The sequence below is a fragment of the Elephas maximus genome, chromosome 5, assembly GCF_024166365.1.
Source record: "Elephas maximus indicus isolate mEleMax1 chromosome 5, mEleMax1 primary haplotype, whole genome shotgun sequence".
Classification (NCBI taxonomy): domain Eukaryota; kingdom Metazoa; phylum Chordata; class Mammalia; order Proboscidea; family Elephantidae; genus Elephas; species Elephas maximus.
The window spans coordinates 132,499,932-132,572,020 of NC_064823.1; positions in this window are offsets into that span (position 1 = coordinate 132,499,932).

Consider the following 72,089-nt stretch of genomic DNA (forward strand, 5'->3'; position numbering starts at 1 on the left):
GCATGTTCATTGGTTTTATTCAAGCTATAAAAACATATGTCTTAGATTTCTAATGCTGCCATTAAAAAAAAACACCATAAGTGGATAGAATTAAAGTACAATAATTTATTGTCTCACAGATTTGAAGGCAAGAAGTCTGAATTCATTGTGTTGGCAGAGCTGTGTTCTGTATGCTCTACCAAGAAAAAAATCAAACCCAGTGCTGCCAAGTCGATTCCGACTCATAACGACCCTATAGGACAAAGTAGAACTGCCCCATAGAGTTTCCAAGGAGCGCCTGGTGGATTCGAACTGCTGACCCTTTGGTTAGCAGCCATAGCACTTAACCACTATGCCACCAGGGTTTCCTCTGTATGCTCTAGGAAAAGATAATTCCTCTTCTTTTTAGCTAATTGCAGCCCTGGGCGTTTTTTGAATTTACTTGGTTTTTAGACAGACCTTCATACGGTGTCATCCTCCTGCATGTTTTTCTCCTACGTGTCTGTTTTTCCTCTTTAAAAAGATGCTACTCAGAAGACATTAGGTTTAGGGCCCACCTTACTCTAGTATAACCTCATAATCATAAAAAAAGAAAAATCCTATTCTCAAGCAAAGTCACATTTATAGGTACAGGGGTTGGGACTTCAACTTATAATTTTGGAGGACATGATTAAATCCATTACGCTCTACCATCTGGCCACCTCCAAATTTATGTTTTTCACATGTGCAAAATACATCCCCCTCCCCATCTCATCATCCCCAAAGGCCTTAACCAATTCCAGCTTCCACTGTAAGTCCCAAATCTCATCTTCTGAATCTTCTAAAGTACATATGGGTATGGCTCACCCTGGACAAAATGCCTCTCCATCTGGAGATCTATGGAAATTGAGGTACTAGTTTTCTGCTTCCCAAGTACAATGATGACATGCATAAGACACATATTCATACTTCAAAAGGAAAAAAAAAAATGGAGAGAAAAAGAGGTCACAGGTACTAAGTAAGTCTAAAATCCAGGAGGATGTATTTCATTATATCTCAAGACTTCATAAGAATCTTCTGATTCTCCAGGCACATATGGGCATTGGCCCCACCTCTGGAATCTGGGTAAGGGCCCATGGCCTTGGGTGGCAGCCCCACCCCCTTGCCTTCAGGTGAAATCCCCATTCTCCCAGCCACATCCAGTTGGTGGCTCTACCCCCTCAGCCCTGGGTGGCCCTATTCTCCTGGCCCACCAGCATGACAGCTTACCCTCCAGAACCAAAATGGAAGTTTCACCCTTTGAAAAATTGATGGTAGCCCCACAATTTGAAACCCAGGAAGCAGTGGCCCTGCCCTCTATGCACCTTCGAGGAGTTTTTCTGGACTCTGAACTGCTCCCAGTATCCTCCTTTTCTTTTCTTAGAAGACTGAAGATGCCGGAAGTCAAATAGCTACATTGCCCTATTTCCTGCCTGTAGAATTCCAGGAATGGGACAACTTTCCTTCATTTTATTCCATTGCTGTCCCTTTTGGTCTAAACTGGGAATATTTCTGCCAAGACAGTTTATTGGATTCATTGGTCACAAACCTATCTTCAAGTTCAGGTGTTTTTGTTTTACAGTTCTTTTCTCAATCATGATTTCCTTCTGCATTTTACTATAAGTATCAAGGACAAATTACACTATACCTTTAAGATTTCATTTAGAAATGTCCTCAACTAAATATGCAAGTTTATTACTTGCATGTTCTACTCGTAAAAAATTCAAACATAATTTTGACAAGTTCTTTGCCACTTTATAACAAGGATTGACTTCCTTACAGTGTATAATTACATGCTCATCATTTCTTTTGTAAGAAGCATCTTAAAGTCCACATTTCTAGCAACATTCTGTTCATGATATTAGGCGCTTTCTCCACAGTCTCATTTCTTTTGGAAACATCATCAAACTCCCCCTTAATGTCCATAATTCTAGCAATGGTCTCCTCAAGACAATTTTCGCTTTTAATATTAAGTACCTGAAAACTCTTCCAGCCTCTATCCATTACCCAATTCCTCCTATTACCAAATTCCAAAGTACATTGCATATTTTCTTGTATTTGTTAGATTATCAAGGAGCCCTGATGGTGCAGTGGTTAAAATGCTCAGCTATTAACCCAAAGGTTGGTGATTCGAACCCACCAGCCTCTAGGTAAGGGAAAGGTGTGGCAGTCAGCTTCCATAAAGATTCAGAGCCTTGGAAACCCTATAGGGCAGTTCTACTCTGTCCTATAGGGTCACTGTGAGTTGGGCTTGACTCTACAGCAGTGGTTTTTGGATTTTGGTTACCTTAGAACCCCATTTCTCAGTACCATATTTCATCTTAGACTGGATTCTCTAGAGAAATAGAATTAGTATTATATATACATATATGGAGCCCTGGTGGTATGGTGGTTAAGAGCTTAAGTGGTGAAAAGGTCAACAGTTTGAATCCACCAGCCACTCTATGGAAAACCTGTGGGGCAGTTCTATGTTATCCTTTAGGGTTGCTGTGAGTCAAAATCAACTCAGTGCCATCGGGTTTTACATATACATATTAAAAGAGAGAGATTGATTTTGAGAAATTGGCTCATGCAATTGTGATGGCTGGCACAAAATCACAACTTCCAAAGTCTATAATCTGTATATCAGGTGATAGGCTAGGAGTTCCGGCAGTCTTATGCGTCATAATTGGTGGGTAAGGTGGTGAGGAACAAAGGGAATGTAGTAAAATGTCTCCAGACTATAGACAATCCCTTCTTAGAAAACCTGTTATTCTCTCATATTCCTCAAAGGATTGGATTATGCCTACCCACTCATGGAGGGTAATCTTCTTTACTTAAGGCCACATGATTTAATCATATGTAACTACTTCATAACAACATCTAGGGTAGTATGTGAACAAATAGCTTGACATCATAGCCTAGCCAAGTTTACACATAAAATTAACCATCACAACATAATTCCTACTCTTTTATTTGGGAATTGATATTAATTTGAGGGAAATTCAATACTTACTCAATATAGTTTATCGTATCAAGCATTAGCACCTTAAATCCTCACTTGAACCTAACCACGCCACATCCTGTACCCCAGTTCATAATTCTCAGAAATCTAATGAATGATGTCAATTGCTGATCATATCAAATATTAGAAACATTGGATACTATCAATTACCCTCCCTTAAGATGTAAAGATGACACTTCAATGTTCCAGCAAAAAAATAGTGTGGCTAATAAACCCCACCATGTTTCTAAATATGCGTTTCTTCTCTATTACCTAAAATCTACAAAGCTGTGTCAACTTTTCTTTTCTTTTCTTTTCGCTTATATATCAGTGCTTTCTTCAAATATCATCTTCTAACTGCTTTTTCCTGGTGCTGTCAGGATCCCGATCTTATTGTAAACAAAATATGCTTTCAGACTTTCCACTGAAGGTGCTTTACTCCTCAGTCTTAAATCATAATGAGCTCATTCTCCAAGCAGGTTAGTTAAGTGAAAGTCTATGCTGCTGTCACAAAGAGGTGTCAATATACAGTGGCTTAGATAAGATGAAAGTGAGTTTCTCTGGCAAGAAGCAGTCCAAAACTAAGCTGATGAGAAATATTAGGGTTGTAGTGACTCCTTAGCACATGGCTTACATCCCTGAGTCAAAAGCAGCAGCTCCAAATGTCATCACATCACTGCTATCAGGGAGAGGGGATTTTGAAGTAGATGGTAATCAGCAAATTGCATGTATCATTTTGTTTATATTATTTAAGCTAAGTCACAGCAACTAGGCCATACTAGATTGCAAAAGGCTATAGATGATGTTTTTATTTTAGTTGAGCAGCCATACACTTAGTTAAATCTCAGGGAAATCTATAAGCAAAAGACAAGGATACTGGATATTTGCATTTTCATTTCCTTCCACATATTGTGTTTCCACTAGAAACATCTCATTTTCTGCTCACCAAAAATCATGAAACACTCTCTGCTTACTTCTAAACCAGTAGTTTTGGATAAGATCTTAAATAAGTTTTATTAAGATCTTAAAAATATCTGCATAGGACATGTGGAATACATTGCTAAAGGTGATGATCATTTTCCTTTTTTATTTACCAAATGTTTGAAACTGAGGTACAACTTTTACTTCTTAAATCTTTCTTTTTTTTTTTTAAATTAATGTACTAATCTCCTTTCCATGGATATACTTAAGAAAGTAACCTTTCCTTCTCAATCTTTTCCCATGAATACATTTTTATAAATAGTGACGTTACCTGGGATATAACTTCAGTTTTAAAAATGTATACTAAAGTAATTTGTAAGCTCTGAGTAACCTTGTATCCAAAATACACTTCCTTACTTGAAATTAGTCAGTCCTTAAACTAATTATTGAAGAGGATATTGATATTTCTAACTAAAGGGTAGCTCAGATGTGTAAATCCTGATTATAAGAACTCAAGTGGAATGAAGCACACCTGATGTGTAGTGGCTATCTTTTGAACTGGCTTCAGAGCTCATAATGACCCTTCGTTTTTGTGCCTCCTTATCCTAGTGGCGCAGTGGCTAAGCATTTGGCTGCTAACAAAAACGTCAGCAGTTCAAATCTACCAGCCACTCTTTGGAAACAAAAAGGGCAGTTCTACTCTGTCCTATAGGGTCAACTCCAGGGCAACGGAATTTTTGTTGTTGTTGTTTTATCCATAGTATAGGAGTCCTGGTGATACAAAGCTTTAGCTTTCTACTGCTAATCAAAAGGATGGCAGTGTGAACCCACCCAGTAACTCCCCTGGAGAAAATGCCCGGTGATCTGTTCCTTTAAAGATTACAGCCTAGAAAACCATATGGGGCCATTCTATTCTGTCACATTGAGTCACTCTGAGAGGAAAATCAACTCAACAGCAACTAACAACAGCAACCATATATCCATAGTATAGACCCCACAGCCATTCTGAGCAAAGTAATCCTGCCCACCTCCTTCTGCACTGTTAATAGGACCATGGATGGCAACCTAGTCCAAACTGGAATAATCAGCACCTGACATTTAGGTATTAGCAATGAAAAGCAGTAAAGGAAAGAGTGGAAGAGAAACAGGGAACATGGAAAGTTAGGGAGCACAAATGAGCCAGTTTCAAAGGCAGAAAAGCAGAGGGAAGCCCGTTTGCAGGAAAAGAGAATGAAGCACGTGACTAGAGAGAAGCAGAGACAAAAGAAAAGTGACATCTCTTTCGCCTGTCAGCATTCTAGTTCTCTTTCCAGCTGCATTAATCCTGGATGTATTTTGAGATACTCTGTGAAACGTTTGCGGTTTCTCTTAATAAACTCTCAATTATTATTTATTTTTCTTAAGTTAATTTCTGTAACCTGCAAACAGAGATCTGTAAAAACCATCAAAACTGTGTTTAAAATTAGAGCTAAACATCTCTACAGATAAGCTCAACACAAAATAGATGTTTAAATGTGAATTTCTGTGTGTTGTGCTGGGTTGGTTTCATTACAAAAGATGAAGAGAGTTTTCAAACTTTACTGAGAAATGAAAACAACTTATTAAAATATGAGGTAATTTGCAGCAGCTGAGTATGTTAACAACCAAGGAAATGTAATGAGTTTCTCAGAGTAGATATTTTGATAATTTAGTTGGAGACTAGCTATATACTAGAATGATCATAACTGAGTCAGGGACTATGTTCACAACATATCACATTGATTTGTTCAATTTTGATTATGAAGGGATAGGGTGACAAGCCTTCCCTCCACTCCCACTCTTTTTGAGAACATAAAATATGAATTCTGTCTTTTCCATTTTATTATATCATAGTATCATTTCACCTGTGGCCATATTTTATCCTGCTGATCACCTCGACTTTCAAAATGTACAATTATAACCAGATAAGGAAACCTTGGTGGCGTACTGGTTAAGTGCTATGGCTGCAAACCAAAGGGTCAGCAGTTTGAATCCACCAGGCGCTCTTTGGAAACTCTATGGGACAGTTCTCCTCTGTTCTTTAGGGTCGCTATGAGTCGGAATCGACTCTATGGCACTGGGTTTGTTTTTTTTGTTTTTTTAACCAGATAAACTTAGGCCCACCAGTAATGATAAGAAACTTTTTGCATTAAAGCCCTTAAAGGAAATCAAATTAGGATGCAATAACAAACATCAGTCTCTTTCTCGCTCCCTTTTTTCATTCTACTATTGCTTTTCAACAATAGCCTCATATGCATGTGAAAGCTGTACAATCAAAAAGAATAAGAAAAAGAATTAATGCATTTGAACCCTGTTGTTGGCAAAGAATGCTGAGTGTATTGTGGACTCTCAGAAGAAGTAATAAGTTAGCTTTAAAAGAAATATAACCAGAATGCTCTTTAGAAGCAGAGATGGCAAGCTTTTTGTTCACTTAGTTTGGACATGTCATCAGGGAACACCAATTACTAGAAATGGAAATCATCATTGGGAAAGTAGAGGGTCAGCAAAAAAAAAAAAAAAAAAATGAGGAAAACCCTCAGTGAGATGGATTGTTAAGACAGCCACAGCAATGGAATCAAACTTATGAATAATCAGTTTTTAATTAAGCACTGGACAAGGAAACAATACATAAGGTCATCATGAGTTGGAGCTGAGCCAGTGGCAAGGAATAACAACAATAATCTTAGATAAATGATAAAGTATGAAAGGTAGAAACAATTGGCAAGGGAGAGCTGGTAGCAGTATGCATGTATGTGTGTATGCATGATTTTGTGTGTGTTAGAGAGAGAGAGCGAGAGAGATAGGCAGATCAATTAGAAATAAGAAAGCATGCCAACAGACAAGAAACCTGAGACCACATTGTGACATTGAGAGTATAAACATTCTATGACCCCATGTGTAAAGTTTATAAAAACAGGCTACTGGCCTTGAATGACAGAGTATTGAAATAAATCTGTGCCACTAAGAATGTAAATTTCCTAAAAACAGATTTGGAATCAATAAATTTAGTTGATTTTCACTAGACCGTGTAATTTCAAACTGATTATTAATGAAAATATTCATTTGAAATTGGTGATATGGATTAAATGCTAACATTGACGTGTATATTGTTAAAAGGGTTTCTTTGAATGTGGACCCTTTGAAATAAAAACACAAGTCACTATGCAAAATAAAGAGTAACTCGTATGTCTTTTGCTTATTGGAATCGTCCATATTACATAGACTGTTAATCATGTTGAATTTTATCCTTTCTGCTGATACTTTGCAGTCGTAACTTCATCTTAGTGTAACCCTAGACCTATGACACTTACATAGTCATGCAATGAAAAAAAATGGATACCAAATGCAATAAATCCCTAGAGTGTTCTGTAGTGATACATGCTAATGGGCATAACAGTGCTATTAAAACACAAGTCTATAAATTGAGATCTAGATTAAATAGTCTAAAAATTGACTATGAATATATCACACTGACATTTCATGCCATTTTATTTGTGGAATAAAAGGAAGTATAATTCAAAATATTGTTTGTAATTCAACTCAAGCATTTTGTAAATGTGAGAAACCTATTCTCAGATTCATTTTCATCAAGAACAAATGTATAGAATAAACATTTAAATATGATGGTGGCTTGCAAGTAAAGGCAACATGATAGAAGTATATAACCTAAGAATAAGAAATGACAGAAAATAGATTTCTTTGTATGACCTCAGGCCTAGTGTGTTAAGCAAATGGCACAATGCCAACTGTCTAACCTCTGGTGTAGCAAAATACGGTATGTTTCCAGTGGGTGTGCTAAATGTACTTTGCTAGAAAATTTAAAGGCACTCTGGAGCCCATATTCCCACAAATTACTCCCTTGAGGACACTGTAGTAGAGTAAAAGCATAGAAAATGAGACTCTTCCTTCCATCTGAGATAGCAATGATGAATCTAGTGGGAAAAAATGGGAAAGTTAAAGAGATGTTGGAAGTGATCTCACACCCTCAAAGCTCTTTACTCTTTCTACAAGGAGCTCTGGGGATTACATTGATGGAAGTTCCAATCACTTTCCTATTGCAAATCTATAGGAAATGCCAGATGATTGTGAGTACTGCAAATAAGAAGAAACTTTTCTCTTTTTGTTGCATATAAGAAAAAGTTTGGAATCTCATTTTCCTTTTTTTTTTTTGAACAGATCATATCTGAGGTTGCTACCTGAGGCTTCAGGAACATAAGTGGTTTAATAAGAGTGAGAATCTGTCAACAGTATCTCAGACAGGTAGGCAATAAAGAGGATCTATTAGAAGACAGAAAGTGAAAAATGTTAGAAGAGGAAAATATATAAACTTAATCTTTAGAAAAACGGTTTCTGAAAAAAAATGTAGAACAAATAGTCAAGATATCACTTAGAGACTTGGAAAATTGAAGTAGAGGGAAAAGAGGAGAAAAATTTTTAAATGATCACAAAACAACCTGCTAACTTTTTGTCTAAAATACCTCCAAAAAACTATATAGTGCTGTAACTCTATTCTTGAATTTGTGTAATTTATAACCTGTCAGATTCCAGATGTGTTCATATGGTCATCTTTTATAAAATATAGGTATACTTTCGAAAAAGAAAGTATTCAAGAGTATTTGTTGGGATTCAGCAATAAGCTTACATAAAAATTGAAATAATAATTGACAGTGTCTGAAAATGGAAAGGAAATCCTGGTGGCATAGTGGTTAAGAGCTACAGCTGCTAACCAAAAGGTTGGCTGTTCAAATTCACCAGGCACTCCTTGGAAACTCTATGGAGAATGGAAAACGAAGAAGTTGGTTAGTGGACCTCTGAGGAAGTTATACAAGAGTCACATACTGAAGATCATGGCCAATAAACATGTCAATACATGATCTTGAAGGGACTAGTACGTATTATTATACCTAAATATCCTAAAATGAGCTTTCTTCCACTTACTTTAATCTCACTAAGTTTAAACAACTAGAAAGTAGAATGGATAGGATTAATCAGGGAATATTTCTGATATATTAGAAAAGTATTCACAAAAGTATAATTCATTCAATCTATTCATCTATTCAGTTTTTCAGTTGGGTTACCCTACAATGTGCCAGGCACTCTCGTAGATACTAAAAACCAGGGTAAGTAGAATAGTCAGATACCCTGCCTTCATGGAGCTTACAGTTCAGTGAAAGAGACATTCATTTGCTAATTACAAGTGTTATGGTTATTACAAATGAGAAAAAAACTGGATATATATATTTTTAATGTAAGTCTTCCTGGCTTAGTTTTGCAATTTTAAAATAACATCTTTATCTGTTTAAGTTAACTTATTATACATCTGTAGCATGTATTCCAATACCATACTGTAACTCCTTTAAATCAGGTTAAAAAAAAAATCCACTACCATGAAGTTGATTCTGATCCGTAGTGACCCTATAAGACAGAGTAGAACTGCCCCATAGGGTTTCCAAGGAGTCTGGTGTATTCGAACAGCCAAGCTTTTGATTAGCAGCCAAGTTCTTATCCACTGCACCACCAGGACTTCAAATCAGGTAAGGAAACTCTAAATCCTCATTATATAAGTAAGGCAACAAAATTCAAAGAGAACAAGAAGCTTATATCAAACAATAAAGAAAGGTCAATAAACCACAGTCCGTACGCTATGTTTTTTACACTTTTAAATGGTTTAAATAAAATCAATAGAAGAAAAATATTTTGTGACACATGAAATTTTATGAATTATATTCCAGTATTCATAAAGTTTTATTGTAAAACAGCCACAACTATTCACTTACATATTGTTTATTGCCCTGCAATGTTAGAGTGGAGTTCTTTGGACAGAGATCATATGGCCTGCAAAGTCTGAAATACTTACGATCTGATCATTCACAGAAAAAATTTTCATACCTTGCCAAAAATGAAATGATCCTTATATTTTCATGGTATCAAAGTTTTATTGATTATTATCTGTGAGTCACTATTTTTGGTGGTTTTATCATTATATTTGCCAATATATTAAATTAAAAAATAAAACCAGTTTTTGAGGAAGGAATTTCATCCATTTAAAAAAGGAGAAAATGAAGTTAGGTGTTTTCCAAAGGCCAAAATGAATGTAAGAGATGGAGCTGGGATTTCCGCCTAGATTGGTTCTATATTGACTCCTTCGTAATGCTGCTAAAATGCAAGTATCACCAGCCGGTGGCTGTAAAGAACAGCAATTTATTGTTTCACAGTTTTGGGGGCTAGCAGTCCAAATAATGCAGCAGCTCTAGGGAGAAGGCCCTTCCTTGTTGGTAGACCATGGAATTGGTGTGCCATGGAATTCCTTGGTATTCTTTTTTTGTTTCTTAGTGTCTGCCTTTCCCACGTGTGTGCTGCTGTGTTTATTCTGCCATTTTTATAAGGCACCACTTGGAAATGGTTAGATTTAGGAACCACTCTACAAAGCCATGGTCTCATTAATATAACAAAAGAAAACTCCTATTTCCAAGCAGGGCCATATTTACAGGTACAGGGGTTAGAACTTCCACATTTTCTTTTAGGGGACACAATTCAATGCATAACTGTTCCAAAACCCCAACTTTTTTCCACTACTTAATACACTAGATAAAATTTGAGCTTCATAACTTTCAAGGTTCCTTCAAATTGGAAATTTCTATATTCTATAATCCAAACCCTAATCAATTTTTTTATAAATAAGTTACATATTTCTGATCGCCCTTAGTTTGGTATTTTAGAAGTTAATCTAGGATTCCATTAGCTTTAATTTCTGTTCCATTGCTTGAGACTAAAAATTAATATAATATCATGAAATAATCTGCTATTTGTATCGCTTATTTTTTATACCATGGCAACAAATTACAATGACTATGAATATTTAGTCTTCATTGCCCATGAAATTCATTAAATTAAGTGTGTTTTTTTTCCTTCTGTTATACATAAGGTCATCATGGGCTGGAGCTGACTCGATGACAAGTAACAACAATAGTAAACTCTTAACTTTTACTAAAGCCAGAAGTCTTGTTTTATGCATCTCTTTATTTTGGTAATCTATGAGAGAGTTTAGAAAAAATTAGGAACTTAATTCACATTTGTATTGTGACCTCATAACTTCAGTGGTACTAGTCAAGAAGTTAGTTCTCAAATTCAAGGCCCATACCTAAATAAAAGGTAAATGGTTGAATGATAAATACTAAATTGGATTCATATGTACTCTATTTCAGAACCACTGAAAGGATATTGAACTTCAAATAATTTCACTGTCTCTTACCCTAGATGAGTTTAAAAGAGGGGAGCAAGAGGGAGGATTTAGGTATCTTACTTGAAAGTTTCACTGAGAATGGGGTACCTTTGTCAACACTGCCTTCCATGACCTTTCAATATGGAAAAAGAGCATTTCATCTCCACACAAACCAGTACAGATGCCCCAAAGTCTTTAGTCTGGTGTCCAATAATAAAGAGCACTGAACCAAAAATATTTAATGGTTCCCTGTTGAAAACATAGTTGGTGTCACTTTTCTAAGTGTTTCACCTGGCATGAAGAGAATCCTAGAGTGAGCATGAAGTATCTAGTTGGAAACAATATTGTCATTCAATTATTCAAGAGCTTCCTTCCTCAACTAATCCCTCTTTATATAGTTTGTTTAATAGTTATTTTTTACTTATTTTTTAAATCATTACTGTGTGCTTGTTTTGATTTCTGATATTATTAGGTATGGAGTGTGTGTGTGCTTACGTATAAAATTTATTCATCACTACATTATAAATTGTTTAAAGGCAAGTATCAAATATGTATATTTTTTAACCTTCTGAGAGTTTGTTTAGCACTGTAGATTATGTAATTTTTAAACAACAATTTTTATCTAATGAAGTCAAAGTAAACACAATGATTTTTTTAATTTAATTTCATCTTGAAATTTTAATAAAAGTGTAATCATATGGATATTTATTATCTTCATGAAAGAACTTAACATCAACATAAAATTGCTATCAATCATATCTATTAACTATGTGCATAATCATTATACAATACTTACACTAGGAGTCCTTCGAGCTGTGGTAAACATGCAGTATTTTATTTAACCACTAGAGAAGCTTGGTGCTGTAGATTGTACTATTAAAATCACTTTTTAAGAAAAACTGAAGCTGTCAAAAACCCAGAGGTTGGGAGTCAGGGTTGTGACAAGACATTCTAAATCAAAAGACCAAGTTCTTTAATTTAGGGCTGGACTAACTGTACACACACACGCACATATTTGCAGAGAGAAAGGGAGAGAGGGAGAAAGAAAAAGAGAGAATTGTCTAACACTCAAACTGTGTATGACCCGTTGCCATCCAGGCGATTTCAATTCTTAGTGTCTCTATAGGACACAGTAGAACTGCCCCATAGGGTTTCCAAGGAGCTGCTGGTGAATTCAAACTCTCAACCTTTTTGTTAGCAGCTATAGCTCGCCATAGCTCTTAACCAGTATACCACCAGGGTAAGTAGGATATTAAATTTAAAAGGTTGACGGCTGATAATCCAGACAAATATGCATTAAACGTTGTATTTTTACTTTTCTTACTTTTATTCATTCTGGACGGATAAGAAAGGGTATGTGTAGAAAAATTTTCTTGCAATATAATTATAAATTGGTATGAAAGTAAAACCCTTTGCTGTGGAGTCAGTTCTGACTCATAGCCACCCTATAGGACAGAGTAGAGCTGCCCCATAGGGTTTCCACGGAGCACCTGGTGGATTCAAACTGTCAACCTTTTGTTTAGCAGCCGTAGCTCTTAACCACTACACTACCAGGGTTTCCGATATGAAAGTAAGTAGGGAGAAATAAGAGGTGGTGGATAGTAAATATAAAAGCAATCGCTTATTCAGTGTAGGATTTATGCTCATCAAAAGTTTAATATTTCACAAACTTGAAAAATGTACTAACAGAGAATATGTCAAGTTTAATAAATACTCTAGACCTAGTATTCTATAGATAGTTCTGTTTCTCAAGTGTCAATACCACAGTCTCTGATGGCAGTGATACCCAGAGAAGGAAATAAATAATAAAATGAAGGTAACTAGGTACACAGGAATTGAGAACTGATTCAACTCTCTCCTTTCATTGATCCCTGTTGCTGTCCCTTTCCTCATTTAACATTTCAGAATTTGGACACTTGTTACAATTATTTCACCAAAATATTAGTGACAACTAACAAGCAATCTTTATTAAAATAGAGCAATACAACACATTCTAAATGAATCAGAGGCAAGATTTAAGTTCCAAACAGTTCAAGTTACTCCCCGCAACAGTGATGTTTAGGGTTTCCTAATGAATAATGTTGAAAATAGTATATGAATTTTATCAAACGAGAAAACACTTACATTAGTATGCTTGAATTTATTTTATGTATTACTTGAAATTTTATAAACATTTCCACACAAAAGTAAAACAATTATAAATGATGCAGAACAGGTTAAACTCTTACATTGACGGTAAACATAATGGGACTCAACGTAAGGTTGTAAGATGTGAATCTTCAACCTTTGGGCCCAGAGGCAAGTATGACTCCAAGTGACAAAGGAGATTATAAGCATTAACTGAGCTCTTCAGAACTCTAATTAGCTCATCAGATTGTTCAGTTGTTGCTTCCTATTATATTATACAACAATAAGACACAATTGGCGATGCATGTCGAGGTGATTATAGCATGCCTCTGGTGAATTTGTAAGGCAGAAGTCAGAAGAAAAAGTGACTATATCTTACAATAATTGCAATAATGACTCAAGAATTCACTGCCTTGAGTGCCTTCTTGCTATCATTATACAAATAACAAAAATAAGTCGATGGGTTTATTTGGTGCTCTAGTGCAATGCGTGACATAACTGACAACCAGCTATAAAGTTTGAATTGTTTGTCTTGAGTTGTAATCTTGGTTTTTAATACAATTTCTTGCTGTGTTCATTATTATTAGAAAGTACATGCTGAATAGAAATTTCTCAGGGAGTAGGTTTTGTTATTGCCTTGATTATCAAAAAACACTCCTTCTTTGGTCTTTTGCTCACTATTTTAGTGTGTAATTTCTAATGCTATGAGAAAAAAAAAGCAGAATACTGTTACTTAATATAACTCCCACTTGACCAGATAAATCCCTGCCTACACAGAAGAAAGCAAAGATGAATCAAAGGTGAGCTGATTCTTCTTAAGTTTGATCACCAGATGTATAGAAACCAGAAAAAAAAAAAAAAATTAGGACAAGAATGTGAGATACTACCCAACTAAAACTGCTATGGGGATATAAGGAAAAAGAATGCAATTATCTGATCTGGATCCCACAAAGGAAACAGGGGTTAGTTTCACTAATCCCAATATAAAATGTAACTTTATTTCCAAAATCTTGAAATTTGTCTCTAATGAAGGACAGATACCAACATTAGTACATTTCCTTCATATTCTTATTAGTACATTTAATCTGCCTTCCTGACATTACTAAATGGTTCTGAATAACTCCATTGCAGTTAAGAAGATGCAAAGTAGAGTAACTCTTTTATAATATAGATGAAGTTCTTAGAACATTTTTACAAACTGATATAGTGAAGGGATAGACTGACGTTAGCTAGTAACATCATCATAAAATAAGAATTATTCTTGCCTATACAGGAAAGCTGAAAAGTTTTAAAACTTAGGAATAGTACATCGTAATCACATTTTTAAAAGTAAAGAGTATAGTTTATTCTATACCTTTTTTTGTCTGTTAAAATTATGCTTAGCTAGTACTGCATTAACTCATTATTTAATTGTTATGATAATATGAATATACATGTTTTACAGGGTATTCTTTTGGATAATTGAAACATGATCTTTTTGGAACAAACCATTAAACATAATATAGAAATTTTAATTGCCCAAACTTAGTTAAAATTACTGATTTTGTTGGTGATGAATTGTTGTGTTTTAGGTGCCCTCAAGTTGGTTCCAACTCACAGAGATCCTATGTACAACAGAATGAAATACTGCCCAATCGTGTGCCATCCTCACAATTGTTATGCTTGAGCCCATTGTTGCAGCCACTGTGTTAAGCCATCTGTTTGAGGGTCTTCCTCTTTTTCACTGACCCTTTACTAAGCATGATGTCCTTCTCCAGGAACTGGTCATTTCTGATAACATGTCCAAAGTATGTGAGACTTAGTCTTGCCATCCTTCCTTCTAAGGAGCATTCTGACTGTACTTCTTCCAAGACAGATTTATTCATTCTTTTGGCAGTCCATGGTATATTCAACATTCTTTGCCAGCACCACAATTCAAAGGTGTCAATTCTTCTGTCTTCCTTACTCATCGTCCAGCTTTCACATGCATATAAAGTGATTGAAAACACCTTGGCCTGGGTCAGATGCACCTTAATCTTCAAGATGACATCTTTGCTTTTCAACACTTTAAAGAGATCTTTTGCAGCAGGTTTCCCCAATACAATGCATCTTTTGATTTCTTGACTGCTGCTTCCATGGCTGTTGATTGTGGATACAAGTAAAATGAAACCATTGACAACTGCAATCTTTTCTCCATTTATCATGATGTTGCTTATTGGTCTTGTTGTGAGGATTTTTGTTTTCTTTATGTTGAGTTGTAATCCATACTAAGTGGTGTGGTCTTTGATCTTCATCAGTAAGTGCTTCAAGTCCTCTTCACTTTCAGCAAGCAAGGTTGTATTATCTGCAAAACAAAGGTCATTAAAGAGTGTTCCTCCAATCTTAATGCCCATTCTTCTTCATAGACTCTAACTTCTCAGATTTTTTTATCAGCATAGGGATTGAATAGGTATGGTGAAAAGATACAACACTGACACACACTTTTCCTAACATTAATCCATGTAGTATCCTCTTAGTTAGAATGACTGCCTCTTGGTCTATTATAGGTTCCTCATGAGCACAATTAATGTTGCGGAATTTCCAGTCTTTGCAATATTATCCATAATTTGTTATGATCCACACAGTTGGATGCCTTTGTATAGTCCATAAAACACAGATAAACATCTTTCTGGTAACCTCTGCTTTCAGCCAGGATCCACCTGACATCAGCAATGATATCCCTGGTTCCATGTCCTCTTCTGAATCCGGCTTTACTTTCTAGCATTTCCACGTGGATATACTGCTGCAGCCACTTTTGAATGATCTTCAGCAAAATTTTACCTGTGTGTGGTATTTATGATATTGTTAGAAAATTTCCACTCACGGTTGGATTGCCATCCTTTGGAATAGGCATAAATATGGATCTCTTCCAGTTGGTTGGCCAGGTAGCTGTCTTCCAAATTTCTAGGCATAGACAAGTGAGTACTTCCAGCATTGCAACTGATTGTTCAAACATCTCAATTGATATTTCATCAATTCCTGGAGCCTTGTTTTTCTCCAATGCCTTCAGTGCAGCTTGGACTTCTTTCTTCATTACCATTCGTTCCTGATCATATGCTACCATCTGAAATGTTTGAAAGTAGACCAATTCTTCTTGTTACAGAGGCTCTGTGTATTTCTTTCATCTTCTTTTCATGTTTCCTGTGCCTTTTCATATTTTTCCCTTAAAATCCTTCACTATTGCAACTTAAAGATTGAATTTTTTCTTTCGTTCTTTTAGCTTGAGAAATGCTGAGCATGTCCGTTGCTTTTGGTTTCCTATCTCCAGTTCTTTGCGCATGTCATTATAATACTTTATTTTGTCTTTTCGAGCCACCCTTTGAAATCTTCTGTTCAGTTCTTTTACTTCATCATTTTTTGCTTTAACTATCTGACTTTCAAGAGCAAGTTTCAGAGCCTCTTCTGACACCCATTTTGGTCTTTTCTTTCTTTCCTGTCTTTTCAATGACCTCTTGCTTTCTTTATGTATATCCTTGTTGTTATTCCACAACTTGTCTGGTCTTCCATCGTTAGTGTTCCACACATCAAATCTATTCTTTAGATGGTCTCTAAATTCAGGTGGGATACACTGAAGGTCATACTTTGGCTCTCACTAACTTGTTCTGATTTTTTTTCAGCTTCATCTTGAACTTGCATATGAGCAATTGGTGGCCCGTTCCGAAGTCGACCCCTGGCCTTGTTCTGATTGTTGATTGAACTTTCCATTGTCTCTTTCCACAGATGTAGTCAATTTCATTCCATCAGACGAGGTACATGTGTATAGTCACCATTTATGTTGGTGAAAAAAGGTATTTGCAATGAAGAAGTCATTGGTCTTGCAAAATTCTATGATGTGATCTCTGGCATTGTTTCTATCACCAAAAGCCATATTTTCCAACTACTGACCCTTCTTCATTGTTTCCGACTTTCTCATCCCAATCAGTAGTAATTATCAATGCATCTTGATTGCATGTTCAATCAATTTCAGTCTGCAGAAGTTGATAAAAATACTCTATTTATTCATCTTTGGCCCTAGTGGTTGGTGCCTAAATTTGAATGATAGTCGTATTAACTGGTCTTCCTTGTATGTGTTATATTTATTTATTAGCCTATCACTGACAGCGTTGTACTTCAGGATAGATCTTGAAATGTTCTTTTTGATGATGAATGCAACTCCATTCCTCTTTAAGCTCTCATTACCGGCATAGAAGACCGTATGATTGTCCAATTTAAAATAACCAATACCAGTCCATTTCAGCTTACTAATGCCTAGGATATCGATGTTTATGAGTTCCATTTCACTTTTGACGACTTTAAATTTTCCTAGATTCATACTTCATACATTCCAGGTTCTGATTATTAATGATTGCAGCTGTTTCTTCTGTTTTTGAGTTGTGCCTCATCAACAAATAAAGGCCCCAAAAGCTTGACTCCAGCCACATCATTAAGGTCGACTCTACTTTGAGGAGCCAGTTCATCCGCAGTTGGATTTTGAGTGCCTTCCAAGCCGGGGGGCTTATCTTCTGGCACTATATCAGACAACGTTCCACTGCTATTTATAAGGTTTTCACTGGCTAATTCTTGTAGAAGTAGACTGCCGGGTCCCTTTTCCTAGTCTGTTTTAGAGGCAGCTCAACTGAAACCTGTCCTCCATGGGTGACCCTGTTGGTATTTGAATACGGGTGGCACAGCAACACGCAAGCCCCCTCTGTACAACAAACTGACAGGCACATGGGGGTGGGACTGAATAGAATTACCAAATTCATGACCCTCATTGCTTATGTTTACAGAACTTTAATCCTTACGTCTCCACTTTTTCTTCTCCCTTTCATCAAAAAAGATGTTCACAATGCCCCCTTTTCCTGATTCTAAATCTGTTCTGAATGTCCAATTTTGTCAGAAAATCTTTTGCCAAAGTGTGCCTATTGCACTTGTTCGTGGCTATATCACTAAACCCATTGCAGCTGAGTCAAAAATTTCACTAGTCAGTCTTAACAGTTATGTAGGGCAATAAATAATATTGAGAGGAATGACTAAGTATTGCATTAAAAAAGGAGATCTAATATTTGTAATACCTTGGAGATAAAGGTGAGATTTGGGCAAAATTAAAGTGATGATGTTTTTAAAATGTACTTCTTAGATCCATAGTGATTATCACTAAGAAAATAACTAAAAATTAAGATACAGATTATGATGACATTACACAAAGAATGATACATCCCTGAATATGGGAAGCAATTTGCCTGTGAATCTAGTTGATTTTATATTGACCAGGCTGATTGTGCATTTCCCGGACTAAGCTGCACGAAGGATATTGTACTAGAGATTCTCAGGGAAGCTCAGAATCTTTATAGGTTTTTCCTGGGAATGTGGTCTTTTAGATGGTTATTATTCCCATATTAGGTCTCATGGAAACTCGAAGTGTTCCTGACTTGTGCTACTTTCAATCTGTATCTCTGAGACTTTGACAATAATGAGTTCTGCGTAGTTTCAGGACAGAGCCATAGCATCAGTTATTAAAAAGAGGCAATGTTTGTTATGACAATGCAGAGGAAGCAGGATCAAAAATAAGTTCAGGCAAGAAGGGAATTTGATTACACAATAAGTTTGTCTAAAATTAATCAATTTTATCTCTATTTCATTTATTTAACAAAACAAGTAAATGAACAATTATCATCAGGAACTATCAAAAGTACTTTATAAATATTAACTCATTCCATGAGGATCCTCAGGAATAAAGTGATTAAGTAAAATAGCCAAGAATACACCTCCAATGAGTGTCTGTGCTGGGGAACTTGACAATCCAACTTTAGAGTGAGTTATAATTTACCACTGTGCTGTGCTGTCTCTATACATGAAGTTTTTTTTTTTTTTTACCTTCCATTTCCTTATAAATAAGTCTAGGATAAAAATCCACCATATCCTACCTATCACTTTCAGTTGAAATAGTGCATATAAAAGCACTTCATAAAGTACCTGTTGTTTCTATAGCAATTAATTGTAATAGTAAATACTTACAAATCACTCAGTGTACCAGGGATTTGAAAAACATTGTACATGAATTACTTCATTTAATACAACAATATTATGAGGTTGAAAGGGTCTATTATTATTCTGTTTTTACAGATAATGAATGTCCTATTTACAGTTAGTGTTTATAATATTTACAGTTCTTGTAGTATTAAACAGAAAGTACTCTAATGTAGAGATTTTCAAGAATGATGTTATTATATTCTAGTGGTGTCACCTTAAATTGTACTACCTTTGTACTACAAATTGTACTACACCTTTAGTTTTTGCTACCAGTTGCCATTGATTGCAACTCATGCATGTCTATCTATCTGTATCGCACGTACAGACAGGCTGTGCTTCAAATTTCCAGGTAGCCATAAGACTGCCAGGAATGGGACACATACACCCACTGACATTAACCATTCTGTGGGTGCTACATTCATCTGTGGTAGAGCCAGACACTGGAGACACTTACACGGTGTTGGCAAAGTCAAAGTCATTATTATTATTTATAGAAAGCAGATGGTAACCAATAACAGATTCCTTAAAGGGGACTCTTCCCTTTTAGGAATCTGTTATTACACATGTCCATTTTTATGTCACTGGGCAGGCATGCTGTGGTTCAGGTCATATGTTGTGTTCCCGTCACCACTGCCTCTGGCTACCACCACACTGCCCTGGGGGCCTTTGTGGCTCCTGAGGCTGCTTCTGCTTTGCCGCTGGGCTTTGCTGAATCTTGCTGTCAGCTGGAAGACCCTTGCACAAAATCTGAGCTTATGACACTGGGCTCTTCTAAGCCTCTACAGCCAGCTCTTGTCACACCACCCAAGACTCTCTTGCAGCCATGCTCCCCTGGCCCGCCCAGTCCAGGGTATGAGGCATGCAGCCTCTGCACAGGACACACTCAGGTCTCTCTTGCCCTGCACAAATGTTACGACACTTTTAGTTCCATTGGCAAGCCTCCCTGGAGTCCTGGTAGTGCAGTGATTAAGAGTTACTGTATGCTCTGGCTGCTAACGAAATGTTGGCAATTTGACTCCACCAGCCGCTCTTTGGAAATCCTATGGGGCAGCTCTACTTTGTCCCATAGGGTCACTATGAATCCAAATCCACTTGATGGCAATGAATTTTATTTTTCGAACAGGGCAAGGCCTCCAGCACAGAGGCGTCTGGCTCAACCCAGCTGTAGGAAGATCCCTACACAGGATCTTCTGAGCCAATGCCCTGCATGGAGCATGCTCAGGCCTCTGCTCTGCATGGGAAAGTTTTGCAGCTCTTTTAGTTCTGTCAGCAAGACTCCTGTCAGAAGGCACTTAGCTCTCACTCTGTGAGCAGCAGCCCCCTCCCTCCATGGGCCCAAGCCCATGGCAGCCACTTCACTCCGTAAACCAGCACGCCCACCACCACTATTTCTTCCCATCCTACACTGTCTTTGGTGCTACAGCTCTTTCTTCAGGGTCTGGGAGGTTCCCAGAGCAGGGACCCAGGACCTAGGTCCAAAGGATGCACTCCACTCCAGGCTCTTCTTGATAGTAGTGAGACCTCTTGGACCTCTGTAGGATTGTTGTTGTTTTTGTTTTTAGGTGCCCAGTTAGCCTCAACTCTCAGCAACCCTATGTACAACAGAACAAAGTACTGTCTGGTCCTGTACCACTCCCAGAATCTTTGGTATGTTTGAGCCCATTGTTGCAGTCACTGTCTCAATCTATCTCATTCAGGATCTTCCTTTTTTTCTCTGACCCTCTACTTTACTATACATGATGTCCTTCTCCAGGGACTGGCTGGTCCCTCCTGATAACATATCCAAAGTATGTTATTTGAAGTCTCACTGTCCTTGTTTCTAAGGAGCACTCTGGCTGCACTTCTTCCCAGTCAGATTTGTTCACCTGTCTGGCAGTCCGTGGTATATTCAAAAATATTCTTCACCAACACCGTAATTCAAAGGCATCAATCTTCTTCAGTCCTCCTTGTTCATTGTCCAGCTTTTACATGCATATAAGGTGATCGGAAATACCATAACTTGGGTCAGGCGAACCTCAGTCCTCAAAGGGCCATCTTTGCTTTTGAACATTTTAAAGAGATCTTTTGCAGCAGATTTGCACAATGATATACACGGTTTGATTTCTTCATTGCTGCTTTTATGGGCATTGATTGTAGATCCAAGTAAAATGAAATTATACTTTTCAATAATTTCTGCATTCTTTTGGAATGCCTTTCTTTTGGATGGGCACAAATATAGATCTCTTCTAGTTGGTTGGCAAGGTAGCTGTCTTCCAAATTTCTCAGCATAGATGCAAGAGTTCTTCCAGCATTGCATTCATTTGTTGAAACATCTCAATAGGTATTCCATCCGTTCCTGGAGCCTTGTTTTTCACCAATACCTTCAGTGCAGCTTGAACTTCTTCCTTCAATACCATTGTTTCTTGATCATATTCTACCGCCTGAAATGGTTGAATGTTGACCAATTCTTTTTGGTACAGTTACTGTGTATCTTCCCTTCATCTTCTTTTAACATTTCCTGTGTCATTCAATATTTTGTCCATAGAATCCTTCAACATTGAGAGTCGAAGCTTGAATTTTTCTTCAGTTCTTTCATCTTGAAATATGCCAAGCATATTCTTCACTTTTGATTTTCTAACTCCAGGTCTTCACATATTTCATTACAATACTTCGTTTTCTCGAGCTGCAGTTTGTAAGTTTCTGTTCAGCTCTTTTATGCGATCATTTCTTCCATTTGCTTTAGCTACTCTACATTCAAGAGTAAGTTTCAAAATCTTCTGACATCCATTTTGGTCTTTTCTTTCTTTCCTGTCTTTTTAAGAGCCTCTTGCTTTCTTCATGTATGATGCCCTTGATGTCATCCCACAACTCATCTGGTCTTAGACCGTTGTATAAGCTTACTCCTTGTTGATTTCAAGGCATGTCTTAACACTAGGACCCAAAATGACCAATCCCTTCAGGGGACTGCAACTTACTCAATATGCATAATAAACTGACCAATTCCTTGCAAGATTGATCTCCAGCCAATCATGTTGGGAGATTTACAAGACTGTGTCTAGAAAGGCCGTATAAAAGCTATTCGTTGCACCCCAGCCACCCCATGTGTGTCAGAGTAGAGCTGTGCTCGATGTGGTTTTCTTATTTTTTGGAAATAGGTCCTCAGGCCTTTCTTCCAAGGTGTCTTTGGGAAACTTGCACCACCCACTGTCAATTAATAACCGTGCATGTTAATTATTTGAATCACCTAGGGACTCCTTATTTGTTAGTATTCATTATTAAGTTTCCAAATTTCTCTCATAATTCATTTTTATCATATAATACAAATTATATCAGATATGACATTTTTTAATAATCTTACAATTTTTCACTTGTGTTCTGATATGTCTTCTTGAGTTGAAGAAGAGGGTGAAGTAACAGCTGGAATGTTGGCAATTGTGTATATTAATATATTACATCATAGGAATTATTCTGTCAAGTGTATGATGATGCTAAAAAAAAAGCATAAAAATCTAATGACATTCCTACTTTTAGAAGCTAAATGCCAAAAAAGAGATTGTATTTTTAATTCAGTCCTGTGTCTCTTGTATTTGTGTGCCAGTCATCTAGCTGATTACTTTTTCAGTCTGTAATCAAACAAACTAAAAATTATAATGACTAAAAGATGTATTGTTGTTGTTAGTTGCCTTTCAGTCACCTTCTACTTAAGGTGAATTTACATGCAACAAAAATGAACATTGCCCAGTCCTGTGCCTTCTTCCTGATCATCGGTATGTTTGACTCTATTATTGTGATTGTTATGTCAATCCATTTCATTGACTATTTCCTTCATTTTCTCTGACTTTCTCTTTCTCTTTACTTCAACAAATGTCATGTCCTTTTATATCAATTGGTCTTTCCTGATTATATATCCAAAGTAAGTGAGTTAAAGTCTAGCTATTCTTGCTTCTAAGGAGGATTCTGGATGTATTTCTTTCAAGACTGATTTGTTCATTTTTCTGGCAGTCCATGTTACATTCAATATTCTTTAACAAAGAGAAGTTTATTCTGTCACAGTCCAGTACGCTAAAAGGAGAACACCACAATTTTAATGCATCACTTCTTCTTCTGTCTTCATTTTTCAATGCTCAGCTTTCACATGCTCATGAGATGATTGAAAAATATTTAGTATCAATGTTATTTAAATATTTATCATTTGTTTTCAATCGATATTTTAAGGACCAACTTTTTTTTTTTTTTGAAGTGCCATGATGTATTCTGAGAATGTGTTCAACTTGTTCAGTCTATTTGGGAATAAAAAAAATACAGGCTTATATTTTAAGACAGTGTAATAAGTATGAAAATAGAAGGAAAACCATATGCAGAGTTAGCCCATTGAAGAGAATAATTAGCTCTTTAGAGAAATCATGGCATGCCTTAGTGAGGCAGTGATATTGGGTGGAGTTTTAGTGAATGAACTCAGAGCTGTCTACTCACATTTAAAGGGCTTGGGGGCAGTCTGATAGTCTGATTCCTACCATGAAACCTTTCTAAATTTTTTCATATTGCTTCATAGTTATTGCATGTTCTGTTTTTTGTTGTTGTTGTTGTTTTTCCTTTGTATTTCAGTTTTGAAAGTCTTTATTGACTATCTTCATGTTCAGTGGCTTTTTTCTTGTCCATATCACCTCTACTGGTGAGTCCATGAAAGATATTCATTGTTACCATAGTTTTGATTTCCAGCATTTCTTTTTGACTCTTTCTTAAAGTTTCCATACCTCTGCTTATATTACGCATTGCCTGCAAGTAAATTCTGACTCAAAGGTACTGTGTAGAATGGAATAGAACTACCCTGTATGGTTTCCAGGGCTGTAAACGTTATGGAGCAACTGGTGGGTTCTAGCTTAACCTCTGCACCACCAGGGCTCCTTCCTGCTTACACTATCCATTTGTTTTTGAAAGTTGTTTACTTCTTTCCATTAAAGATTTTAATATATTAATTATAGTTATTTGAAATTCCATGTCTGGTAACTACAAATCTGTTGTCATATCTGAGTCTGTTTCTAATGATTTCTCTGTCTCTTCTGAATGTCTAATTTGTTTGTTTGTTTTGGTTTGTTTTTAATTCCTTCCTTTAGTCATGCTTTGTGTTTTCTTTTTTGCTGAAAGCTAGATATTTTGTATCAGGTGACAGGAACATTAGTGTAATAGTTTATGTGTTAATATGGTCTTGTATTGGGCAAGGTATATCTGTTGGAGTTTTAAGAGCAAGAAGCTTCAAATTTTTCTAATGTTTTTGATTTTTTCTACCCTCTCAGCTCTGGACTTCCCTATGTACTGCTACACAGAGTCTGTGTTTTATAGTTCTACCAGCTGTAAACTACTATTACTATAATGAAGCCCTATTGGTGTGATAAAGTGTGGGTTGGGAACATTCCATAATCTTCCAATTCTCAGTTTCTTAATGGTTCTTTGTCTTAGAAGTATTGTCTTTGCAAGTGTTTTTGTTCCTCCTCTGGTGGTACAGCATTTGTTCCTTTTCTCCCTCCCCTGGATGAAACATTACTATCTATTTCCTTGATGCCCTGTTCTTGGTTGACTTCATTTGACTAGTTTTGTCTTTGTGTTGTTGTGGTGTGATTGTTTAATTCCTTAGATGATGTAGGAAGGTGAGAAGAAACTGGAGTGGGAGGAATTCCCTTACCCCAGCTAGGATAAGATATCATAATTGTGCTCTGGGTAAGCTATTTTCCCTCAAGAGTAAGCATTTGTTATAAAGAAAACTCAGGGGAACTTTTATACAATGGTTGTTTTTCTCCTGCCCCTGGCAGGGCCACATGGAACTCTTTTTTAATTCACACTTGAGAACCTGGTGGAGCTCTAAGTCTGTAGGTCTCCAGGAGTTTCTAATTCTCACAGTCATTCATACCGAGTCTCCAGAAATTGGCCAAAATTAACATTTAAGGGTTTCCACCAGCTTATGACATCTAGCAACTTCAGCTCCAGGTAACCAAATTATGAGTAGTGTATATCTCTAGAGGCACTTTTTTCTCCAGACATCGAGAATGGTGGCTTGCCCTGAAAATTCAATTCTCTGATGGGTCAAGAAAAATTGTTAATTTTTGGTTTTTCTAGATTTTGCATGTTGTAAGGTTGAGAGTGATGACATCTAAGATAGTGGAGTTAAACTAAGTTTGAGGTTGCAACCCGCCTTAGTCCCCCAGTAAAAAACACTATCCATTATGTGTGCCCATAAACTTCTTAGACAAATTACCACTTAGCAGAATGTATTACAATTCTTAGTTGTTCATATAAAATGTACCTATTTGTTCAATGACAAATTAAATATAAATAACCCAAATTAAAACAAACAAGAGTTATTTATGGTCTTACTGAGGACTTAGTTGATTCATAAATTTCAGAAAAATTTGGTGCCCATTTTCTTCAGTATCTAGTTAAACTTAGAATTTCTTACCATTGTCATTTTGTTAGGGGTGTAAGTTTGGCCAGTATTTAGACTTTTCATGCCCTAAGTAATGATATTGTTTTGGAAAAATAGTAATATTTATGTATCTTTTCTGTTAAGACAGAAAGCAAGTAAATAGAGTTATTTTCACAGGCTTTCTTGTTCTCTGAACAAAGTAGGATATCAGCAACACATGGTACCAGAACTAAATCACAAGGGAAATTTAGATTTTTAAGTCTTGATTGCAGACATGAGAAAAATAGGGAAGGCTTCAAATGAATCTTTGAGAATGACTATATTGTTGTCCTCTCCAGTTAAAGGCAAAAATGTGTTGTCTGTTCCGGTGTAGAGATACACCATAAAAGGCAGAACAAAGATCAGCTATCGTGAATCAAATAACATTTGGAGGAACTGATGACAGGTATTTGGGTTAGTTACAACCCAGAAGAGAATGACAACAATTTTATTGATAGCCCTGAGGTCTTAAAATAATATCTTTATCCTTTTTGGTTTCTTCACTGGCAGGACAGAAGTGTTACAAAGACAAGTGTAGAATATGATATATTTGGGGAAGTTTGGATAATGGTTTGGTAGGAACCATCTGAATATTAGTAGACTATAATCCAATTATTCTCCCCATGTCTGTGGAATTTTTAGCCCATAGAGTATCAGGTACAGTGTCAAAATCTTTATCTAAAATATGCATCAAATATAACTGAGAAGGCAAATGTATATCCAGAACAGACACAACTTGATTATGAATTCAGTTGTCCTCTGAAACCTCAGGAAATAGTCTCCCCTGGTGTGCATTTAATATTACAACGTCATTTGCAAAGTAAGTATTTCCCCGTTAAGTTTGAAGGGATGGTATGCCAGAGTAGGAAAAAGAAAAGCTTTTAAGTTAAGGACCCAAGGGTTATACTTAAGGGATTGGAAATGGGGAAAATAAGTGGGTTATTTGAAATATCACCCAACTGTATGGTAAGTTTATTTCCCAGAAGAGATGGGCCATAGATGGCAGGGTTTGATGAAGAAAGAATAGCACCCATATTTATCAGAAATTGATGAGATCGACCACCTTTGTTTATAGTTAATACACCTTGAGTGTGAATAGGTAAGGCATAGTACTTCGGGGCTTTTCCTTCCTTGGAGCAACATCATTGAACTAAATTGAGGGATTTTTCTTTTTTTAATAATATGGAACCATCTTTTTTCTAGTGTTCCTTCTGTTTAAAATATCTATAAATGGTCTTCTCAATAGGTGATTGATTGAGAAATTGACCACTTAGCTATGTGATCTGTAGAGCCACAAGTTTCTTTTTGGTCCTATTTTGTTTTTGTTCTAAAACCCTTTTAAAATGTTCTACCAAGTGCTGTAGTTTGTGTAGAAATCAGTTGCTGTCGAGTCAGCTCTGACTCATAGTGGCCCCATGTGTGTCAACGTAGAACTATGCTCCCTAGGGTTTTCAATGGGTGGGTTTTTTTGGAAGTAGATTATCAGAACTTTCTTGCAAGGAGCCTCTGTGTGGACTCACACCTTCAATCTTTCAGTTACCAGCCGAGTGCATTACCCATTTGCATTGCCCAGGGACTCCATAGTTCAGGTAAAAATGACCATTTTCCATTGTAAAAGGGGCTTTTTCACATTCTATTTTCTGTTTCAAATTAAGTCTCAAATATCAGGTTTAACTCCATTGAGAGAAAGGGCCGAGAGGGCTGCTGTTACTTAAGCATTTTCTTTAATTGATGAATCCTATTAGAGATATTTTCTTGTCTATTCTGAAAACTTCCTACATTTTTACCTTTTATCTATTAACATTATTGAAGTATAGTTCAGCCTATTTTTTATTAGGAATACATTGAGTATGGATATTAGGAAACTTTTCCCTCCTTTATGAGACTTTTTATCCTCAAGTTTGTTATGGAAAGAGGGATCTTACAGGTCCCTTTTCTAGTTCAATCCAATCAGCTTTTAACATATAGGATTTACAAGCAAAGTTACTGACCAACATATATACAAGTTTGTTGTGGTTTGAATTATGTTCCCCCAAAAATGTGTGCATCAGTTTGGCTAGGCCATGATTCCCAGTAATGTGTGATTTTTTTTACACGTTTTAAGTCTTGCCTCTATGATGTTAATGAGGGAGGACGGGTGGTAGTTGTGTTAGTGAGCCAGGACTTAATCTACAAGGGTGGGTTGCATTTTGAGGCAATCTTTTGAGATATAAAAGAGAGAAGCAAGCAGAGAGACAAGGGGATCTCATACCACCAAGAAAGCAGGGCCCAGAGCAGAGCTCACCCTTTGGACCGGGTCCCTGTGCAGGGATCTCCTAGTCTGGGAGAAGATTGATGAGAAAGCTGAAAGAGAAAGTCTTCTGGAACTGACACTCTGAGTTTGGACTTTTAGCCTACTTTACTGTAAGAAAAGAAAGCTGAAAGAAAAAGTCTTCTTGAACTGACACTCTGAGTTTGGACTTTTAGCCTATTTTATTGTAAGAAAGTAAATCTCTGTCAAAGCCATCTATTTGTGGTTTTTCTGTTATAGCACTAGATGACTAAGACAAAGTTGATTAAAAAAAAAAAGCTGATATATGTAAGGAAATTCTGGGTCATATGCACCCCCAAAATTTCTAAATCCCTTTATGGATATTTACTAGTCTTGCCTGGGTTTAGGGAAATTTTAAATTACAGTTCATTACTCAGCTCAGGGCAAGGCTTAAATTCTATGGTGGTGTGTCTATCTGGCTCATAGAGCAACAGATCTTTATAAACAACTGGCATTTTGGAATTTTTGGAAAGTTGTTCAAAAAAGGTAGGGGTTCTGGACTGGTGGAAGAGAATGAAGGAGTCAATGGAAATGCAAAAAGAGAGAGAGTAAGAAGAATAAAGAGTGAGAACTGCATATAGGGAAGCAACTGGAGGAAAAGGAGGGGAAGGTTTACTGGGGAAATTAGTTTGTTGCTGTTTATGTTTGTCAAATTTCTCATTACTTTGGCCAAAGATTATGTCAGTGAAATGATTTTTGATTTAGATTCGTTTGGGGACCTGAGCATAGCGTTCAAAAATGCTGTCAATGAGCTTGATAAATCTTATTCCCTTTCTTTTCTAAGAAGCCTCATGAATTATTATTTTATTCAAGTCAAACATTTCCCAGAATGGCCATTGATGGTCCAAGTCATCCCAGTGAAGTTATGCCATTTAGAAAAATAAGCACAAGAATTAAGGTTGTAATAAGACAACGTATAAGAAGCAAGATTTATTTTGGTGGAATTGAAGAAGATTTAAGATTTAAACTTAGATGACTCATGGGAGCTGGAAATTGTCATGTCTCAGCCACGAACCTGTTGGTTGGCTGCCAAATGCACAGCCAATAATCTGCTGCCTGTGGCAGGGAGAAAATCAGGGGTAACACTCTCTCAGTATCAAAGCTAAGCCCTCAGAACAAAAAATGGGAACAGCAGGAGAACCTCATTCAGTTTTATTGGTGAGCCATAATAGTTTGTCCAAATAGATGCTGGTCTGGTAAGAACCACAAATTTACCAGTTTGTGAAGCCAGCTCAAACAACAGGCCTATGTATGTGTTATACCCTATGATTATCTTTCTTATGACAAACTACATTTTTAGGCACCACAACACAAAGCAGTAACACAGAACAGAGCAAAAAGTGATGAAAAGGAATTAGCTGATTCTAGCAAGGATGTGAAACAAATGGAAACCCGTAATAAAGCCTGAGTTTTTTTTTTATCAGGAAAAATAGACAAGGAACTCAACTCAAAGAGAGTAGAATTCAGCACCAGTGCTGACTTATCACACTGTTGTGGACTCAGCAAGCAGCGAGCATCAAAGCACAAGGGTTTTCCATGGATACTACACTAGTTGTAGGCTGGGGTTCACAGCAAGAGGCAGTGAAGACTAAATCTCAGTGGGAATGGGATCTCCAGAAAAACTATGAAACTAAAGACCACCAAAATGAGTACAAGCAGAGGCTGTTTATTGAGAGCTTCCTAGAGCAAGGGAGCCAGCCACCAACACTTACATCTGGCAGAGATTGAAAGATAGGCAGAGGAGTGGAAAAGCATGTGGTGAAAAAAACCAAAAGGAAGGTGTTAGCTATGCTCAGATTGGAGGTTGGTGACACAAGGCAGCTGTAGATGGGCTAAATAGAAGCAGGATTTCCTGGATAATTGTTTTGATAGAGCATATTTGCAATTCTCTGGTTGGTCCTATGTTGGAAATGGTGAAAACTACAGAATCTGGAAATTTTTGACTAAGTCATGATATTTTTTGTACAATTATTACAGTGGTTGTGCTTTGGTTTTCTGAACTGGTAGCTGCAGAGGTTTTGGGTCAGAGTTCTGTTTTTATATATTTCCTGGCCGTTGCTCATTTGAATGTTCAGTCTATCAGTAAACACCAGCCTTCTCTTTATGGTAACGTTTTATCTTTCCAGAGACTTATTCATAGCTAGAACAAAGTACATACATACCAATAATTAAAAAAAAAAAAAAAAGATTGCCATCGAGTCTATCCCAACTTATGGAGACCCTATAGGATGGAGTAGAACTGCTCCATAGGGTTTCAAAGGAGCAGCTGGTAATTTCCAACTGCTGACCTTTTGTTTAGCAGCCATAGCTCTTAACCGTTGCATCAGCAGGACTATATACCAAACAAACCCATTGCTGTCGAGTTGATTCCAACTCACAGCAACCCTATAGGGTAGAGTAAAACTGCCCCATAGGGTTTCCAAGGTGTGCCTGGTAGATTAAAACTGCTGATCTTTTGGATAACAGTCATAGTTCTTAAGCACTGTGCCATCAGGGCTCCTAGCTACACACCAATAAAAAAAAAAAAAAAAATAGTACATACCAATATAAATATGCTGAAGGAATAAATGAATTAATAAATCAATACTTAATTTTATGTCACATCAATTTTATAAGGTTTTCAAGGTAAACATAATTTTTTATTTTTAGTTTATGAAATTGGAACCCAGAAATGTATATGCATTATTTTAGGATATATGGTTTATAAATGTTAATAGAAGAAACATAATCAATTTCTTTTCTGGTTCATACTGAACATTTAGCTTTGTTGTTCATAGGTGTATTTAATTTTTATCTCTGATACATTAATGTTACAATTGCTATATACCTACTATGTGCCATCCCCAGGGTTACATATATTCATATTCATTATTTGATTTAATACATATAGTATCTTAATAATATTTATATTTTTTCTTTTGTTATGGGACAAATGCAGGAAGAGTCATATAAATTACAGGACTTTTTAAATTCACTGGATGGTATATCCATTTATTACACAAACTGTATTTGATTTTTGCTGTTGAATAATTTTAAAAACATAATCTCTATATATCAACTCCTCTTTTTTTGTGTGTTAGGCTGATTTCCCGTAATACAAAGCGGTATCATACATATTTTGTTGACTTCATTTTTTATCAATCAAGTTTTACCTTAGACTTTTATTAGCGGAAACACTGCATATGTTATACCCACTCCTCATCTAGAGTGTCATTTATCCCTTTCTATTTTACATCTTATACCTCTTTCTCCTCCGTTTTACTCCCTACCTTTGCCGATGCCCCCAAATACAATATACCATCCCAGATCTTCTATTAACGCAAAGATGTGGGGAAGGGAGCAAAAAATTTCAGCTCTGTAAGTTTTAAAACAGCATTAACAATAACCACAAAAAAGCATGCTTGTTAGAAGACCTAGGTTTTACCGTTAGTTCTTAAGATAGTCTCTAAACACTGTTCATTCCCATGTTTTATTAAAATAAGACTGATGTAAGGCTGATGTTGGTTCTATTTATTTATCTGTAGTGTAACCATGACTTAAAACACTGCCAGGCTTCTCTTTTATTAACTGTGTTTGTATAGAATGTCTCAGGAGAGAAGAGATTGTAATACTAATAACAAATATAGACTTACAAATTCTCATGTTGATTGATTTATTTTTCAGATCTGTAAAAATCACCCATTCTCTGGAGCCCCTGGGGCAAGCGATATAAAAACGCAAACATTCTGAGCCAAAACAAATAAAAAACAGCCTTGCAGCACCTTCTCATTCCAAAAGCTTCCCCTATAAATTAGAGAAATCTGGTCTAGAGGAAAGCTTGTGCTCCACTCCCAGAGGTTAAATGGCATTAAATTTCAACAAATAGAAGGAGCTATAAGTCTGCAGACTGTCCTTGATAAAATGCCCAATATCCACTCTGGTTACACCCAGATGGATTGAAAACGGCAGGAAACTTGAATATGCAATTCATGTTGTGTTGACTACTCCTTGCAGGAACACTCAGGAAAAAAAAAAAAGGATTTTTGGTAGACTCATTACTAGTTATAGAAAAACAAAGGAAGAAATACATATGTGGACAATAAATAGAATGTCTGAAAAAATCTGTTTTCAAAAAAGTTGAAATCTTAAGGGCATGCATTTGAAAAACATTAAAAAAAAAAATGTCCCCTGATAGTCTCAAAATCCAAGAGTGATTGAGTCCATACCCTAGATTTCTTTTTCCACAGTCTGCCTCCTTTCAGATTGAGATATGGGGAAGGTAGGATACTTATAATCTTAAAACAAACCTTCTGGGCTGTGAAGAAGACTTTTAGTTCATGAAGTCAAAAGACAGATACCAAAGACATGTATATGGATGATTTCAGTGTGAGAATAACAAATCTGAAAGTGTATATAATAGGAACAATAATACATACAATTTAAAAACTATTAGTAGATGACAAGCATTATTCTAAGCATTTTAGGTTAGGTGTTATTATTCTTCCCATTTTATAGATCAGGAAATGAAGTCAGAAATTGCTGCAGTTTATATATGTAGTATGTAACAAGCAGGGAGATCAAGCATGATTCGTATTAAAGATAGAAAATAGAAGGTTCTAAAATTAGGATCATATATATTGAAGGGAGAGGAAGCTAAAATGAGCCTTCAATAATTCTGGAAACAAGACATCAGATTTAGAAGGCTGTTAACAACTACACACACACACACACACACAAAGAGACGAATACAGTTTAAAAAAAAAAAAAAAAAATGTCCAGGAAGTTTTTACACTGATTTGCATTGATTCTATTGATTCCAATTTTCCATTGATTCCATATACACATATGTATATATATATGTATTATATCACATATTTAAGGAATATATACACTTGGATAATTTCTAGAATCTGTTGGATCACCTTTCTTTGGAATGGGTGCAAATCTGGATCTCATCCAGTTGGTTGGTAAGGTAGCTGTCTTCCAAATTTCTTGGCATAGACAAGGGAGCAACTCCAGCTCTGCATCTGTTTGTGGAAACATCTCAATTCATATTTTGCCCATTCCTGGAGCCTTGTTTTTCACCAGTTCCGTCAGTGCAGTGGGACTTCTTCCTTCAATACTATTGGTTAAAGATCATATGCTATCTCCTGAAATGGCTGAACGTCAAAAAATTCTTTTTGGCACTATGACTCTGTGCGTTCCTTCTATCTCCCTCTCTTCTTTTTGTCTAATTTTGAATGTACTTTAAGTGAAAGTTTAGAAATCGAGTCAGCCTCTCATACAAAAATTTATATACTCCTAGCTGCTCTCCCTCTAGTGAGACAGCAAACTCCTTTGCTCCACTCCCTATTTTCCTATCCATTCAGCCATCTCCTGACCCCCTCTGGCCTCTCATCTCCTTTCTAGACAGGAGCTGCCCATAATCTTATGTGTCTACTTGATCCAAGAAGCTCACTCTTCACCAATATCTTTTTCCATCCCATAGTCCAGTCCAATCCCTGTCTGAACAGTTGGCTTTGGGAATGGTTCCTGTCTAGGGACAACAGAGGGTCTGAGGACCATGACCTCTCGGGTCCTTCTAGTCTCAGACCATTAAGTCTGGTCTTTTTATGCGAATTTCAGGTCTGCATCCCACTGCTCTCCTGCTCCCTCAGGGGTTCTCTGTTATGTTCCCCATCAGGGCAGTCATCGGTTGTAGCCGGGCGCCATCTAGTTCTTCTGATCTCAGGCTGATGTATTCTCTGCTTTATGTGGCCCTTTCTGTCTCTTGGGCTCATAATTTCCTTTTGTCTTTGGTGTTCTTCATTCTCCTTTGCTCCAGGTGGTTTGAGACCAATTGACGCATCTTAAATGGCCGCTTGCTGGCATTTAAGACCCCAGGTGCCAGTCTCCAAAGTGGGATGCAGAATGTTTTTTAATAGATTTTATTATGCCAATTGACTTAGATGTTCCCTGAAGCCACGGTCCCTAAACCCTCACCCCTGCTACTCTGGCCTTTGAAGCATTCAGTTTATTCAGGAAACTTCTTTGCTTTTGGTTTAGTCCAGTTGTGCTGACCTCTCCTGTATTGTGTTGTATTTCCCTTCATCTAAAATAGTTCTTATCTACTATCTAATTAGTGAAAACCCCTCTCCCTCCCTCCCTCCCCAGTCTTGTAACCATCAGAGAATATTTTCTTCTCTGCTTAAACTATTTTTTGAGTTCTTATAATAGTGGTCTCATACATTGCAACTGACTAATTTCACTCAGCATAACGCCTTTCAGATTCCTCCATGTTATGAAATGTTTCACGGATTCATCATTGTTCTTTATCGATGAGTACTATTCCATTGTGTGTATATACTATGATTTATTTATCCATTCATCCGTTGATGGGCACCTTGGTTGCTTCTATCTTTTTGTTGTTGTAAACAGTGTTGCAATAAACATGGGTGTGCATATATCTGTTCATGTAAAGGTTCTTACTTCCCTAGCACATAGTCCAAGGAGTGGGATTGCTGGATCGTATGGTAGTACTATTTTTAGTTTTATAAGGAAGCATCAAATCAATTTCCAAAGTGGTTGTACCACTTTACACTCCCCCCAGCAGTGTATAAGTGTTCCAGCCTCTCTGTAACCTCTCCAATATTTATTATTTTGTGTTTTTGGATTAAAGCCAGCCTTATTGGAGTGAGATGGGATCTCATTGTAGTTTTGATTTGCATTTCTCTAATGGCTAATGATCATGAACATTTCCTCATGTATATGTTAGCTACCTGAATGTCTTCTTTAGTGAAGTGCCTGTTCATATCATTTGCCTTTTTTTTTAATTGGGTTGTCATTTTGTAGTTGAGTGTTTACAATATCATGTAGATTTTAGAGATCAGACACTGATCAAAAATGTCATAGCTAAACACTTTTTCCCCATCTGTAGGTAAGCTTTTAACTCTTCTGGTGAAGTCTTTGGATGAAGAATAGGTGTTTGATTTTTAGGAGCTCCCAGTTTTGTAGTTTCTCTTCTGCATTGTTAGTTTAGTGTTGTCCCTATTTTTTTTCCATGATCTTTATCATTTTAGAATTTATATTTAGGTCTTTGATCCATTTTGAGCTCATTTTTGTGCATGGAGTGAGATACGGGTCTTGTTTCATTTTTTTTTGCTGATAGATATCCAGTTATGCCAGCATCATTTGTTAAAACACTGTCTTTTCCCCATGTAAGTGCTTTGGTGTCTTTGTCAAAAATCAACGGGTCATATGGAAATGGATTTATATCTAGATTCTCAATTCTGTTCCATTGGTCTATGCATCTGTTTTTGTACCAGTACCAGGCTGTTTTGACTACTGTGGCAGTATAACAGGCTCTAAAATCAGGTGGAGTGAGGCCTCTCACTTTTTCCTTTTTCAGTAATGCTTTACTTATCTGGGGCCTCTTTCCCTTCCATATGAAGTTGGTGATTTGTTTCTCCATCTCATTAAAGAATGTTGTTGGAATTTGGATCAGAATTGCATTAAATCTATAGATGGCTCTTGGTAGAATAGACATTTTTACAATGTTAAGTCTTCCTATACATGAGCAAGGTATGTTTTTCCACTTATGTAAGTCTCTTTTGGTTTCTTGCAGTACTGTCTTGTAGTTTTATAGGTATAGGTCTTTTATGTCTCTGGTTGGATATATTCCTAGGTATTTTATCTTCCTCAGGGCTACTGTAAATGGTATTGATTTGGTGATTTCCTTTTCAATGTTCTTTTTGTTGGTGTGGAGGAATCCCACTGATTTTTTATGTTTATCTTGTATCCTGATACTCTTCTGAACTCTTCTGTTAGTTTCAGTAGTTTTCTTGAGGATTCCGTAGGGTATTCTGTGTATAAGATCGTGTCATCTGCAAATAGAGATATTTTTACTTCTTCCTTACCAATCTCTATGCCCTTTATTTCTTTACCTAGCCTGATTGCTCTGGCTAAGACCTCTAGCACAATGTTGAATAAGAGTGGTGATAAAGGGCATCCTTGTCTGGTTCCCGATCTCAGGGGGAATGCTTCCAGAATCTCTCCATTTAGGATGATGTTGGCTATTGTTGTTGTTAGGTGCCATTGAGTAGCTTCCAACTCATAGCGACCCTGTGCACAACAGAACGAAACAGTGCCTGGTCCTGCACCATCCTTACAATGGTTGCTATGCTTGAGCCCATTGTTGCAGCCACTGTGTCAATCCACCTCATTGAGGGTCTTCTTCTTTTCCATTGACCCTGTACTTCGCCAAGCATGATGTCCTTCTCTAGAGACTGATCCCTCCTGACAACATGTCCAAAGTATGTAAGATGTGGTCTCACCATCCTTGCTTCCAAGGAGCATTCTGGTTGTACTTCCTCGAAGAAAGATTTATTCGTTCTTCTGGCAGTCCATGGTATATTCAATATTCTTCGCCAACACCACAATTCAAAGCCATCAATTCTTCTTCGGTCTTCCTTAGTCACTGTCTAGCTTTCACATGCATACGATGAGATTGAAAATACCATGGTTTGGGTCAGACGCACCTTAGTCTTCGGGGTGACATCTTTGCTCTTCAACACTTCGAAGAGGTCCTTTGCAGCAGATTTACCCAATGCAATGCATCTTTTGATTTCTTGACTGCTACTTCCATGGGTGTTGATTGTGGATCCAAGGAAAATGAAATCCTTGACAACTTCAATCTTTTCTCCATTTATCACGATGTTGCTCGTTGGTCCAGTTGTGAAGATTTTTGTTCTCCTTATGTTGAGGTGCAATCCGTGTCGAAGGCTGTGGTGTCTGATCTTCATTAGTAAGTGCTTCAAGTCCTCTTCACTTTCAGTAACGAAGGTTGTGTCATCTGCATAACTCAGGTTGTTAATGAGTCTTCCTCCAATCCTGATTCCCCATTCTTCATATAGTCCAGCTTCTCAGATTATTTGCTCAGCATACAGATTGAATCGGTATGGTGAAAGGATACAGCCCTGACACACACCTTTCCTGACGTTAAACCAATCAGTATGCCCTTGTTCTGACAGAACAACTGCCTCTTGATCTATATAAAGGTTCCTTATGAGCACAATTAAGTTTTCTGGAATTCCCATTCTTTGCAATGTTATTCATAATGTGGTATGATCCACACAGTCGAATGCCTTTGCATAGTCAGTAAAACTCAGGTAAACATCCTTCTGGTATTCTCTGCTTTTAGCTAGGATCCATCTGACTTCAGCAATGATATCCCTGGTTCCACGTCCTCTTCTGAAACCAGCCTGAATTTCTGGTAGCTCCCTGTTGATATACTCCTGCAGCCGCTTTTGAATGATCTTCAGCAGAATTTTGCTTGTGTGATATTAATGATATTGCTCTATGGTTTCCACACTTTTTGGATCGCCTTTCTTGGGAATAGGTGTAAATATGGATCTCTTCCAGTCAGTTGGCCAGGAAGCTGTCTTCCATATTTCTTGGCATAGACAAGTGGGCATTTCCAGCTCTGCATCGGTTTCTTGAAACATCTCAATTTATATACCGTCAATTCCTGGAGCTTTGTTTTTCACCAATGCCTGCAGAGCAGGTTGGACTTCTTCCTTTAGTACCATGTGTTCCTGATCATATGCTACCTCTTGAAATGGTTGAAAAATGACTAATTCTTTTTGGTGTAATGACTCTGTGTATTCTTTCCATCTTCTTTTGATGCTTACTTCCTGTGCTGTTTAATATTTTCCCCATAGAATCCTTCACTATTGCAACTTGAGGCTTGAATTTTTCCTTCAGTTCTTTCAGCTTGAGAAACGCTGAGCATGTTCTTCCATTTTGGTTTTCTATCTCCAGCTCTTTGCACATGTCATTATAATACTTTACTTGGTCTTCTCAAGCTGCCCTTTGAAATCTTCTGTTCGGTTCTTTTACTTCATCATTTCTTCCTTTTGCTTTAAGAGCTTGACGTTCGTGAGCAAGATTCAGAGTGTCCTCTGTAGTCCATCTTGGCCTTTTCTTTCTTTCCTGTCTTTTCAATGACCTCTTGGCTTCTTCATGTATGATGTCCTTGATATCATCTCACAACTAATCAGATCTTTGGTCACTAGTGCTCAAAGCATCAAATCTATTCTTGAGATGGTCTCTAAATTCAGGTTGGATATACTCAAGGTCCTATTTTGGCTCTCATGAACTTACTCTGATTTTCTTCAGTTTCAGCTTGAACTTGCATATGAACAATTGATGACCTGTTTCACAGTCAGCCCCTGACCTTGTTCTGACTGATGATATTGAGCTGTTCCATCGTCTCTTTCCACAAATATAGTCAATTTGATTCCTGTGTGTTCCATCTGGTGACATCCATGCATACAGTTGCCGGTTATGTTGGTGAAAGAAGGCATTTGCAGTGAAGAAGTCATTGGTCTTGCAAAATTTTATCATTTGATCTCTGGCATTCTTGATGGTCTGTTCTACAATTGTCTCCTGACCTTGTTCTGACTGATGATACTGATCTTCTCCAGCTTTTCTTTCCTCAGATGTAGTTGATTTGATTCCTGTGTATTTCTTCTGGTGAGATTCATGTGTACACTCACTATTTGTTGGTGAAAAAAAAGTATTTGCAATGAATAAGTCATCCATCATTCAAAATTTTATCTTGTGATCTCCTTCATAGTTTCTATCACCAAGACCATATTTGCCAACTACCAGTCCTTCTTCCTTGTTTCCAATGTTGGTATTCCAATCAGCAGGAATTATCCATGCATCTTGATCACATGTTTGATCATTTTCAGACTGCAGAGGTTGGTGAAAATTCTTCAATTTTTTCATATTTGGCATTAGTGGTTACTGCATGTGTTTGAATAATAGTCATATTAATTCGTCTTCCTTATAGGCATATGGATACTATCCTATCACTCACAGCATTGTACTTCAGGATACATCCTGAAATGAGATTTTTAACTATGAATATGACTCCATTGACCTTCAATTTGTCATTTCCAGCACAGTTTACCGTGATTGCCCAATTCATAATGGCCAATACCAGTCTATTTCAGCTCACTAATGCCTAAAATGCCTAGCATATCAATATTTATGCATTCTAATTCATTTTTAACCACCTCTAATTTTCCTAGATTGATACTTAGTACATTCCATGTCCTGATTATTAATAGATGTTTGTAGCTATTTCTTCTCATTTTGAGTCCTGCCACATCAGTTAACGAAGGTCCTAAAAGCTTTACTCCATCGATGGCATTAAAGTAGAATGGGCTTTGAGAAGGCAGCTCTTCCCCAGTCATACTTTAGTGCCTTCCAATCTGAAGGTCATGTTCTAACACTATATCAGACAATGTTCCACTGCTATTCATAAGGTTTTCACGGATCAATTTCTTCCTAAGAGGGCCACCAGATATTTCTTCTTAGACTGTTTTATTCTGTAAGCTCCAATGAAAACCCATTCACCATGGGTGACCCTGCTGGTATTTGAAATACTGGTGGCTTAGCTTCCAGTACCACAGCAACATACATTGTATGACAAAAAGGCAGACACAAGTAAAATATTATAGAAGGTAATTCAAAAGAAGTTGCAGCAGTACATCCACAGGGAACTGCCAGAAATCCAAGCCAGATTCAGAAGAGGATGTGGAACAGGGAATATCATTGCTGATGTCAGATGGATCTTGGCGGTAACCTGTGTTTTATTGACTACCCAAAATCAGTCAACTGTGTGGCTCATAACAAATTAAGGAAAATATTGCAAGGAATGGGAATTCCAGAATGCTTAATTGTGCTTGTGAGGAAATTGTACGTAGACCTAGAGGTAGTCCTTTGAACAGAACAAGGGGACCTTTTGTGTTTAGGGTGAGATGTATGGATGACACAACCTTGCTTGTTGAAAGCATAGTGGACTTTAAGCACTTACTGATGAAAATTAAAGACAGCAGCTTATGTTGTGGATTACATTTCAATATAAAGAAAACAACAATCCTCACATCATGATATATGGAGAAAAGATTGAAGTTGTCAAGGATTTCATGTGACTTGGGTCTACAGTCAACGCCCATGGCAGCAGTAGTCAAGAAATCAATCAATGTATTGCTTTGGGGAAATCTGCTGTAAAAGACCTCTTTAAAGTTTTAAAAAAGCAGTCACTTTGAGGCCTAAGGTGTGCCTGACTCAAGCCATGGTATTCTTAGTCTCCTCATATGCAAGCAAAAGCTGGACAATGAATAAGGAAGATCAAAGAAAAACCGATGCCTTTGAATTATGGTGTTGACAAAACCTGTTTCCGTCAAGTCGATTTCTACTCATAGCTACACTATGGGACAGAGTAGAACTGCACCATAGAGGTTCCAGGGAGGGCTGGTGGATTTGAACTACCAACCTTTTGATTAGCAGCCATAGCACTTAACCACTAGGCCACCAGGGTTTCCAAGAATATTGAATATACAGTGGACTTTCAGAAGAAAAAAACAAATATACCTTGCAGAAGTAAAGCCAGACATCTGCTTAGAAGCGAGGATAGAGAGACTTAATCTTGTGTACTTTGGACATTTCATCAGGAGTGACCAGTCACTGGAGAAGGACATCATGTTTGGTAAAGTAGAGTGTAGGGAAAAAGAGGAAGATCCTCAAAGAGACGGACTGACACAGCAGCTGCAACTGTGGCCTCAACTGTGGATACAATGGGCACAAACAGCAATGATTGTCAGGATGGTGCAGGACCAGGCAGTGTTTCATTCTGTAGTACATAGGGTCGCTATGAGTTAGAACCAACTGGATGGCCCTGGTGGGGCAGTGGTTAAGAGCTTCCCTGCTAACCAAAAGGTCAGCAGTTCCAACCTACCAGCTGCTCCTTGAAAACCCTATGGGGCAGTTCTGCTCTGTGCTGTAGGATCACTATGAGTAGGAATTGATTCCACAACAACAGGTTTAGTTTTACATGTATGTATATACATATAAACCCAAACCAAACCCACTGCCATCGAGTCAATTCATAGCAACCCTACAGGACAGAGTAGAACTGCCCCATAGAGTTCCCAAGGACAGCCTGGTGGATTTGAACTGCATATATATTCCGGTTTATTATATATGTAAATATGTATATATTTGGTTATATATATCTGGTTATATATATTTATATATATTTGGTTTATATATGTATATGCATGTATATAAATACATACAATACGTGTGTGTGTGTGTGTGTATATGCATATGTGTATGTGTAGGAGACCTAGAGTGGCACAAAAAATTAAGATCTCCACTACTCGCCAAAAGATTGGCATTTCAAACCCATACAGGGGTGCCTTAAGAGACAGACCTAGCGATCTGCTCCCAGAAGATCAGAGTCTGGAAAATGTTACAGAACAGTTTTACCCTGCACACATAGGGTCACCATGAGTCAGAGCAAACTAGGCAGCAAGTGACAGCAGCTTCACTCTTTTCGTCATTTATCGTGATGTTGCTTATTGGTCCAGTTGTGAGGATTTTTGTTTTCTTTATGTTGAGACGTAATTCATCCTGAAGGCTGTATTCTTTGATCTTCATCAGTAACTGCTTCAAAGTGTCTTCATTGTCTGCAAGCAAGGTTGTGTCATCTGCATATCACAGTTTGGTAATGAGTCTTCTTCCAATCCTGATGCCACATTCTTCTTCATATAGTCTAGCTTCTCGGATTATTTGCTCAGCATACAGATTGAATATGGTGAAAGTTTACAACCCTGAAGCACACTTTTCCTGAGTTTAAACCACACAGTATCCACTTCCTCTGTTTGTAGGACTGCTTCTTGATCCATATACAGGTTCCGCATGAGCACAATTAAGTGTTTGAAAATTCTCATTCTTTATAAATTTATCCATAATTTGCTATGAACCACCTAGTCGAATGCCTTTGCATAATCAATAAAACACATGTAAACATCTTTCTGGTATTCTCTGCTTTCAGCCAAGATCTATCTGGCATCAGCAGTGATATCCCTCATTCCACATCCTCTTCTGAATCCAGCTTGAATTTCTGGCAGTTTTCTGTCAATGTTCTGCTTCACCTGTTTTTGAATTATCTTCAGAAAAATTTTACTTGCTTGTGATATTAATGATACTTATTAGCTGTTCGATGCTTATTAGCTGATTAAATTTGAACAATATATGAATTATTGGAAGCTCATTTTCTTTATTACTGTATGGGAGATGAGGATACTGTCTTGAGCATGGGGATGCTGTTAGAATTAGTTGATATAAAACAAATGAAAGACCCTTAGACATTTTAAAACATAGAAGATGCAGTGTTTACTATCACATTGCAGCCTTCAGTGACTTTATTGACCATACTTCAATAGTTTCTGGGAGCTTCTAAAGGAAAATATCACCATTTAAAGAAAGGTAATAGAATGGAAAAAGAAGACACATAAGAGAAAGATATGTTGAATATTCTTTTTATAGCTGAAGTTTATATATATATAATATGCTAGTTACCTTCTTTATCTTAACTATAGTGGAATTGTAGCACCTAGATTTTAAAATATCTTAAAGCTATGAAGTTGTCTTGATGATGTGCTAAAGCACATTTCAAAAATTCAGCCTGGAAGGCAAATCTGAGTAAATAGAGAAAATGGAAAATTACAAAGAAAGAAAATAAGAAAAGGGTAAACAGTAAGATAAATAAGTATAGGCTCAATGTTTTTAAAGAAGAGAAGAAGATGCAGAATGCCCTTCCAAAATCTCCTTGTCACTATGATAATTCATTTAATTTAAAAGGCACTTTATTCTATTCAAGTTCATAGTAGAATAAGTTTGAAACACTAGACCGGCAGTGGATTCTTGGAAGTTAAAGCTGGATTTTTGCTGAAGGTCTAGCCTGCTATTCACTCACTACTGAATAATAAAAAAAAAAAGGCAGAGTAAAATTTGTTCTTTCGGTTACAAAGGAGCAAACATCCTTCTCAACCTCATAATTTTTTTTAGCTACATTTCAAATCCATTTCTTCTTTATGTTTCCTAGAAGAGTTAGCTGGAAGTTGAAAAAGTAAGTTTTTCCTGGCAACTGTAGTCAGTCAGGAAAAATTAAAATGTTCACTTAGCATTAAAGAGAAGGTCGATATTGATATTAAATTAGTGTTTTCAAGTTGAGTGAAATTTTTTTTGGCTAAAACTTGAGCAGTGAAATTATGTTGACCTTCATTGAGAAAAAATATTGAGTCCAAACTCCTTAAATGTTAACTTTTGAACCAAATTAGTGTTTAGAATGATTATAATAATTTGATGTTTCTGCTAATAGTTTTTGTATAACAGCAGCATATTTGACCTTTTTAAAATGTCAGAAATAATATTTAATATTAATATGCTCCTCAACCACTTTAAACACTCAGGTAATATTTAATATTAAAATAATAATCTTGATATTTGTGCTCAAAATGTCATCATATATTGCTTGAAGGATGAGTCAATGTCTTTCTAAAATTGGTGAATTCAAATATTTCTTCCACAAAATGGTTTATGTATTGCAATGGATAAAAGTGATTTATTTTGTAAAAATGAAGTAGACTCTACTCAATATAAAGTGAAGTGTAATGAAACTCAGTTCCTCTAATACTGTTTTTATAGTAGAACTAACAGGAGTTTAGAAAATGAATGGTTGAGAAGAAAAATCTATATATTAATATTGGCATCAGAGCCTCTAAGTGAAAATTTCAGGGGTAACATTATTACAATGAGATTTAGAAGAACACTGTCAAGATGAAAGGTCAAGTGAATTTTGTCTTTATATAAACAATATATTGCCTGAGCACCAAGACTTTAGGTTAGAGTCTTTTTCTCTTGCACTGCTTATTACTATTAATTGGAGCTGTACATCCACATCTGGAATAGCTTGAGATATTTTTTGCATTTCAGGTCATTAGAATATCCAGTTCAATCATATTTTACTACTACATGGAATGGCAAACACTTTACATGAACATACTGTACTTTGAAACAATTCATACCAAGTAGTCAGAAATATTCCTCTCATATACCTGACATAAAAGGGTACATTTTCCAAGAAAACAGCTATGCAGTGTCCTTTCTATCACTGTAAATCTGATTATAACAGGAGACAACTATGCAGCATTTATATATTTCCTCCAAAGTTTTGTTGCTGTTGTTAGACGCCATCCAGTCACTTCTGTGTGGATCGTAACAACTTGTGGATAACATTGCAGAGAATGGAAATTCTGGAACACTTAATTGTGCCCAAGAGGAATCTGTACATGGATCAAAAGGCAGACATTTGAACAGAACCAGGGGATACTGCATTGTTTAAGTCAGGAAAGGTGTGTGTCAGGGTTGTATCCTTTCACCAATACCTACTCAGTCTGTATGCTGAGCAAAATAATCCTAGAAGCTGGATTATATGAAGAAGAACTAGCGATCAGGATTGAATGAAGACTCGTTAACAACCTGTGTTATGCAGGTGACACAACCTAGTTTGCTGAAAGTGAAGAGGACTCGAAGCACTAACTGAAGAAGATCAAAGACCACAACCTTCAGTATGGATTACACCTCAACATAAAAAAAAATAAAACTCTTCACAACTGGACCAATAATCAACATCATCAGAAAAGGAGAAAAGATTGAAATTGTCAAAGATTTCATTTTACTTGGATCCATAATCAACACCCATGGAAGCAGCAGTCAAAAAAATCAAACAATGCATTGCATTGGGGAAATCTGTGGCAAAAGACTTGTTTCAAGTGTTGAAATGCAAAGAGGTCACCTTGAGGACTAAGGTGCACTTGATCCAAGCCATGGTGTTTTCAATTGTCTCATATGCATGTGAAAGCTGGACAATGAGTAAGAAAGACAGAAGAAGAATTGAACCCTTGAACTGTGGTGTTGGTGAAGAATACTGACTATACCACGGACTGCCAAAGAACGAACAATCTGTCTTGGAAGGAGTACAACCATAATGCCCCTTAGAAGCAAGAATGGCCAGACTAAATCTCACATACTTTGGACATGTTATCAGGAGGAAACAGTCCCTGGAGAATGACATCACACTTGGTAAAGGAGAGGGTCAGCAAAATAGAGGAAGACCCTCAGGGAGGTGGATTTACACAGTGGCTGCGACAAAGGGCACAAGCATAATGATTGTGAGGATGGCACAGGATGGGGCATTGTTTTATGCTGTTGTGCATAGGGTCACTGTTAGTCAGAACTGACTCGAAGGTGCCTACCAACAACAACATAATGAAGCTAACTGCAAAGAGAGATTTGGGATCTCATAAGAAATATTCACTACACTCGTGGTAGAGTGTATGGGATATCAAAATTCTTAACTGGATTTTCTTATTTCTATACTCCTCTGTCTCTTCTGAGCTACCTATTCTTCTCATTTCTGAATGAGAAGGAGTTGGAGGATTATGTTAATTCTTATATATCCTGATCTACCATTATATACCGTTATATTCTTGGCGTGTGGCGAAGGGGGCATGTGAACATGTAAATATTATGACTTTTTATTTTATGGGTTTCTCACATCATCTAGATGTGAGTTGGATCTTGGCTGAAAGTAGACAATAACAGAAAGATGCTTACTTGTGCTTTGTCAATTATATGAAGTCATTTTACTGTATAAACCAAAAAAAAAAAAAAAATCCTATTGCCATTGAGTCAATTCTGACTCATAGTGACAAATTATGGAAAACATTACAAAGAGTAGGAATATCAGAACACCTAATTGTGCTCATATTAAACCTGTACATAGATCAAGAGGCACTTGTTTGAACAGAAAAAGGGATAGTGGGTGGTTTAAAATCAGAAAAGATGTGTGACATGGTTGTATCCTTTCACCTTGTGGATTCAGTCTATACGCTGAACAAATAATCTGAGAAGCTGGACTATCTGAAGAAGTACATGGCGTCAGGATTAAAGGAAGTTTCATTACAACCCACAATATGCATGTGACACAACATTGCTTGCTTAAAGTGAAGACAATTTGAAGTATTTGCTACCATCATGGTAGGTTGTATGAGATATAAAAATTCCCAACTGAATTTTAGTATTTCTACAGCCCTCTGCCTCTTCTGAGCCACCTATTCTTCTCATTTATGAATCAGAAGGAGTTGGAGGATTATGTTAATTCTTATATATTCTGACCTACCATTATATTCTTTGCATAAGGTTCAAAGACTACAGCCTATGGTTTACACTTGAAAGTGAAGAAAATGAACATCCTTACAACTGGTCTGATAAACAATATCTTGAAAAACGTCAAAGAAACTGAAGTTGTCAAGGATTTCATTCTTCTTGGATCAACATTTGATATCCATGAAAGCAGTAATCTGGTAATCAAATGACTTATTGCATTGGGCAAATGTGTTACAAAAAACCTTTTGTAAATTATTTAAAAGCAAAAATGTCTCAAATAAGGTGTGCCTGACCCAAGCCAGGATCTTTCCAATTTGAATACAAAAGGAAGAAAAAAGAGTTGATGCATTTGAATTTCGGTGTTGGCTAATGATGTTGAATATACCATGAACTTCCAGATGAATGAGTAAATCAGTCTTAAAGGAAGTAAAAGTACAGCCAGAATGTTCCTTAGAAGTAAGGATGGTGAGAGTTCATCTTGCTTTTTTTGGACACTTAATCAGAAAAGACCAATCTCTAGAAAAGAACATCATATTCTGTGAAAATGAGGAAATCTCTCAATAAGATAGATTGATCCAACGCTTGCAACAATGGACTCAAACATACCAACAATTGTGAGGATGGTGCAGGACTGAGAAATGTTTCATCCTGTTATACATAAGGTACCAGAGGGCAACTGACAACAACAAGCAATTCTGGAATTTAAGCTTGACCCTATGACTAATTTGTAATTTGTAACATCAACTCTAGTGTCAATTGGGAATTCATATTGTTCCATAAAAAAGTGAGACTTACATTTGAAAAACAAGATGTACATTGTAGACTTTCACATTCCCACTCGCTAGGAGTTAGTTATGGACAGATAAATTAGCTGGGCCAAACAAGTGTGAGCCTGTAAGATTCAGTGCATGACTTTTTATATTCCTTCATTCCTTCTACAGGGTGGTGATATGCCAAGTGGTGAAGCCTTTGTCATCTCATGTTCTATAGAACATACACATCTACTAAGAGAGCAGGGTTTCTTGCAAATATAAAATGGACAGAAAGCATGAAGAAGAAATAAATTCTTCAGTGATTTATGTCAATGAGAATCAGCGTTCTTTGTTACCATGACATAACCTATTTTATCCTGACTGAAAATGTGGTAGGAATGGAGACAAGAAACACACACACGCACACACATTTAGGAAGCTGTTATAATAAACGAGCAAGAGATATAATGGTCCCCAAAGAAGATATACAAATGATGAGTAAACAAATAAAAAAGATGTTCAACATCTTTTGTCATTAGGAAAATGCAAATAAAAACCAAAAAGAGATATCACTTCACATGTACTAGTATGGCTATTATGCAATAATAACTGTTGGCAAGGAAGCTGAGGAATCAGAACCCTCCTGCATTGCCAGAGGAAATGTAAAATGGTACAGCCATTGTGGAAAACAGTTTGTCGATTTCACAAAAAGTTAAAAATAGAATCACCATATGACTCAGCAATTCCACTCCTAGGCACATAGACACAAAATACTTGTAAACAGGAACTCAAAGAAATACTTGCACAACAATGAGCATTATTCACCATAACCAAAGGTGTCAAAAACCTAAATACCCATCAACAAATGAGTGGCTGAACAAAATGTAGTATATACACACAATGGAATATTATTCAGTCAGAAAAATGAAATTCTCATACATGCTACAACACCATGAACCTTGGATAAAACCAAACCCAGTGCCACCGAGTTGATTCCGACTCATAGCGACCCTGTAGGCCAGAGTAGAACTGCCCCATAGAGTTTCCAAGGAGCACCTGGTGGATTTGAACTGCCAACCCTTTGGATAGCAGCCGTAGCACTTAACCACTATGCCACCAGGGTTTTCTGAACCTTGAATACGTTACACTAAATGAAATTAGGACCGATATGATGTGATTCCACTTATATAAGGATTCCTAGGGGTACAGGGGGTAAAGTTACCTACTGCTAACAGAAGAGTCTGCAGTTTGAAATCACTGGTGGCTGTGCAGGAGAAAGGTGTGGTGGTTTGCTTCCTTAAAGATTCACAGCCTTGGAAACTCTCTAGCATCACTATGAATCAGAACTGACTCGATGCCAGTGGGCTTGGTTTTGGTTTTACACGAAATATCAAAAATGAGCACGTTCATAAAGACAGTAGATTAGAGATTACCAGTCACTGAGTGTACGGCAGGGTATGAGAACAGAGTTCATGTCTGAGGTGATGAAAAATTGGGGAAATAGTAGTGAAACTATACGACATTGTGAAGGTAGTGAAAGCCACTGAATTGTATATTTAAAAATGGTTAAAATTTTAATAAAATATATATATTTAAAAAAAGAGAGACATGGAGTAGCCTACCTGAACAGAGTTTTCATACGGAGCAGCAGAGGTACCTCAAACATAAAATTCAATAAAATGAGGTAATTTCTTGGATGTGGATAATAAAGAAGATGGAGCCAAATGCCATATCTAAATTTATGGCTTTAAAACCGGTGGATGTTAAAACTGTCCCCAGGGAAAAGAAACACTCATTTGAGGCATGAGGAGAAGTTGTAGGGAGGTTTTATGTATTTGTAATTAATTATTCAAGTAGAAATATTTAGCAGATAATTTGATATACAAGCTTAAAGCTCAAGAGAGGGAATTTCGGTAGAAATACAGATCTGAGAGCTGTAAGTTTAACCATGGTAATTAAAAGGTAACATTTGTATAGTCTCCCAAAATAAATCGTGTAGGAAGAAATAAGAAGGCAATAAGTGAGGAGCACCAGTATTTAAATGATATCCAGAAAAAATAAATAAATAAAAATAAAGCATTCTTAGAAGGCTGAAGAATAGACCAAGTAATCTGAGAAAAATTATAAGACTCTAGGTCATAGAATGAAAGAAGAGATTAATTCAGAAAAGTAAGGTTGTTCAACAGAGTCAGATTCTTTTAGAGGTTAAACAAAGTCAGGTTAGACAGACTTTGTTGGGATTTAGCCATAAGGAGATCATAAGTGTCATTAATGACAGCTCTATTAATATAGTGATATTGGTGGAAGGTATATTAAATTTAGTTGAAGAGTAAACAGGAAGGTGACAAATTTAAAACCATAAGTGGTGGACAACACTTCCAAGTAGTTTAGCTAATAAAACAGGCCAGAATACAGGGTTAGGTGGAATGAGAGACAGGTCAGGAGTGAGATTTTTGTTTGTATTTATTTTTATCTTGTATAAGAGGAGTTAACCATTGTGTGGGCTCTGACTCTTGGCCACTCCATATGTGTCAGATTAGAACTGTGTTCCATAGTGTTTTCAATGGCTGATTTTTTAGAAGTAGATCTCCAGGCCTTTCTTCTGAGGCATGGTTGAGTGACTTGAACTTCCAAACTTTGGTTAGCAACCAAGCATGTTAATTGTTTGTAACACCCAGGGACTCCAAGAGAGGTTGCAACATATTTAAATGTAGTGAAGTATTGAAGAATGGAATGGGGCAGGACAGTTTCCCGAAGGATGGCCCAGAGCCTTGGTAAAATGCTTTACCTTAAATAGTAGGAAGGTTATATCTTCATTTCCAACAAAAAGGGAGAAGAAAAGGTAAGTGCCCATATTGTTATGTTTCTGTAGAGTGAAAAGAAGCTGAGAAATTACTCTTTAGTTTCAACTTCTTCTGTGCAGTAACAAGCAGGTCATTAGTTAAGATTGAGTAGGCAGGCCATACAGAGGGCAAAAGTAAGGCAGGAGCATGGCTCAAGTCTGCATGATTGAGATGTTCTCTAGAAGCCTTTTGATGTCTGGGCATTAACGCAAGGAGCACAGACAGTTCAATTGTGCCAGGGTCATAGTTTTACTGAACTAATGGGACAGAAGACCAGGAGGTCAAAGGAGTAAATAATTTTGGACATCAAGCTTTGGAAGCGATGAACCAAGAGGTCTAACATTCATAACTGAATGAAGAAAGGAGTAATAAGAAGCACAAAAGTAGTTACATGACAAGTCTAGATACAGTCTAAGTAAAATTATAATTAGACACATTGAAGAAGCTATTTGAAAATACAGAAAGTTGCGGGTAGAGTAGGTAATTTTTGGTTTAAGATTTGTGTGTGTATGATATATCAGCATGCCACAGCTCTGCATAGACTTAGAATGCTTCATTTAGAATTTGTAGTTGAAATACAGTGGAATCAAAGAGAAGATGAGAAGATGAGGCATCAAAATTTGAGGTCTGTGAATCGCCAATAAAGAAACTGGATTTGTAGTTGGGGCATGGTTTTAAAAATTGATACCTGACATTTTTATCTGTTAATTTATGGATAGTAGAACACACACTGATTTGTGGCATCATCAGAAATCATCTAAATTACTATGGGACATAAGAATCTGTACCAGTGCAAAGTCGATTCTGATGAGGTGGAAGTCAGACATACCTGCATTCTCCAGCTTCTTCTCCATTTCTGACACCAACTGCTTACCCACGATGCCACCAGGGTTTTCCCTCAGGAATTGGGGTAGTGGGGGAACTCTTCCGAGTTGTTTTTTCAAAGAGCCAAGGCAAAAGGTCATATAAATGATCTCCTTTCATTTAGTCACTAATAAGTTATTTATGGAATCATGGCAAGGCATTCAGAAAATAAACAAGTGAAGTACATAAATATAAGGAACGAGAGGTAATAAAATAGAATTTTGAAGAATGATTCTAATCTCATAAAGGAGACAGTAGTAAAACAAGTGTTTAGTTTGAGAAATCAAAATAGTCCAAAAAGATGTCATCTAAGTTATTTTAATTTCTGTGTGTTCATGAGTCTTCCCCCATTTTTTTTCCAGACTTTATTTTGCTAACATTTTTTTCTTAAATAATGGATAGCATTCCTACTTGTTCCATGGGAAAACACTTGAATTCATTCAGACATAAGATTGGAGATACTGGCATTTTATTCTTCACTCTACGTAAATCTGAGCTTTGATAAGGTAGAAAATTCACTCACAATATTGCTTTATTGTGAAGAGCGGGTGTAATAATAGCTACCACCTTTATCAGAAAACTAAAACTTTGTGCAATAAAATGTTATTAGAGATTAAGGAAATGAAGAGATGTTCAAAAAAATGTATGTTGCTAAAATATCATTCTATCAATATTAGCCTAAAAATGGTCTAGTGTTTAATGATCATTCTAATATGGGAGTGATCAATTATGAAAGATAAATAATAGCAAGGAAACTATTTTGTTACAAAGATAACAAATTATGGGTGACATTCTAGGTTTTATTTTTAATACTTTTAAAAAGATCTTGAGGCTACATTGCATCCTTTTGGAACCTTTTGCTATGACTGTAGAATAAGTTTTCAACTTCATAAATTCAAAGCGATTATCAAAAAATATACAAACACAACTCAAGTACATTCTAAACTGCAAATTGTACTAATTTCTATTACATAAATACATCAGAGTCATAGGTTTTCATTTATAATTATTGCTAATGAAAAAGGACTTGTTCTCCTGTCACACAACTAGAGATTTCATTCCATTTAATCTCAGCAAAAAGATTAAAAGAGGCAGATGACAGTGAACATTAGGGGACAAATTGCATAAAATTATTAGTTGTTAAGTGTTGGAAAAGTTAGAGTACAAATACAGAGAGACCTGTGTATTTAACCTAGCAAGGCTGGGGCAAAAACGCTTATGACCAAACTGAAAAATCAAATTGGGAAAATAACAGTTACAGTCAAATTTACTGACAATAAAGTTTATATATAAACTTTATAATGTAAACAAATTTCAAAGAGGTGAAACTTATTAGTTTTCTATTTGGAAACTTAGAAGTAAGAACACAAATCATGGCCAAGCACAAAATCATACTCCATCAACAAACACAGTTATTAGTGTATTTTAGAATGTACTAATTTATTATTCTTATTGTCTGTCATTCCTCCTTGAGAATATAAGCTCCATGAGAGCAAGGGCATCTCTGTTTCTAATGTGTCACTTAATATCCTGTTGATCTCATCTGCCTCCAAGATTCTGGCGATTTTGATTCAGCACCAGCCGAAAGTTATTCTGAGCTGTCTCTAACCAACTTCTCTTGTACACAACTCCACAGTAACCCACTTCGTCCATGTAAACTTCTCTAATGTCTTTCCCCAGAGCTCTCCTATTACTATGAATTGCTGCCTGGAATTGCAGAATTACCTAGGACGGGGTGGAGTGGGGTAAAGAGTGGTAGTAAAGTCCAGAGAGCAAATCTGATACTAGGGGTATATGGATACTGTGGATAAATCCGATACTGTCTACTCCTGCAGGGAAGTACAGAGAAGCAGTTGTTTTTATGGCTTCTCAGATACCTGATAACATCATGGGAGTCATCCTCACACCGACTTGTCTTTCTCTGAGAATACTTTTGACATTGCTTCATGCTCTGCTGTCTGGGAGACTAGACTAACATGCTTGATGATCATGAAAGCCTAGTAAAGTGCAAGGGGTGTATTATGCACTCAATATGTTTTTTTATGTATTTATTACATGATAGAAAAAAATTGTGATTGATACAACACTGGATATTTGTTACTGTTGCCTACCCAGCATCCATTCCATTATTCTCTGGTAACTGACCTCCTATGCCTCCAAAGAGAAACATCCTTAGCAATACTTTAGGAAGTAAAGAATACATGACTTCACTAGACAAATCAATGAATTATGCCTCTTGACATCCATGCACAATGTAATTTCTGTTAGTGCTTTTAACTCTCTGACATAATGTATACATTCACCTTCTTCTCTCTCCCTCATCTTATATAACTCCCAAAAGCATATAAGTAGATATGTGTGTATGTTGTTGTTGTTAGGTGCCATGGAGTCAATCCTGACTCATAGCGACCCTGTGCACTGCAGACCCAAACACTGCCCTGTCGTGGGCCATCCTGACAGTTTGTCATACTGTGGGGGCTTGTGCATTGCTGTGATTCTAGAAGCTATGCCACCCGTATTCAGACACCACCAAGGTCACCCATGTAGGACAGGTTTCAGCTGAGCTTCCAGGCTAAGAAAGACTAGGAAGAAGGACCCAGCAGTCTACTTCTGAAAAGTATTAGCCGGTGAAAACCTTATGAATAGCAGCAGAACACTGTCTGATATAGTGTTGGAAGATGAGCCCCCCAGGTTGGAAGGCACTCAAAAGATGACTAGGGGAGAGCGACCTCCTTAAAGTAGAGTTGACCTTAATGATGTGGATGGAGTAAAGCCTTCAGGCTTTCATTTGCTGATGTGGCATGACTCAAAATAAGAAGAAACAGCTGCAAACATCCATTAATAGTAGGAACCTGGAATGTACAAAGTTTGTGTGTATAAGTAACAATAAATGTATATCAATGAATCTATATACATATACAGATACACATCTATATGTTGTTGTTAGGTGCCGTCAAGTTGGTTCCAACTCACAGCAACCCTATGCACAACAGAACAAAACACTGCCTGGTCCTGCACCATCCTTACAATCGTTGTTATGCTTGAGCTCATTGTTGCAGCCACTGTGTCCATCCACCTTATTGAGGGTCTCCCTGTTTTCCACTGACCCTGTACTCTGCCAAGCATGATGTCCTTCTCCAGGAACTGATCCCTCCTGACAACATTTCCAAAGTATGTAAGACGCAGTCTCTCCATCCTTGCCTCTAAGGAACATTCTGGCTGCACTTCTTCCAAACAGCTTTCATAGTTCTTTTGGCAGTCCATGGTATATTCAATATTCTTCGCCAACACCACAATTCAAAGGCGCCAACTCTTCTTCAGTCTTCCTTATTCATTGTCCAGCTTTCACATGCATATGATGCAATTGAAAATACCATGGCTTGGGTCAGGCACACCTTAGTCTTCAAGGTGACATCTTTGCTCTTCCAAGCTTTGAAGAGGTCCTTTGCAGCAGATTTGCCCAATGCAATGCGTCTTTTGATTTCTTGACTGCTACTTCCATGGCTATTGATTCTGGATCCAAGTAAAATGAAATCCTTAACAAATTCAATCTTTTCTCCAATTATCATGATATTGCTCATTGGTCCAGTTGTGAGAATTTTTGTTTTCTTTATGTTGAGGTATAATCCATATTGAAGGCTGTGGTCTTTGATCTTCATTAGTCAGTGCTTCAAGCCCTCTTCACTTTCAGCAAGCAAGGCTGTGTCATCTGCATAAAGCAGATTGTAGATGAGTCTTCCTCCAATCTTGATGCCCCTTTTTTCATATACTCCAGCTTCTCATACTATTTGTTCAGCATACAGATTAAATAGGTATGGTGAAAGAATACAACCCTGAAGCACAACTTTCCTGACTTTAAACCACTCACTATCCCCTTGTTCTGTCTGAACAACTGCCTCTTGATCCATGTAAAGGTTCCTCATGAGCACAATTAAGTGTTCTGGAATTCCCATTCTTCACAGTGTTATCCATAGTTTGTTATGATCCACACAGTCGAATGCCTTTGCATAGTCAATAAAACACAGGTAAATATCCTTCTGGTATTCTCTGCTTTCAGCCAGGATCCATCTGACATCAGCAATGATATCCCTGGTTCCATGTCCTCTTCTGAAACCACCCTGAATTTCTGGCATTTCCCTGTCGATATACTGCTGCGGCCGTTTTTGGATGATCTTCAGCAGAATTTTGCTTGCATGTGATATTAACGATATTGTTGTATAATTTCCACATTTGGTTGGATCACCTTTCTTGGGAATAGGCATAAATATGGATCTCTTCCAGTCAGTTGGCCAGGAAGCTGTCTCCCATATTTCTTGACATAGACAAATGAGCACCTCCAGCGCTGCATCTGTTTGTTGAAACATCTCAATTGATATTCCATCAATTCCTGAAGCCTTGTTTTTCTCCAATGCCTTCAGAGCAGCTTGGACTTCTTCCTTCAGTACCATTGGTTCCTGATCATATGCCACCTCTTGAAATGGTTGAATATCGACTAATTCTTTTTAGTATAATGACTCTGTGTATTCCTTCCATCCTCTTCTTTTGATGCTTCCTGTGTGGTTTAATATTTTCCCCCTGGAATCCTTCACTATTGCAACTCAAAGTTTGAATTTTTTCTTCAGTTCTTTCAGCTTGAGAAATGCCAAGCGTGTTCTTCCCCTTTGGTTTTCCATCTCCAGCTCTTTGCACATGTCATTATAATACTTTACTTTGTCTTCTCGAGAGGCCCTTTGAAATCTTCTGTTCAGTTCTTTTACTTCATCATTTCTTCCTTTTGCTTTAGCTGCTCAACGCTCAACAGCAAGATTCAGAGTCTCCTCTGATATCCATCTTGTTCTTTCTTTCTTCCTTGTCTTTTCAGTGACCTCTTGCTTTCTTCATGGATGATGTCCTTGATGTTATTCCACGACTCATCTCGTCTGCGGTCACTAGTGTTCAATGAGTCAAATCTATTCTTGGGATGGTCTCTAAATTCAGGTGGGATATGCTCCAGGTCATATTTTGGCTCTCGTGGACTTGCTCTGATTTTCTTCAGTTTCACCTTGAACTTGCATATGAGCAATTGATGGTCTGTTCCACAGTCAGCCCCTGGCCTTGCTCTGCCTGATGATATTAAGCTTTTCCATCGTCTCTTTCCACAGATGTAGTCTATTTGGTTTCTGTGTGTTCCATCTGGCGAGGTCCATGTGTGTAGTCGCCTTTTATGTTGGTGAAAGAAGGTATTTGCAATGAAGAAGTCATTGGTCTTGCCAAATTCTATCGTTCGATCTCTAGCATTGTTTCTATCACCAAGGGCATATTTTCCAACTACTGATCCTTCTTCTTTGTTTCCAACTTTTGCATTCCAATCATCAGTAATTATCAATGCATCTTGATTGCATGTTCGATCAATTTCAGTCTGTAGCAGCTGATAAAAATCTCCTATTTCTTCATCTTTGGCCCTAGTGGTTGGTGCACAAATTTGAATAAAGTTGTATTAACTGGTCTTCCTTGTAGGCATATGGATATTATTTTATCACTGACAGCATTGTGCTTCAGGATAGATTCTGAAATGTTCTTTTTGACCATGAATGCAACACCATTCCTCTTCAAGTTGTCATTCCCAGCATAGTAGACTACATGATTATCTGATTCAAAATGGCCAATAGCAGTCCACTTCAGCTCACTAATGTCTAGGATATCAATTTTTATACATTTCTTTTCATTTTTGACAATTTCCAGTTTTCCCAGATTCGTACTTCATACATTCCAGGTTCTGATTATTAATGGCTGTTTGAAGCTGTTTCTTTTCATTTTGAGTCGTGCCACATCAGCAAATGAAGGTCCCAGAAGCTTTACTCCATCCACGTCATTAAGGTCGACACTACTTTGAGGAGGCAGCTCTTCCCCAGTCATCTTTTGAGTGCCTTCCAACCTGCGGGGCTCATCTTCCAGCACTGTATCAGACAATGTTCTGCTGTTATTCATAAGTTTTTCACTGGCTAATGTTTTTCAGAAGTAGACTGCCGGGTCCTCCTTCCTAGTGTGTCTCAGTCTGGAAGCTCAGCTGAAACCTGTCCTCCATGGGTGACCCTGCTGGTGTCTGAATACCGGTAGCACAGCTTCCAGCATCACAGCAACACACAAGCCCCCACAGTACAACAAACTGACAGACACGTGGGGGGCACATCTATATAAATATACTATATATAATGTCACAAAATAATATGTGTACTAATTATTTAATGAAAAGCTAGTTTGTTCTGTAAACCTTCAGCTGAAGTACAATAATAAAAAAAACTAATATACAGTATGTGTATATATATATATATATACATATATATATTTTTTATATATATATGGAAACCCTGGTGGTGTAGTGCTTAAGTGCTACAGCTGCTAACCAAGCGGTTGGCAGTTCGAATCTGCCAGATGCTCCTTGGAAATTCTATGGGGCAGTTCTACTCTGTCCTGTAGGTTTGCTATGAGTCTGTATCCACCCGATGGCACTGGATTTGGTTTGGGTTTGTTATACATATATATATAATAATGAAGAAAAGAAAATAAAGCAGGGAAGGGGACAATAAGTATCTGAGTGGGGAATAGTGGAGTTAAATAAATAAATTTGAATAAATACATGGGCAAATGAAATATTGGCTCAGAAATGGGCAAGGGAAGCAAGCCAATTCAAACTAAGCTGGGTAGTAGCTTACTCGTAAATTAGAATTGGTCTTTAATTTTAGTAGATAGGGTGTAAGCCTGGAGTGGCTACCACTTAACCTTATTCTTCCAGGAGGAATCTACCTGGCAATCCATTCAACAAAGAGGAAAATGTAGATGGAATTAGCAAGCACAAATCCTAATGCTATAATGTAAGCCCCTGAATACCAAGATTCAGTATTATTTCCTAGATACTGTATAGTTTGAAGAAACCAATAAATATTCTTTTGTTCTTATTTTGGAATTGGAATTTCTATCACTCAAAACTAAGAGTTTGACTTAGGTACATAGAAAAGAGAATTTTATGGATCTAAATTTGAATGATTATCAATAATTCAAGTGCATTGTTGTGGAGAGGCAGGTAAAACTAAAATGGCAGTACATCTACAAAAACATATTTAAAAAAAAGAAAGAAAGAGAGAGGAAAAAAAGAATGAATCCTTCTACATCTTTGAATCACCCAAATTTTACTAGATAAAAAAATAAGCCATCTCTCCTCATCTTATTCTTTATTTCTCTATTACTCTCTATTTTTATTGCTCTGTATATATACATCTGGCTACCTGTCCAAATAATCATATATATAATGGTTCTCCTAAAAATAGAATACACATAAGTCTTTTCAAGATTTTGTGGATCATTTACAATACAAAAAAAAAAAAAAAACTGAAAAAATAGCAATACAATTAAACTAAAAAATATTTAAAGCCATGTTGATGTTTCTGTTCAAATGACTGCCTCTTCATCTAAGCACAGTTTCCTCATGAGAACAATTAAGTGTTCTGGAATTTCCATTCTTTGCAATGTTATCCATAATTTTTTATAAAACACAGGTAAACGTCTTTCTGGTATTCTCTGCTTTCAGCCATGAATCATCTAACATCAGCAATGACGTCCCTTCTTCCATGTCCTCTTCTGATTTCAGCACGAATTTCTGGCAGTTCCCTGTCAGCATACAGCTGCAAACTCTTTTGCATTATTTTTAGCAAAATTTTACTTGCATGTGATATTAATGATATTGGTTGATAATTTCCACATTCTGTTGGACCACCTTTCTTTTGAATAGGTGCAAATATGAATATCTTCCAGCCAGTTGGCCAGGTTGCTGTCTTCCAAATTTCTTGACATAGGTAAGTTAGCATCTCCAGCACTGCAATCCATTTGTTGAAACATCTCAATTGCTCTTTGTTCAATTCCTGGAGCCTTGTCTTCAGTGCAGCTTGGACCCCTTCCTTCGGTACCATCAGTTCCTGATCACATGCTACATCCTGAAATAGTTGAACATGGACCAATTCTTTTTGGTACATTGATTCTGTGTATTCTTTCCATCTTCTTTTGATGCTTCCTGAGTTGTTTAATATTTTCCACATAGACTCCTTCAATATTGCAAGTCAAGGCTTGAATTTTTTCTTCAGGTCTTTCAGCTTGAGAAATGTCAAGTGTGTTTTTCACTTTTGGTTTTCTATTTCCAGGTCTTTGCACATTTCACTATAATACTTTGTCTTCTTGAGCTGCTCTTTGAAATCTCCTGTTCAACTCTCTTACATCATTTGTTCCTTTTACATTAGCTACTCTACATTCAAGAGCAACTTTCAGAGTGTCTTCTGACATCCATTTAGGTCTTTTCTTTCTCTCCTTTTTAATAACCTCTTGCTTTCTTCATGTATGATGTCCTTGATGTAATTCCACAACTCATCTGTTCTTTGGTCACTAGTGTTCAATGCCTTAAATCTATTCTTGAGAGGGTCTCTAAATTTAGGTGGGATATGCTTAAGATCATACTTTGGTTCTTGTGGACTTGTTCTAATTTTTTTTTCAACTTCAACTTCAACTTGCAAATGAGCAATTGATGTTCTGTTCCACAGCCAACCTCTGGCCTTGTTCTCACTGATAATATTGAGCTTCTCTGTTGTCTCTTTCCACAAATGTGGTTGATTTGATTCCTGCATTGCACATCTGGCAAGGTCAACTTGTAAAGTTGCCATTTATATTGTTGGAAAAAAGGTATTTGCAATGAAGAAATTGTTGGCCTCGAAAATTCTATCATGTGATCTCATTTCTATCACCAAGGCCATGTGTTCCAACTGCCAACCCTCCTTTGCTTCCAACTTTCTCATTCCAATCACTAGTAATTATCAATGCATCTTTATTGTATGTTTGATCAATTTCAGACTGCAGAATCTGGTGAAAATCTTCAGTTTCTTTGTCTTCGGCCTTAGTGATTGGTGCCTGAATTCCTTGTAGATGAATGGATATCATCCTATCACTGACAGCATTGTACTTCAGAAGAGATCTTGGAATGTTCTTTTTGAAGATGAACACAAAGCCATTCCTCTTCAATTTATCATTCTTGGCTTAGTAGGCCATATGATTGTCTGATTCAAAATGGCCAATACCAGTCCATTTCAGCTCACTAATGCTAGGATATCAATCTTTATGTGTTCCATTTCATTGTTGACAATTTCCAGCATTCTCAGTACATTCCATGTTCCAGTTATTAATGGATGTTTGTAGCTATTTCTTCTCATTTTCAGTTTTTCCAATGAGTTGTTCCACATCAGCAAATGAGGATCACCAAAGATTGACTCCATTCACATCATTAAGGTTGATTGTATTTTGAGGAGGCAGGTCTTCCCCAGTGGCATTCTAAGTGTCTTCCAACCTGAAGGGATCATCTTCTGGCACTGTATCAGGCAATGTCCCACTGCCATCCATAATGTTTACAGTGGCCAATTTTTTCAGAAGTAGATTGCCAGGTCTTTCTTCCTAGACTGTCTTAGTTTGGAAGCTCCACTGAAACTTATCCACCAAAGGTGACCCTACTGGCATTTGACATACTGGAGGCAAATATTCCATTATCATGGCAGCATGCAAACCACCACAGTACAACAAACTGACAGACAATTAGTGGCTATCAAGCCACAGAAAAGTAAAATTGTGTACAAATAAACATAGCACTTGGAAATTTTTATTACAAACTAATCTAAGTAAAAATTAGATATTACCAGCCAGAACAAGGCCCAGGGCCAACTGTGGAACAGATCGTCAATTGCACACAGGCAAGTTCAAGCTGAAGCTGAAGAAAAGTAGAATAAGTCCACGAGAGCCAAAATATGACCTTGAAATATTTATGTTGAAAATATTTATGAAAAGTATTTATGTCGAAACACATTTTTTATGTATGATAAACCTTACTATGGGTGAAACACATCTTTCTGTGAGAATCACGCCTTTAAGAGCAAAACCCACCTTTATGTTGAAACAGGGCTTAATGTTGAAACACCTCCTTATGTGTGAAACAGGTGAAGCATGACCTTGAGTATATACCACCTGAATTTAGAGACCAACTCAAGAATATATTTAATGCATTGAACACTAATGACTGAAGATCAGATGATATGTGGAATGACATCAAGGACATAATACATAAGAAAGAGGTCATTAAAAAGGCAGGAAAGAAAGAAAAGACCAAAATGGATGTCAGAAGAGACTCTGAAACTCGCTCTTGAATGTAGAGTAGCTAAAACAAAATGAAGAAATAATGAAGTAAAAGAACTGAACAGAAGATTTCAAAGTGTGGCTTGAGAAGACTAAGTAAAGTATTATAGTGACACGTGCAAAGAACTAGAGACAGAAAATCAAAAGGGAAGAACAGGGTCAGCATTTCTCAAGCTGAAATAACTGAAGAAAAAATTCAATCTTTGAGTTACAATAGTGAGGAATTATATGGGGAAATATTAAATGACCCACGAAGCATCAAAAGAAGATGGAAAGAATACACAAAGTCATTTTACCAAAAAGAATTGGTCAATGTTCAAACATTTCAAGAGGTAACATATGACCAGGAACCAATGTCACTGAAGGAAGTTGAAGCTGCGCTGAAAGCGTTGGCAAAAAACAAGGCTCTGGGAGTTGATCGAATACCAATTAAGATGTTTCAACAAATTGATGCAGTGCTGGAAGTGCTCACTCATCTATGCCAAGAAATTTGGAAGGCAGCTACCTGGGCAATGGATGGGAAGAGATCCATATTTATGCCTATTCCCAAGAAAGGTGATCCAACTGACTGTGGAAATTATCAAACAATATAATTAATATCACATGCAAGCAAAACTTTGCTGATTATTCAAAAGCAGCTGCAGCAGTATATCAACAGGGAACTGCCAGGCATTCAGGGTAGATTCAGAAGAGGATGTGGAAACAGAGATATCATTGCTGATGTTAGATGGCTCTTGGCTAAAAGCAGAGAATACCAGAAAAATGTTTACCTGTGTTTTATTGATTATACAAAGCATTTGATTGTGGGGATCATAACAAATTATGGATAACATTGGGAAGGATGGACATTTCAGAAAACCTGTCGTCAGGAACCTGTACATAGATGAAGAGGCAATTTTTCAGACAGAACAAGGGGATGCTGCTTGGTTTAAAGTCGGGAAAGGAGTGCCTCAGTGTTTTATTCTTTCACCTATTCAATCTGTATGCTGAGCAAATAATCCAAGAAGCTGGGCTGTATGAAGAATGGAGCATCAGGATTGGTGGAAGACTCATTAACAACCTATGTTATACAAATGATACAACTTTGCTTGTTGAAAGTGAAGAGGACTTGAAGCACTTACTGATGAAGGACGAAGACCACAATCTTTAGTATGGATTGCACCTCAACATAAGAAAACAAAAATCTTCACAACTGGACCAATAAGCAACATCATGATAAATGGAGAAAAGATTGACATTGTCAAGGATTTAATTTAGCCATCCACTTGTGGTATTTCTGTTATGGCAGCACTAGATGACTAAGAGAGCACCCATGGAAGCAACAGTCAAGAAATCAAACGATGCATTGCATTGGGTAAACATGCTGCAAAAGAACTTCTTAAACTGTTGAAAAGCAAAGATGTCATCTTGAAGGCTAAGGTGTGCCTGACCCAAGCCATGGTATTTTCAATCACCTCACGTGCATTTGAAGCTGGACAATGAATAAGGATGGTAAGAATTCGTGCCTTTGAATTGTGGTGTTGGTGAAGAATATTGAATGTACCATGGACTGCCAAAAGAATGAACAAATCTGTCTTGGAAGAAGTACAACCAAAATGCTCCTTAGAAGCAAGTGTGGAGAGACTATGTCTTACATATTTCGCCATGTTGTCAGGAGGGATCAGTCCCTGGAGGAGGACATCATACCTGGTAAAGTACAAAGTCAGGGGAAAAGAGGAAGACTCTCAATTAGATGGATAGGCACAGTGGCTGTAAAAACAGGCTCAAGCATATCAACGATTCTGGGCATGGTGCAGGACCCGGCAGTGTTTCCTTCCGTTGTACGTAGTGTTACTACGAGTCGGAACCAATTTGACAGCACCTAACAACAACAACAACAACAAGTAAAAATTTGTCTGGAAAATAGAATTTGTGAAGTGTGGTAAAATAAATTAAAATTAAGATAAACAAGTAAAAGCGAGCTTTGGAATCAAAGGAATTTGAATTCCGTCTTTGCCACTTTGTAGTTGGTGTGCTTTGTTAGGTTATAGCTACTTCCGCAAATAGAGAATTAAGAAAGAAATGAATGTAAGTAACATCTTGTTGAAATATGTTTATTTCTTAACATCTAAAACTACGATTGTACTGGTGAAGTTGTGATTTTTTTTTTTTTTATCTACCGTTGTGCTTTATCACCATCTCTCAATTTTGTGTGTATGTTCTGTGCTTTATCACCATCTCTCAATTTTGTGTGTATGTTCTCTTTGAAACTAAAAAAATTCTGATTGTGGAGGCGGGGCCAAGATTGCTGACTAGGTAGAAGCTACCTCAGATTCCTCTTGCAAAACAGATTCAGAAAAACAAGTGACTCGATCACATATGTGACAATCTACGAACCCTGACCATCAAGCACAGATCTAAAGAGATGAACTGAGTGCCAGAGACTGAAAACGAAAAACCACGGGGAAGCAGCGACTGTTTTCGGAGCCTGGAGCCAGCATCCCAGTCAGGAAACCTTGGCTCTGGGCTTTGGACTGGGTACAGGGGAGCTGAACAGGGCATCTTGAGACAATGCAAATAGGGGACGCAGCCCTAGCCCCCTGTAGTGACCTTGAGGGAAGCCCAGCCAGTGCATGAAGGCAGCACAGCAATGCAGCAGACAGGAGGAGAAGTCACCGGAAGGCAGCGACTGCTTTTGGAGCCAGGAGTGCGGCATTCCAGCCAGGGAACCTTGGTGCTGAGCTTTGGACTGGGAGCGAAGGAACTAACCATGGCTTCTGAGACAGTGCAAGCATGGGATGTGGACCTAACACTTGGGGGCAATCTCTATCCAGCCAGTGCACACAGTCGACACGTCCCTCTGGAATCTCAGATAAAACAGTCATCCCAAGCAAGATAAGTAACTTTGTCTATATTCCAGGGTGCTACTCTCTCCTATTTATCTGAATCCTCCTCTCCCCTTCCCAGGCGGCTTCATTAACATTGGAATTTCCTGAGCCAGAGAGTGAACTGCTCTGCAGTTTTTCTTTCTTTTTTTTTTTGGTCTTTTCCTAACCAATTCTCCTGGCCTGAGAGAAGCAATTACAAAAAACCCAGGGACCAAAAATCCTACCCTAATTGGACTAAAAACACAGAACAAGCTCCAGCCAAGCATATTTGATCCACAGTCTTGGGCTTTCATCCCTACCGGGAACAAGGTGGCTATTATAATGCAAAGGCATTTCTGATAGGGATCTGACTGTAATTGTTTTAGCGGATTACTGGAAAGACAAGTTTCCCAGGTCTGATATCTCTGCATATTCAACAGAGCCCTCACTGACCCACATCAGGGAACTGAGGGCTGAAGCTCCCCCCAGAACACCTAGCCTCCTGCCTTAGGGGTCTAAGGAGGGTGACACCTACCAATCTGTAGAGATACTTGCAATGGGGGCCTAAGGTACAGCTACAGAGCCCACCCACCAAAGTGCTTTAGGAATAGAGACACACCTACCTCACTGGCACTTGGGGGAAGCCTGTCAGCATCCTGCCCCCCCTGGAGTGTGAACCCCAACTGCTACTCGAATCTGGTGCACACAACTATCACCACTACTTCTCTAGGTGGATAGGTGACAGTCTGCATCACACACTTGACCCAAAATCAGATTCTACTCAAGAATAGTGAATGGACTCTTAGGCTTATATATCTAGTAACAATCCAAACCAGCTGGTACTAGGACATAAGTGACTCAAGGGCTACAACAATCAAGACAGCACAATCTAGTAGCCCATCCACGTACATTGAAAGAAAACAAAACAAGATAAGACTCAGTGAGCAAATATAGAATAAATCACTACAATATCTTAGTGATGGCTCAGAGACAGCAGTCGATACCAAACCACATAAAGAAGCAGACCATGATGGCTTCTACAACTCCCCAAACTAAAGAATTAAAATCTTGCCCAAATGAAGATACAATCCTGGAATTGCCAGATGCAGAATATAAAAAACTAATTTACAGAATGCTTCAAGACATCAGGGATGACCTCAGAAATGAAATAAGGCAATCTACAGAAAAAGCCAAGGAACACACTGATAAAGCAGTTGAAGAACTCAAAAAGATTATTCAAGAACATAGTGGAAAAATTAATAAGTTGCAAGAATCCATACAGAGACAACATTCAGAAATCCAAAAGATTAACAATAAAATTACAGAATTAGACAATGCAATAGGAAGTCAGAGGAACAGACTTGAGCAATTGGGATGCAGAGTGGGAGATCTGGAGGACCAGGGAATTGACACCAATATAGCTGGAAAAAAAAAAAAAAAACAGATAAAAGAATTTAAAAAAGTGAAGAAACCCTAAGAATCCTGTGGGACTCTATCAAGAAGAATAACTTGCATGTGATTGGAGTCCCGGAACAGGGAGAGATAACAGAAAACACAGAGAGAATAGTGGAAGGTCTGTTGGCAGAAAACTTCCCTGACATCATGAAAGACGAAAGGATATCTAGTCAGGAGGCTCATCGAACTCCATTTAAGATTGATCCAAAAAGAAAATCACCAAGACATATTATCATCAAACTTGCCAAAACCAAAGATAAAGAGAAAATTTTAAAAGCAGCCAGGGATAAAAGAAAGGTCTCCTACAAAGGAAAATCAATAAGAATGAGTTCAGACTACTCAGCAGAAACCATGCAGTCAAGAAGGCAATGGGATGACATACAGAGAGCACTGAAGGAGAAAAACTGCCAGCCAAGGATAATATATCCAGCAAAACTCTCTCTCAAATATGAAGGCGAAATTAAAACATTTACAGATAAACACAAGCTTAGAGAATTTGCAAAAAACCATCCAAAGCTACAAGAAATACTAAAGGGAATTGTTTGGTCAGAAAACCAATAATATCAGATACCAGCACAACACAAGGTCACAGAACAGAACATCCTGATATCAACTCAAATAGGGAAATCACAAAAACAAATTAAGATTAATTTTAAAAAGACAAAAATTCTCAAAACAGGGAATCATTGAAGTCATTATGTAAAATATCAGAATAATCCAAAAGAGGTAATAAATACAGGAGGCATAGAACTGCCATATGGAGAGGAAAACAAGGCGATATAGGACAAAACAAGATAGGTTTTTGCTTAGAAAAATAGGGGTAAATATTAAGGTAACCACAAAGAGGTATAACAACTCCATAACTCAAAATAAAAACCAAGAAAAAGTAACGACTCAGCAAACATCAAGTTAAATACTATGAAAATGAGGAACACACAATTTACAAAGAAAAACGTCTCAGCACAAAAAGGTAAGTGGAAAAATGAAATTGTCAACAACACACATAAAAAGGCATCAAAATGACAGCACTAAACACATAAAAAAAATAATTACGCTGAATGTAAATGGACTAAAAGCATCAATAAAGACACAGAGAGTCTCAGACTAGATAAAGAAACATGATCCGTCTATATGCTGCCTACAAGAGACACACCTTAGACTTAGAGACACAAACAAACTAAAACTCAAAGGATGGAAAAAATATATCAAGCAAACAATAAGCAAAAAAGAGCAGGAGTGGCAATATTAATTTCTGACAAAATAGACTTTAAAGTTAAATCCACCACAAAGGATAAAAAAGGACACTACATAATGATTAAAGGGACAATTGACCAGGAAGATATAACCATATTAAATATTTATGCACCCAATGACAAGGCTGCAAGATACATAAAACAAACTTTAACAGAACTGAAAAGTGAGATAGACACCTCCACAACTATGGTAGGAGACTTTAACACACCACTTTCGGAGAAGGACAGGACATCCAGTAAGAAGCTCAATAGAGACACGGAAGACCTAATTGCTACAATCAACCAACTTGACCTCGTTGACTTATACAGAACGCTCCACCCAACTGCTCCAAAGTATACTTTTTTTCCTAGCGCACATGGAACATTCTCCAGAATAGACCACATATTAGGTCATAAAACAAACCTTTGCAGAATCCAAAACATCAAAATATTACAAAGCATTTTCTCAGACCATGAGGCCATAAAAGTGGACATCAATAACAGAAAAATTAGGGAAAAGAAACCAACTACTTGGAAACTGAACAATACCCTGCTGAAAAAAGACTGGGTTATAGAAGACATTAAGGAGGGAATAAAGAAATTCACAGAATTCAACGAGAATGAAAACACTTCCTATCAAAACCTCTGGGACACAGCAAAAGCAGTGCTCAGAGGTCAATTTATATCGATAAATGCACACATACAAAAAGCAGAAAGAGCCAAAATCAGAGAACTGTCCCTACAACTTGAACAAATAGAAAGCAAGCAACAAAAGAATCCATCAGGCACCAGAAGAAAACCAATAATAAAAATTAGAGCTGAACTAAATGAATTAGAGAACAGAAAAACAATTGAAAGAATTAACAAAGCCAAAAGCTGGTTCTTTGAAAAAATTAACAAAATTGATAAACCATTGGACAGACTGACCAAAGAAATACAGGAAAGGAAACAAATAACCCGAATAAGAAACGAGATGGGCCACATCACAACAGACCCAACTGAAATTAAAAGAATCATATCTGATTATTACGAAAAATTGTACTCTAACAAATTTGCACACCTAGAAGAAATGGATGAATTCCTAGAAAAACACTACCTACCTAAACTAACACAATCAGAAATTGGACAACTAAATAGACCCATAACAAAAAAAGAGACTGAAATGGTAATCAAAAAACTCCCAACAAAAAAAAGACCTGGCCCGGATGGCTTTACGACAGAGTTCTACCAAACTTTCAGAGAAGAGATAACACCACTACTACTAAAGGTATTTCAAAGCATAGAAAATGACGGAATACTACCTAACTCATTCGATGAAGTCAGCATATCCCTGATACCAAAACCAGGTGAAAAAAAGGTAAAGACATCACAAAAAAACAAAACTACGGACCTGTATCCCTCATGAACACATATGCAAAAATCCTCAACAAAATTCTAGCCAATAGAATTCAACAACATATCAAAAAAATAATCCACCATGACCCAGTGGGATTTATACCAGGTATACAAGGCAAGGCTGGTTCAATATTAGAAAAACCATTAATGTAATCCACCATATAAATAAAACAAAAGACAAAAATCACATGATGTTATCAGTTGATGCAGAAAAGGCATTTCAAAAAGTCCAAAACCCATTCATGATAAAAACTCTCAGCAAAATAGGAATTGAAGGAAAATTCCTCAACATAATAAAGGGCATCTGTACAAAGCCAACAGCCAACATCACTCTAAATGGAGAGAGCCTGAAAGCATTTCCCTTGAGAACGGGAACCAGACAAGGATGCCCTTTATCACCGCTCTTATTCAACATTGTGCTAGAAGTCCTAGCCAGAGCAATTAGGCTAGACAAAGAAATAAAGGGCATCCGGATTGGCAAGGAGGAAGAAAAATTATCTCTATTTGCAGATGACATGATCTTATACACAGAAAACGCTAAGGAATCCTCCAGAAAACTATTGAAACTAATAGAAGAGTTTGGCAGAGTCTCAGGTTATAAGATAAACATACGAAAATCACTTGGATTCCTCTACATCAAGAAAGAGAACATCGAAGAGGAAACCACCAAATCAATACCATTCACAGTAGCTCCCAAGAAGATAAAATACTTAGGAATAAATCTTACCGAAGATGTAAAAGACCTATACAAAGAAAATTATGAAGTACTAGTGCAAGAAACTAAAAAGGACCTACTTAAGTGGAAAAACATACCTTGCTCATGGATAGGAAGACTTAACATAGCAAAAATGTCTGTTCTACCAAAAGCCATCTATACATACAATGCACTTCCGATCCATATTCCAATGACATTTTTTAATGTGATGAAGAAACAAATCACCAACTTCATATGGAAGGGAAAGAAGCCTCGGATAAGTAAAGCATTACTGAAAAAGAAGAAGAAAGTGGGAAGCCTCACTCTACCTGATTTTAGAACCTATTATACAGCCACAGTAGTCAAAACAGCCTGGTACTGGTACAACAACAGGCACATAGACCAATGGAACAGAATTGAGAACCCAGATATAAATCCATCCACATGTGAGCAACTGAGATTTGACAAAGGCCCAGTGTCAGTTCATTGGGGAAAAGAGAGTCTCTTTAACAAATGGTGCTGGCATAACTGGATATCCATTTGCAAAAAAATGAAACAGGACCCATACCTCACACCACGCACAAAAACTAACTCCAAGTGGATCAAGGACCTAAACATAAAGACTAAAACGATAAAGATCATGGAAGAAAAGAATACAAAACATTACTAAAAGTGACAAAGAGAAACCCGATAACTGGGAGCTCCTAAAAATCAAACACCTAAGCTCATCTAAAGACTTCACCAAAAGAGTATAAAGACCACCTACAGATTGGGAAAGAATTTTCAGTTATGACATCTCCGACCAGTGCCTGATCTCTAAAATCTATATGATTCTGTCAAAACTCAACCACAAAAAGACAAACAACCCAATCAAGAAGTGGGCAAAGGATATGAATGTGCACTTCACTAAAAAAGATATTCAGGCAGCTAACAGATACATGAGAAAATGCTCTCGATCATTAGCCATTAGAGAAATGCAAATTAGAACTACGATGAGATTCCATCTTACTCCAACAAGGCTGGCATTAATCCAAAAAACACAAAATAATAAATGTTGGAGAGGCTGCGGAGAGATTGGAACTCTTATACACTGCTGGTGGGAATGTAAAATGGTACAACCACTTTGGAAATCTATGTGGCGTTTTCTTAAAAAGTTAGAAATAGAACTACCATACAACCCAGAAATCCCACTCCTCAGAATATACCCTAGAAAAATAAGAACCTTCGCTCGAACAGATATATGCACACCCATGTTTATTGCAGCTCTGTTTACAATAGCAAAAAGCTGGAAGCAACCAAGGTGTCCGTCAACAGATGAATGGTTAAATAAATTGTGGTGTATTCACACAATGGAATACTACCCATCGATAAAGAACAGTGACGAATCTGTGAAACATTTCATAACATGGAGGAACCTGGAAGGCATTATGCTGAGTGAAATTAGTCAGAGGCAAAAGGACAAATATTGTATAAGACCACTATTATAAGATCTTGAGAAATAGTATAAACTGAGAAGAACACATACTTTTGTGGTTACGAGGAGGGGAGGGAGGGAGGGTTGGAGAGGGTTATTTACTGATTGGTTTTTTAGTAGATAAGAACTGCTTTAGGTGAACGGAAGGACAATACTCATTACGGAAGGTTAGCTCAAATGGACTGGACCAAAAGCAAGGAAATTTCTGGGATAAACTGAATGCTTTGAGGGTCAGTGAAGCAAGGGCGGGGGTCTGGGGAACATGGTTTGCGGGGACTTCTAAGTCAATTGGCAAAATAATACTATTATGAAAACATTCTGCATCCCACTTTGAACTGTGGCATCTGGGGTCTTAAATGCTAACAAGCGGCCATCTAAGATGCATCAATTGGTCTCAACCCACCTGGATCAAAGGAGAATGAAGAACACCAAGGTCCCACGATAACTATGAGCCCAAGAGACAGAAAGGGCCACATGAACTAGAGACTTACATCATCCTGAAACCAGAAGAACTAGACGGTGCCTGGCCACAACCGATGACTGCCCTGACAGGGAGCACAACAGAGAACGCCTGAGGGAGCAGGAGAACAGTGGGATGCAGACCCAAAATTCTCATAAAAAGACCAGACTTATTGGTCTGACTGAGACTAGAGGAATTCCTGTGGTCATGGTCCCCAAACCTTCTGTTGGCCCAGGACAGGACCCATTCCCAAAGACAACTCATCAGACATGGAAGGGACTGGACAATGGGTTGGAGAGGGAGATGCTGATGAAGAGTGAGCTACTTGTATCAGGTGGACACTTGAGACTGTGTTGGCATCTCCTGTCTGGAGGGGAGATAGGAGGGTAGAGAGGGTTAAAAACTGGCAAAATTGTCACGAAAGGAGAGACTGGAAGGGCTGACTCATTAGGGGGAGAGTAAGTGGGAGTATGGAGTAAGGTGTATATAAGCTTATATGACAGACTGACTTGATTTGTAAATGTTCACTTAAAGGTCACGAAAAATTATTAAAAAAAAAAATTCTGATTGTCCAAAAAATCAATCTACTTTTTAGGACCACTGTTTCTTTTCTTTGAACACTATATCATGATTCAGAAGTTTTGCTAATGTTGCAATTCATGCAGCTGATGATGATATTAGTAATATGAAACGACATGAACATTTTCTCACACTAGCTTTACCAAATTGTTTGTTTACTTAATGGTCTAGGAAGGAACTAGTAACTTAAAATACATTTTGTCCTACTTTATTTTCTCTAGACATTTCTTTAATGATATCTGATTTGGAAATTGTATATTGTCCATAAAAAGTGATTCATGAATCGTGTATAAGAGTCATTTGTCAGTTTAATCAAGTCATAGGATAAAAATTGAATATTGTTAGAAGTATAGGTTAATAGTTAAGAAATTACTTTTTGAGGACAGGTAATTAGCAGCTTCTGAAATTAGGTCAGAAAAAAAGTAAGTTGTTGAAGATGAGTGAATGAAACTCCGTGCAAATAAAATGCAGACAAGCAAATTAAAACACGCACACACACACACACAAAATAAAACCCCCTGCTGTGGAGTGGAATAGCAACCCTATAGGACAGAGTAGAACTGCCTCATCCAGTTTCCAAGGCTGTATATCTTTAGAAGAGCGAACTGCCACATTTTTTTTTCCAACAGAATGGCTGATGATTTCAAACCACCAACATTTTGGTTAGCAGTCAAGTACTATAACCACTATGCCACCAGGGCTCCTTGGACAATCAAAAAGACCTCTAAAATAGGCTTGGGAATATAAGATGAAAAATTATATAGATAGAGCAAACTGTTGTTGTTAGGTGCCATCATGTTGGTTCCAACACATAACAACCCTTTGTACCACAGAAGGACACTGCCTGGTCCTGTGCCATGGTCACAATCATTGTTTTGCTTGAGCCCATTGTTGCAACCACTGTGTCAATCCATCTGTTTGAGGGTCTTCCTCTTTTCCACTGACTTTGTACTTTACCAAGCATGATATCCTTCTCCAGGGACTGATCCCGATCTCTCCTAATAACATGTCTAAAGTATGTAAGATGCAGTCTCGACATCCTTGCTTCTAAGAAGCTTTCTGGTTGTACCTCCTCCAAGGCAGATTTGTTCTTTCTTTTGGCAGTCCATGGTATAGTCAATATTCTTCACCAACATCTCAATTCAAAGGTATCAATTCTTCTGTCTTCCTTATTTATTGTCCAGCTTTCACATACATACAATGCAATT